The sequence below is a fragment of the Eriocheir sinensis genome, chromosome 62 (genome assembly GCF_024679095.1).
Source record: "Eriocheir sinensis breed Jianghai 21 chromosome 62, ASM2467909v1, whole genome shotgun sequence".
NCBI lineage: Eukaryota > Metazoa > Arthropoda > Malacostraca > Decapoda > Varunidae > Eriocheir > Eriocheir sinensis.
This window is the reverse complement of record NC_066570.1, coordinates 510141-580739: the sequence shown is the minus strand read 5'-3', so window position 1 is coordinate 580739 and position 70599 is coordinate 510141. Positions and strand designations below refer to the sequence as shown.

General features: G+C 45.3%; 5 protein-coding genes and 1 long non-coding RNA gene across 10 annotated transcripts in view; 2 read left to right on the top strand and 4 right to left on the bottom strand.

Moving 5' to 3' along the window:
* The window catches only part of LOC126986584 (laminin subunit gamma-1-like), a 73818-nt gene extending 68225 nt beyond the window's left edge, over positions 1-5593 (bottom strand). Inside the window, exon 1 of one of the 2 annotated variants that reach the window (XM_050842846.1) lies at positions 5173-5593. In XM_050842846.1, the coding sequence (XP_050698803.1) occupies positions 5173-5370 (198 nt within the window). In that variant the 5' untranslated portion in view covers positions 5371-5593. The remainder of the gene's footprint in view (positions 1-5172) is intronic. The other variant, XM_050842847.1, reaches the window with a different exon arrangement.
* A 7116-nt stretch (positions 5594-12709) lies between these two features.
* On the bottom strand, positions 12710-26066 carry LOC126986583 (methylcrotonoyl-CoA carboxylase subunit alpha, mitochondrial-like). Its single transcript, XM_050842845.1, has 13 exons — positions 25987-26066; positions 24968-25181; positions 23437-23654; positions 23043-23190; positions 21781-21918; positions 20813-20908; positions 20203-20412; positions 19372-19665; positions 18369-18518; positions 17126-17276; positions 16636-16823; positions 15893-16075; positions 12710-14544 (listed from the first exon to the last, which is right to left on the bottom strand). Exons 1-13 carry the CDS (start codon positions 26019-26021, stop codon positions 14434-14436), a joined length of 2136 nt encoding a protein of 711 aa, XP_050698802.1. The 5' UTR covers positions 26022-26066; the 3' UTR covers positions 12710-14433.
* A 1171-nt stretch (positions 26067-27237) lies between these two features.
* On the top strand, positions 27238-30369 carry LOC126986515 (uncharacterized). The gene is made up of 5 exons (XM_050842788.1): positions 27238-27426; positions 28390-28629; positions 28976-29071; positions 29318-29454; positions 29612-30369. Exons 1-5 carry the CDS (start codon positions 27316-27318, stop codon positions 30333-30335), a joined length of 1308 nt encoding a protein of 435 aa, XP_050698745.1. The 5' UTR covers positions 27238-27315; the 3' UTR covers positions 30336-30369.
* A 578-nt stretch (positions 30370-30947) lies between these two features.
* LOC126986582 (three-prime repair exonuclease 1-like) lies at positions 30948-40881 on the top strand. Of its 2 annotated transcripts, XM_050842843.1 has the most exons (3): positions 30948-31154; positions 33557-33743; positions 35432-40881. In XM_050842843.1, the coding sequence occupies exon 3, from the start codon at positions 35454-35456 to the stop codon at positions 36678-36680; it is 1227 nt and encodes a 408-aa protein (XP_050698800.1). In that variant the 5' UTR covers positions 30948-31154; positions 33557-33743; positions 35432-35453; the 3' UTR covers positions 36681-40881. The 2 variants fall into 2 exon arrangements, with proteins under 2 accessions (XP_050698800.1, XP_050698801.1); XM_050842844.1 differs by lacking the exon at positions 33557-33743.
* Positions 40882-42384: 1503 nt separating this feature from the next.
* On the bottom strand, positions 42385-51953 carry LOC126986581 (zinc finger protein 37-like). 3 transcript variants are annotated; one of them, XR_007739826.1, is made up of 6 exons: positions 51804-51953; positions 49346-50319; positions 47973-48112; positions 46782-46997; positions 43040-46370; positions 42385-43004 (listed from the first exon to the last, which is right to left on the bottom strand). XR_007739826.1 is itself a non-coding variant. In XM_050842841.1 (5 exons), exons 2-5 carry the CDS (start codon positions 50286-50288, stop codon positions 45111-45113), a joined length of 2559 nt encoding a protein of 852 aa, XP_050698798.1. In that variant the 5' UTR covers positions 50289-50319; positions 51804-51953; the 3' UTR covers positions 42385-45110. The 3 variants fall into 3 exon arrangements, 2 of the variants coding, with proteins under 2 accessions (XP_050698798.1, XP_050698799.1); XM_050842841.1 differs by having other exon boundaries at positions 42385-46370; XM_050842842.1 differs by lacking the exon at positions 51804-51953 and adding an exon at positions 51053-51308 and having other exon boundaries at positions 42385-46370.
* A 14706-nt stretch (positions 51954-66659) lies between these two features.
* LOC126986514 (uncharacterized) lies at positions 66660-68701 on the bottom strand. The gene is made up of 3 exons (XR_007739795.1): positions 67214-68701; positions 66966-67089; positions 66660-66934 (listed from the first exon to the last, which is right to left on the bottom strand). It is a non-coding gene; the product is annotated as an uncharacterized LOC126986514 (long non-coding RNA).
* Between the last annotated feature and the right edge of the window lie 1898 nt (positions 68702-70599).

The window sequence follows — 70599 nt, the reverse complement described above, 5'->3', positions numbered from 1 at the left end:
AGGAGGAGGAGCAAGAGGAGGAGGAGGAGAAGGAGGCGTGATCAGAAACTATCAAACCGCTATCAAACAGCTTCTCTCCCCTCCTCATCCTCATCCTCCTCCTCCTCCTCCTCCTCGTCCATCGCCCTCTTGCTTCCCATTTTCCTATTACCACCCTTTCTTTCCCTCTCTATCTACCCTTCAGAAACACATATGGACAAAGAAACATGAAAGCACAACTAGATATCGTTATTTTCTTCTATTCACACTAACTCATTATTCGACGGGTCCATCTACGATATTCTACATTCAATAACCCTTCTATTCTCTCCCTCGTCCCTCCCCTGTGTATCTTCTGTTCTGGTTTTCGGGTACCATTCGCTGCCTACTTCTTTTCTAGGTCAAGTCAACACAGAAAATTAAATAAAACATTGAGCAAGGACCGTCATATGCTTCTCTCTCTCTCTCTCTCTCTCTCTCTCTCTCTCTCTCTCTCTCTCTCTCTCTCTCTCTTACATCTGTTTCTGTTTTTTATAGGCCTACAAATATACACACGCACAGTAAAAGCAGATTGTGTAAATGGAGGATCATTTGCACCGCCTACAGTATATTTTCTTTCTTAGTTTGCACTTTATCACATTCTCTCTCTCTCTCTCTCTCTCTCTCTCTCTCTCTCTCTCTCTCTCTCTCTCTCTCTCTCTCTCTCTCTCTCTCTCTCTCTCTCTCTCTCTCTCTCTAAGTATTCTTCCATCTTTTCCCCTCTTACATGTAACTCCTTTTCTTCATTCTCTAGAAAAAAGATAGACAGCGGAAGGAAGGTTAGGTTAGGTTAGGTTAGGTTAGGAAAGCTGAGTTTTTTCATTCTTTTTCATTCTTTTCTCTCCTTTTTTCTGTTCCTTCCTTTTCTTTCTCGTTCTCGGCAATCCCTGAAAAGTCTCCCTTCACAGGCTCCCTCACACGCCTTACCGTTTCTTCTTTCACTAAGTTGCTTCCTCCCATAACATATTTCCCTTATTGCCAAACTAACGCCCGTATTACAAGCTCTCCCTTCATCCCCGTAACTATTTTCCTCTAACCTGCTCCCTTCCATAACTAACGCCTATATTTCAAACCCTCCTTTTCTTGGCTATTCCCTTGCCCGTATTTTCTTTCCCTAAGCTGTTTCCTCCCATAAAATGTTTCTTATTGCCTAACTAACGCCCATATACCAAATCTCCTTTCCTTGGCCATTCCTTGACCGTATCTTTTCCATAAGCTGTTTCCTCCTATAAAAATTCTTCCTTCTTGCCTAACTAACGCCCATATACCAAATCTACTTTCCTTGGCCATTCCCTTGACCGTATCTTTTCCATAAGCTGTTTCCTCCTATAAAAATTCTTCCTTCTTGCCTAACTAACGCCCATATACCAAATCTCCTTTCCTTGGCCATTCCTTGACCGTATCTTTTCCATAAGCTGTTTCCTCCTATAAAAATTCTTCCTTCTTGCCTAACTAACGCCCATATACCAAATCTACTTTCCTTGGCCATTCCTTGACCGTATCTTTTCCATAAGCTGTTTCCTCCTATAAAAATTCTTCCTTCTTGCCTAACTAACGCCCATATACCAAATCTCCTTTCCTTGGCCATTCCTTGACCGTATCTTTTCCATAAACTGTTTCCTCCGATAAAAATTCTTCCTTCTTGCCTAACTAACGCCCATATACCAAATCTACTTTCCTTGGCCATTCCCTTGACCGTATCTTTTCCATAAGCTGTTTCCTCCTATAAAAATTCTTCCTTCTTGCCTAACTAACGCCCATTCTACAAACTCTCCCTTCCTTGGCCATTCCCTTGACCGTATCTTTTCCATAAGCTGTTTCCTCCTATAAAAATTCTTCCTTCTTGCCTAACTAACGCCCATTCTACAAACTCCCTTCCTTGGCCATTCCCTGTTGACCTATGTTCCCTCCGAGCTTTCCATGAACCATTTTGGCGACTTAATGGCCTCGTCCAATACATCTAAGTTTTCTGTTAGTAATATTATGGTGCAAACAGGCCAAGAGAATAGTGATAGGAAGCGAAGGAGGAATACGTGATTTGGAGACAGAAATTAGTTAGTAGTGATGTCTGTAAGTTTGCGGATCATACGAAGATCGGCAGAGTCAGTGAGTTGGATTAGGACGCTCGTGTTCTCTGGAATGAGCTAGACAGATTGTATGATTGGGCGGGGAAGTGGCAGATGGAGTTTAAAGTCGAAGAGAGAGAGCAGTATTCTGAGTGCAGGCAGGAATAACCTTTCTTGTAACAGTTCAGAAATTGTCGTTGGTTTTGGGGATTGAAAATAACTGACATCGTTTAGTAAGGGAGAGATTTTTTTTTTTACAACAAAGGAAACAGCTCAAGGGCACAAAAAAAGGAAACAATAATAATAAAAAAAAAGCCCGCTACTCGCTGCTCCTACAAACAAGAATCAAAAGAGGTGGCCGAAAGAGAGGTCAATTTCGGGAATATGGCCGTTTGTAAATTCTTTCCTTAAACAGTTCTCCATTTTCTTCATGTATTTTTCATCATCTATACGAGACTTGCTTCGTTTCCTAGGCGACCTCTCTTCTTTCCTAATCAGTTTTCCCTCTTCACTACAATTTCCTTTCTTCTTCCTTTCGTTTCCCTCTTTTCTTCATTCTTTGCCTCTCCGTTCTCCTCGCAGCCCATCTCTCTCCCTCACTCCCAGCCCACCACCCATCCCCATCCCTTCCCTTCGTCCCATTCCCCCATCCCCCAGTGTTCCCCATTCTTCACTCTTCCTCCCGCCCTTTACCCTTCCCCCATAACCACCTATCTCCACCCACACCCACACCCACACACCCCGGCTCCACCACCCACCAACACCCTTCCACCGCACCCCGCTACCACCCACAAACACCCTTCCACCACGCCCCGCTACCACCCACACCCACTCCGCCCGTCATCCCCTCGACTCCACTACCCACCACCGCCCCAACTCCACATCCCGGCCCCGCCCCTCCACGCCCCGACGCTCCACCCCCCGTGTCCCTGGGGCGGAGGGGCGTACTCGAGAGGCAGTTGTGTCCCCAGATTAATGAAGACTACGCGGACACACGCACCGGAAGTCTGACACGGCGCCGCCATCACCACCGCCTCCACCGCCGCCTCCACCTCCTCCACTACTTCCACCTCCTCCTCCTCCTCCTTTTTGTCCTCTTCCACCTTCTCGTTCTTTTGTTCGTTCTTCTCTTTCTCAATCTTCTTCTTCTTCTTCTTCTTCTTCTCTTCCATCACCTCCCCTTCCTTCCTCTTCCTCTTTTCCCATTGCCCAGAAACTTTCAAAACTCTTCCTCCTCCTCCTCCTCCTCCTTCTCTTCTCTTCTACCATCACCATCAGTCCTCCTTTCCCCCTCTTCCTCTTCCACAGCTACCATCATCATCATCATCATCATCATCATCATCACCTATACTCCTCCTCCTCCTCCTCTTCCACCTCCTCCTCCTCCACTTATCACCCCCCCAATACCACCCAAATATCCCACCCTGCACGCTTCCCCATCATCACCACCACCACCACCATCACCATCACCATCACCAATACAAAACCCTTTCACTCTCACACCCCCGAGGCAGTACTCACATTGTTCACTAAATTACTCTCTCTCTCTCTCTCTCTCTCTCTCTCTCTCTCTCTCTCTCTCTCTCTCTCTGGGTGGATGGATGAAGAGGATCAGAAGTCATCTTTAAATCTTCTTGTTCAAGGTTTTGATTCTGTAGAAATGAGATGCAATTGTCCTTGTTACATTCTCTCTCTCTCTCTCTCTCTCTCTCTCTCTCTCTCTCTCTCTCTCTCTCTCTCTCTCTCTCTCTCACGGTCGGGTAATAGGGCAACCATTGTAAGGGATTGATTTGGTTGACTCCCAGACCTCTCTCTCTCTCTCTCTCTCTCTCTCTCTCTCTCTCTCTCTCTCTCTCTCTCTCTCTCTCTCTCTCTCTCTCTGTCAAAAGATATAGATGTAATTTATTTAAGTCACGCATAATGAGTTAGTAATTAAGGATATATCAATAAACAAACGTACACACTTACAAATAGATACATATATGCGTACTTGTAATTATACGCAACATCCTCTCTCTCTCTCTCTCTCTCTCTCTCTCTCTCTCTCTCTCTCTCTCTCTCTCTCTCTCTCTCTCTCTCTCTCTAACATTATTTCTCTTTTCTCCACATTAATCCTTCTTCCTATCCCTCCCTCTATCCTTCTATCCTTTCCATCTATCCACCCATCCTGCTGTTCCTCCATTTCTCTCTCCTCCTCCATCACTCCTTTCATTCCACCTCCATCCTTCCCTCCACCCACTCCACTCCCATTCCTCCACCCCTCCCATACATTCCCCACCCCTTCCACCCCCTCCAATACGCACTTTCATCCAGTGTGTGTATGTGTGTGTGTGTGTGTGTGTGTGTGTGTGTGTGTGTGTGTCATCCGTCATCCACGCCCCATAAGCCTAGTCATCCATATTTTGCGCCCATAGTCTCACCCTTATCCACAGCCACACCCACGCCCACGCCACACCCTCACACCCACACTCAAAACGCACTCACGGATGCCGCCCAGACGCTACAAGCACCTCCTCCACCTCCTCCTCCTCCTCCTCTTACGCCTCCACCTTGTTGCTCGGCTCCCACCCACCCACCCGTGACGCCTCTCTCCCACCCTCCCCGCCCTCGTCTTCGTCATACTCGAGCGAGACGTGAAAAGAAGCAAACTCCAGCCCAGGGATTTATTTGAGGGCTCCCCGCTTATCAAGACACACCCCCTTCCTTACCCCCCACCACCCCCTCCCTGGCGTGGGTAAGGGCAACCCCTCCTGGTATCTCCTTCCCTCCCCTCCCCTCCCCTCCCTCCTATGCGCCTCCCTCTCCCTCACTCTCACTCTCCTCGAGCCGCTAAGGCCACATCCTTCTTTTTCTTTTCCTTTGTAATACTTCACAAGAAACCGAAATATACTCCCAAGATCTTGTCCCACTTTGTTTCCTTCCCGTGACTGTTCCCTGAGTGGGTTATCGCTAAGGCAGGGTGTTGGAGGCGTTATGGTCCCCTCACGCCCCAAGCAGTGCCGTGCCTGGCTGGGCGCGCCCCGGCACTGCCCAGCTGGCACCCCTCAGCCTCGCCTGCCCCGGTGAAACATGAATCAGCCTCACCCACCTGTGCCTGCCCCAACTCGTTGTAGCACCGCGAACTCCTCGTCTCGGGCGCGAGCGGCTCCACGCCCACCTGCTCCAGCGTGATCTCATTGAGCGGGTAGCGGTAATACTGTCCGACGCAGGCACACACACAGCACAGTAGCACCACGAGTTGCAGCCCCGAGCCCGAGGTAGTCCTGAGGAAGTGTGAGCGAGCCATGACCCTCACCACGAGCCCGGCATGACAACACTGACTGACCGCAGCCGCGTGTGGTCTACTCTCAACTCTCACCCTCGCGGGCACCACCGCTGCCGGGCGTACGGCCACTACCGCCCCCAGGCAGCCGCTCGGTGCCCCTGAGCTGCCCTGGGAATCAGTTACGGTATCTCTGTACAGATCTGCCTGGCTCCAACCCCGAGACTCGCCGAGGCCTTTGCGGCACCCGACAACCCAGCCGTGGCACCAGGGAGGCACCGTGCCTTATCGTGAGCGCCGCCGTGCCCGGGAGCGTGTCGTGCGGTGCCCTCGGCGCTGCCCGCCGCCCGAGAGGCATTCCGCGGGGAAGAAGATTGCCACCAACAGGAATGTCGACGGACGAAGTTTATTTGAATGAAAATGCCACGACTTGACTTGCCTGACCCCCTACGCGGCCGGCTGTGGAGGGGCGGGACGAGGCCTCTCCCGCCCCCGATGCCACGGCGAAGGCAGCGACCCGCCGCCGCCGCCCCGGGGCAGGAGGACGCCCGTGACCCTCGCCGCGCCCAGCCTTTATCAACCTTAGGAGCTGCAACAGTCACGAGCACGCCTTGCCCTTGAAGGCTTCTATTGCCTCCCCGTAGACTTGCTCGACAGACCCATGCAGGTGGAGGGATGAAAATTAAACCTTTGCCGGGGCGGGATGAAGCACACTAACATCCATGAGGCTGTTAAGGGTGATAACGGTGCACTGCGAGAGAGACGGATGAGAGGAAATGTGAAGGTGAGGCGGAAACGAGAGAGTGGGAGGGTGAAGGGACGGGAAAGAGAGTTGAGGGGAGAGGAGGAAAGGAAGGAAGTGGAAATGAAAAGAGAGAGGGAGAACACACTGAATATGACGGTGGGCAGGACATACAAAGAAGGAAGCAGACGCGTGAAAAACGTTTGAATAACCCGTGGAATAACAATAATGACTGCTTATGATAATGATGGCGATGATGAAGCCTTGCCAAGCCTCCCGTGCCCCGTGCCAGTGACCGTCAACACAGGCGCAGGCTCCTCGGCACGGACTCTGGCAGCAAACGTTCGGGCTAGGGTTGGTATTGTCAGGTGCTCCCGCCCCTCACGCCAACTATTTCCAAAGTCCAAAAAGAAGGTTAATCGAGTTCTAATGAGTGATCTTTTAGGTTCACGGTACAGAAGAAGGCTCAGACTACCACCGGGGTCATAAAAGTACCCCTGGAAATGCCCTAAACTCCCACGAAAGACTAGTAAATTACGTGTTCTTGGGCGCAGAAATGCTTAAAAATATGGACCTAAATGTTTCCAGGCTGAGTTGCGTCACGGGTGAGCGGCGGCGTCCCCAACCCAGCCCGCGCCAGTCACGACCCATTGCACGCCACTCCACACACACACACACACACACACACACATCGCTGAAGGCACTGTCCCCTCAGACTTCGACACATGCATGCGTCACTGTACTGTATAGGCGCCATAACACAACCATGTTATGACTCCCCGAGAACAACCCCTCTCCCACTTACCTCCCCCCCCCCACACACACACACACACCTACCTCACTCCCCCCGACACACACACCTACCTCACTCCCCCACACACACACACCTACACACACCTTACTAACCTTCCCCCCCCCACACACACACACCTACCTAACCCCAACCCCCCTCCACACACACACCTAACCCCCCCACACACACACTCACACACCTAACTCCTCCCTTCCCCCCCACACACACACTTCACTGTTTTATGGTCAAGTTCATGTGTGATGTTGCAAATGATGTTTTAAACCTTCCCTTCGCCTCAATCTTACAGTGGCCTGCCCAACTAAATAATCATAAACACAAATCATATGTAATGTTTAAGCTTATACTATGTCACATTAAAAGGTGATGTGATGCTGGACTTCTTTTCCTTTGTGTGTTGTCCTGAACTAATGAATGCATACCTCGACAACTTTTCCTTCGTTTTATTTGACTAACCGAACCGAACCTAACCAAACTCCACTATCAGGTAACATATCAAGAAGTCCACGCCCCTTGAACTAATGAATGCATACCTCGACTACTTTTCCTTCTTTTTATTTCACTAACCTAACCTAACCTAACTTAATCTAACCGAACCGAACCTAACCTAACTCCACTATCAGGTAACATATCAAGAAGTCCACGCCCCTTGAACTAATGAATGCATACCTCGACTACTTTTCCTTCTTTTTATTTCACTAACCTAACCTAACCTAACCTAACTTAATCTAACCGAACCGAACCTAACCTAACTCCACTATCAGGTAACATATCAAGAAGTCCACGCCCCTTAAATTAATGAATGCATACCTCGACTACTTTTCCTTCTTTTTATTTCACTAACCTAACCTAACCTAACCTAATCTAACCTAACCTGTACCTACACTCACTCCACTATCAGGTAACATATCAAGAAGTCCACGCCCCTTAAATTAATGAATGCATACCTCGACTACTTTTCCTTCTTTTTATTTCACTAACCTAACCTAACCTAACCTAACCTAACCTGTACCTACACTCACTCCACTATCAGGTAACATATCGAGAAGTCCACGCCCCTTGAACTAATGAACGCATACTCGACCACTTTTTCTCCCGCCTCAACAAAGTGCCAATCAAGAGGCGGCCTGTCAACGCCCACTCAGCATCCCCCGCCCTGAGTCGCCTAGCCTGAGTCCGCCGCCCCGCCGCCCCCACGCCGCCGACACAGCAACGAGACGAACAACACAGCCAAGGCCGCGTGCTGGGGCTGATATAAGGGGAGAAAATGGGGGAATGTGCTGATATCTTCTCTAAGGGCGTACCATAGTCCAACTAAGTTTTTATTAGCGTATAAACCAAACTATATTCTCAGTAATGGTAATGGGTTTTTTTTTCTATTCAAACCTGATACTAAGATTTCCTATATGGTTTCCTCGACTTTCTTTCTCTATACGTATTGCGAATTTCCGTGTTTCGTGTTTGGCTTTCTCTCCTGGTGTGTACTTTAATCTGTCCACTTTCCCTTTCTAATATATATAACTGTATCTCTGCTTTTTGCTCACCTCCGTTTTGATAGGCATAATTGATTGACTTTTTAGGGAGGCGCCTTTTCACGGTCCCTTTTCCTGGTGTGTAGCCTATTGCTGTCTCCTCATTTTCCCTTTCAACAAAAATATATATAACTGCACCTAACTTGTCCACCTTCATTTTTACATACAGTACCGATTAACTTTTTTTAGGGACGCACCTTCTCACGGTCCCTTTTCCTGGTGTGTAGCCCATTGCTGTCTACTCATTTTCCCCTTCTACAAAAATATATATAACTGCACCTAACTTGTCCACCTTCATTTTTACATACAGTACCGATTAACTTTTTTTTAGGGACGCACCTTCTCACGATCCCTTTTCCTGGTGTGTTATCTCCCCATTTTCCCTTTCTTCAAAAATATATATAATTACACCTATCTTCCTCACCTTCACTTTTACATACAGTACCGATTAACTTATTTTAGGGACGCACCTTCTCACGATCCATTTTCCTGGTGTGTTGTTATCTCCCCATTTTCCCTTTCTATAAAAATATATATAATTACACCTATCTTCCTCACCTTTATTTTGATATATAGTACAATTTTCAGGGGATGCGCCTTTTTACGATATACTCTTTCCGGCGAGTATTTTTATCTGCTTATTTTCCCTCTCTGATAAATATAATTGCTTCTCTTCCTTCTACACGAGCGCCATCACCTGCCCGCTTCTGGACGCAAATCACTCGTTAGCTTAATGTATGGCCCCGCCCCCCACGACCCTGCCCGCCGCCTTCCTAATTTGGATCAACGTTTATGGTCAGGGGGGAAGAGATGGGCGTGGCAGGGAGGGGCGAGGAGGAACGTTTATGAGCAGAACAAGCGTATTAGTAAAGGAATAGGGATGAACGCGAGTATTTAAAGAATGAAGGAGTATAAAAAAGGATGGAAAAACTGAATAGGGGGAAGAGAAAGGGATGAACGCGAGTATTTAAAGAATGAAGGAGTATTAAAAAAGGATGGAAAAATTGAACAGGGGGAAGAGAAAGGGATGAACGCGAGTATTTAAAGAAGGAAGGAGTGTAAAAAAGGATGGAAAAACTGAATAGGGGAGAAGAAAAAGGGATGAACGCGAGTATTTAAAGAATGAAGGAGTATAAAAAAGGATGGAAAAACAGAATAGGGGGAAGAAAAAGGGATGAACGCGAGTATTTAAAGAATGAAGGAGTATAAAAAAGGATGGAAAAACTGAATAGGGGGAAGAGAAAGGGATGAACGTATGGGTCTATGAGAATGAAGGAGAAAGGATGGAACGAGCCAAACTGAAGGAGGGGAAGAAGGGATGAGTGTTCATGAACGACGAGGGAACGGACATGAGACAAACGGGAGCGTGTAAGATTAGTTTGGCTCATGTACAAATAAAAATAAAAATAAATGTAAATAATAAATTAAAAAAAAGATAAATAAAGCCGTGGCCCATCTCTCTCTCTCTCTCTCTCTCTCTCTCTCTCTCTCTCTCTCTCTCTCTCTCTCTCTCTCTCTCTCTCTCTCTCTCTCTCTCTCTCTCTCTCTCTCTCTCTCTCTCTCTCTCTCTCTCTCTCTCTCTCTCTCTCTCTCTCTCTCTCTCTCTCACACACACACACACACACACACACAGAGTTACATAATGATCTAGGCTTCATACTTACAAACATAAATTATTATCATGATATGTAAAACCAGTAATATGATAGTAGTAGTAGTAGTAGTAGTAGTAGTAGTAGTTGTTGTTGTTGTTGTTATTGATGATGATGATGATGATGATGGTGTTGTACCAGTCGGAAGAAGAGGATGAAGGACAAAAAAAAGACAAAGAACAAGAAAAAACAAAAAACAAAACACGAAAACCAGAACAAGAACAAAACCAGAACAAAACCAAAAGAGAATGAACCGAAGAAAAGAAAAACAACAAGAAGATTCCCCGACACCAAAAAGGCTCTCGCAGAAGTTGTCGGGGTGTCCAAGGGTGATATCCTGAGCCTGGCGGTAGATTTCCAAGACTTCCGCGGCGTGAAGGGAAAAAAAAAACACTCATGCCAGCCCAACGTAACTCCTCTCTGACCTTGAAAAACGTTCGTAACAAGAGCCCCGAACGTTTGTTGCTACGAGTGTATCTTTTTCATTCAAACACGAGTAGGTTATCAGCCTCATCTTAATTCTGTCCGTCCGTGCGCTGACTACAGAATGAGACCGCTGGCCGCGTATAGCACTCAGGTACGTCCCTCTAGTAGTGTTAACCAGACCGTTACCTCGCCACTCCTGTCTATATATGGGAGCTTCTTACCATACGCCGAGTCACCTCTCTCGCGCTCTTTCTCTGTGTCTGCCCTTGCTTGCATCAGCCCATATCGCCTTCATTTTCTTCCCCCTTTTCACTCCACCCACAATCACCGCCCTCTTCTTTTTAATCAAGGGTATAGTAAGAAGAGGAAGTGGGTTAGTGGAGAAGGTACAGGTTGGGGAGAGGGAGAGACAGTCTAGTATAGGAGTGTGCAGATGTATGGTGTAGATTCGTTAATGGTTGTGATGTAGTTGTTGTTTAAAGGGCATGTTATTGATCGAGTCTCCTTCCCTCCCTCTTCTGCCATCATTACCCGCCCAGTCTTGTCCAGCCCTTATCTTCGTTCCTCTTCTCCACCTCTCCCATCCTATCATCATCCTCTCCCTTTCTCTACTTTCCCTCCCTCCCATTCTCTTCTCCCTTGCCCACCCCTTATCTTTTTCGTTCCTCTTTTCCGTTCCGCCCATCCTACCATCATCCTCTCCCTCTCTCTACTTTCCCTTCCTCCCTCCCATTCTCTTCTCCCTTGCCCACCCCTTATCTTCGTCCCTATTCTCCGCCTCCCCCCCCCCCCCCATCATCTCTGCCCTTCCTTCTTCCATCCTCCTTCCCTCTCGCCTTCTTCTGCCCTTGCCTAGCCCCCTTATCCTCTTCCTTCCTCTCCATCCCGTCCCTACCATCATCATTGCTCTCTTCTTTTCCTCTTTCCCACCCTCTTCTGCTCCTATTTCCCGCCTTGCCTTTCCCATCATCTTTCCCTCTTCCCTTGTCACCTCCCTAAATGCACACCAGTTAACTAGAAAATGAAATAACTGTAAAATAAAATAACCTTATCCTCGTTGTCCCTCTCCGCCCCGCCATCCCTATCATCACAGTTCGAGGTTGAATAATAATAATAATAGGAGAGATACGTAGGTTGTTTGTAGGTCAGGTTACGTCAGCGTATAAAATGGATGCACACACACACACACACACACACACACACACGAGTATATATGTATATGTCTATTCCCTTCTTCCTTCCTTCCTTCCCATTTTCTTCTTTACTTGTTTTCTCCTTCCCATCAGTGTCTCCTTTTCCTCTATTTTCAGACTCTTTTTCCTTTTCCTCCATTTTCAGCTTTTATATCTTTCTCCATTATTGCAACTCTTTTCTGCCTATCGTTCCCTAATAATAAAGACTCAGGTGTGACTTCTATCCTCTATTTTAATTATTATATCACAACTCAATTGAGGCCCCTTTCACACTTGCCCGCGTATCCTTTCAGACGGCGCGGGTGAAAACTGGCCGCCGCCCGCACGAAGGTGGAAGGGGGCGGGAAAGACAGGAAATGTAATGAAAGCCAGGGAAAGAAGGTCATCTGGAGGAAGGGAGAGACAAAAATAGAGCTGGAGGAGGAAGGGAGATAAAGGAATAAAATTAATAAAATGAAAGACCTAAAATTAAGATAGATGGCAGAGTGAAAAGGGAGAGGGAAGAGGAGGAAGTAAACACGAGGGAGAAGAGCATCAAAATTCTTCCTATAAATAAAGTTAAAAATAAAAAGTGAAACAGGAAAATGAACGCACGAAAAATCACATTGAAATCAACCAGGATACTGAAGGAGTTTTCTTTCGCGGCGTGTGAAAACTCACATTGAACACTGTACCCTTTGCTGCTATGCGGGCCCACAGACGACCCAAGGGGGGCCCGCGTTGAATTTCGTCCGCGGCGTGTGAAAGGGACCTTTTTAACCCGGTAGCAGCGACGGGCCAAATTTGCGGCTTTACCGTGTACCAGCGACGGGCCAAATTTCTGCCATGATAAAACCTTCGAAAATAGATGATGCATAAACTGATCACACATGCGTTGATATATATTATGAAATGGTTTGCGTGAGTGATGATTCTTTCTCATTATTTTACTTAGAGGGCCCTTAACCTAACCTAATCTAACCTAACCTAGGGAACACCGCGTTATAACACCAGTGGGTACTCATGTGTTGGTATGTGGCATTTTTTTTTATTTTGTACTTGATATACACCTCAGAGCCACCTAAATATAAATATACTGTACATATCATGGAAATATCTATGTGTGAAAGATGAGAACAAGAGCTTAGAATCCTACACCCATAACAACATTGAAGCTGGCTGGGGTCAATCCTGGGCCCACGAATTCTAGGTTAGGCGCTAACCACTACAGCGCGGACATAGTGCGGGGCTGATGGCCGGATTGTTAAACACTTTCTCGCCCAAGCACACATATTTGGCAAGGCTTTCATAGGAGTTGTGGGCCTTTCCAGGGGTAGTTTAATAACCCTGGTGGTAGTTTGACCCTTCTTCTGTACCATGAACCTACAAAAACACTCATTGGAACCCGACTGATCTCCGTTTTGGCCTTTGGATTTTGTTGATGTGAGAGGCAGGGCCGTTTAAGAATACCAACCTGAGTGTACTGATTTCCCTATGGTCCCTCCCTTTGTATTGGTCCTAATTATATGTTTATCATGAATTCCTTCCTTTCCTCCTTCCACTCATGCCTCACACCCTTGCTGCTCTTACGCCACACTCAGGTCATGTCCCCTACACACTAAATAAGGGAATACAATCAAATATTTCAGGTTACTTTTTCTCCCATCCCATTAATTCATCATAGCTCATTACACCATAGATTTTTTTTATCTCTCAACCTTTCTTTTACATTATTAGAGTGAGAGAGATATCCCATGTTTCTCCTATTCAACCCTTCTTTTACATTGAACATATGAACGCAAGGGGTCCACAAAAAGCCCACTGACCTATACCTGGCAGCCCTTCTACCTACCGTGAGTGGCAGTTTAGCACCTAGAGTAAGAGAAATATCCTATGTTTCTCCTATTTAAGGTTTCAATTAATTACACCCCTAAATTAATACTACTTCACAAATCACAGTTAGTCTTTCCCTCAACCCCACCCAGTTATCAGCAACATCTACTGATTGTACCTAGCAACGCCTCACAACCCAACACATCCTTAGCTGCTTGATAAAATATGGTCATCCCTCAAATAGTACGGTTTCCAGTACCTCGGTTTTGGTTTTATGTGGATTTTTATAGATTTTTTTAGGGTTTTTAAATTTCCCGACAAGCAGGAAATTTGAATATCCTTAAATCTTCCTTGACAATCCGTATAAAACTGAAACCCAACTATAGGAAACCGTACTATTTGAGGGGCGACTAAACTTCAAAATTACATCATGCTTCCACCATATATTAACAACTTATAGGAACATCTAGCAACTGTTACTTATTGTTCCTTTTCTCCCTTAATGCAGCCATAAGACTCTTCCCTTAGCTGCTCAATCACATACTTCACAATTAGCTGTACTGTATATACTCATGCAGAAATCTACCTTTTTGAATAATATTTCTATGGTCACTTTTCTTGAGACTTCCATTCACTCTACCGGCAAATATATCAGAGCCTTGAGAAGAATTTTTAACATAATTTTTAACATAGCCTAGCCCTGCACCTTGCCACACACTCTCAACACCTCTTGCTTCCTCTGCAGCCGCCACTACCCCATAGGCCAGTGAAAAACAATAGCGTCGATCGCCGCCATTGGTAACGATCAAAACAAGCAGTGACTGTGAAAGCAGCCCCTAGTAACTGTTAGCTAGTGTTCCTTCCTTCCCTTCACGCAGGCAGGCAACACATCCTTCTGGCCTGCTCTGTGCCTCCTCCCTTACTCCTCCACCTCCTTCAGTTTGACCAGCGAGGCGTTCTTGGCCACACTCTGCCCCGGCGTGAAAAGGACCTTCTCCACCACACCAGCACTGCTTGCCTTGATCACATACTGCAAGGAGAGGAGAGAAGAGCTGATGGTTGGATGCTCATAAGAGAAGAGCTGATTGTTGGATGCTCATAAGAGAAGAGCTGATTGTTGGATGCTCATAAGAGAAGAGCTGATTGTTGGATGCTCAAAAGAGAAGAGCTGATTGTTGGATGCCCATAAGAGAAGAGCTGATTGTTGGATGCTCATAAGAGAAGAGCTGATTGTTGGATGCTCAAAAGAGAAGAGCTGATTGTTGGATGCTCAAAAGAGAAGAGCTGATGGTTGGATGCTCATAAGAGAAGAGTTGATTGTTGGATGCTCATAAGAGAAGAGCTGATTGTTGGATGCTCACAGACCTTCAGTGTATGAAAAGAGCAATCAATATCAATGAGAACTGGATTGAATTAACATTATTCTTGCACTAGAAAGAAAAGACCAAGCAGTGTTAAGGTATATATTTAAAAGAGTAAGTTATGTGAAGAGAAAAAATGCTCCACTGGTATTAGTAAGTGATATTGAAGAGATTGGGAAGGAGTGAGAAGTAAGGAAAGAAGGATTAGAGATATAAGACAATTAATAAATAAGTAGTCATAAGCTAAAGTTCAAAGCAAGAAGTTAACCCGGTAGCAGCGATGGGCCAAATTTGTGGCTTTACCGTGTAGCAGCAACGGGCCAAATTTGTGGCTTTACCGTGTAGCAGCGACGGGCCAAATTTGTGGCTTTACCGTGTAGCAGCAATGGGCCAAATTTGTGGCTTTACCGTGTAGCAGCAACGGCCCAAATTTGTGGCTTTACCGTAGTAGCAACGGGCCAAATTTGTGGCTTTACCGTGTAGCAGCAACGGGCCAAATTTGTGGCTTTACCGTGTAGCAGCGATGGGCCAAATTTGTGGCTTTACCGTGTAGCAGCGATGGGCCAAATTTGTGGCTTTACCGTGTAGCAGTGACGGGCCAAATTTGTGGCTTTACCGTGTAGCAGCGACGGGCCAAATTTGTGGCTTTACCGTGTAGCAGCAATGGGCCAAATTTGTGGCTTTACCGTGTAGCAGCGACGGGCCAAATTTGTGGCTTTACCGTGTAGCAGCGACGGGCCAAATTTGTGGCTTTACCGTGTAGCAGCAACGGGCCAAATTTGTGGCTTTACCGTGTAGCAGCGACGGGCCAAATTTGTGCCATGATATAAGCCCCCAAAAAAAGATGATACATAATCTGATCACAAATGCTTTGATATATATTATGAAATGGTTTGTGTGAGGGGTGATTTTTTCTCCTCTTTCTCGCTTAGAGGGACCATTAAGAAACATGATCCCCGCTGCTACCGGGTTAAGGTTACTATGACAGAGCAGCTATAGGGCAAGGCCAGCACTCACCTCCATCTTCATGGCGATCATCACCACCAGGGGGTCACCAGCAGCCACCGTCTGGCCGGGCGACACAAACACCTTCTCCACAACGCCAGGCATGGGGGCCACGGCACCGCCACTTGCGCCGATCACCTTGCCAAGCTCGGACTCAAACTTTGGGGCCGGCACACTGACCTTCCAGCCGCCACTCTGGAAGGGAGAAACAAAAAGAGATTTATAGCAAAGCATAATTTTTTTTTTATTTATTTATTTTTTTACAGCAAAGGAGGCAGCTCAAGGGCACACAAAAAAGAAAACAATAATAAAAAAAAAAGCCTGCTACTCGATTCATGAAGGTGGTGGTTAATATCAATATGCCAATAACAACAGAAAAAGTTACTCTGTCAAAATCTTTTATACTAATTTGATCAATGTTTCTTTGGTATCCTCCTCTGTATCTCTTACTGGGAGAAGCATGTCAAAGATATCTCAAACTTATATCTTTCATCTTGCTCTTGGTCTGTCTCCTTCACATTAATAAGAAGCAAGAACAAAGAGCTACTTCAGAACACAACCATGAGGAAAATGAGAGAAAGTAAAGAAAGGAGGAAATAAGAGAAAAAAGATCAAATGGGAAATAAAGAAAGATAAAAGAAAAAGAGAAAGGACACAAGAGAGAAACAGTGAGAAAGGAAAACAGGAGGAGTAGGAGAAAAGAATAAAAGTGAAATAAAGACACTGAACACACAACACTGCACATCCCCGCCCACCTGTGTGAAGAGATATGTGTCCCGGCCGTCCAGCACCACACACGACCTGGCGATGGAGCCGTCCACAGAGACAGAGAGGAGGCGTGTGTTGTTGTCCAGCACCAGGGAGCCGCTCACCTCAAAGCTCTCGCCGCCCACGGTCATGCAGTACTTGCCCTCGCCCAAGTACTCCACCCTGACCTCCTCCACTGCAAGACACAAGACAGTTGGAAAGTTTCGTTTAGTCGGCGCAACATCTGTGATCATATGCCGGAGAGGGACAGAAGGGGAAGGAATTATAGGAGAAGGGAACAGACCCCAGGAGACAGGACACAACCCCCCATTAATACCTGGTACCCATTCACTGCTGGGTGGACAGGGGTATAGGGTATCAGAAAAGCCGCCCAAATTTTTCCACTCCGCCCGGGAATCGAACCCGGGCTCTCTCGGTTGTGAGCTGAGTGTGCTAACCACTGCACCACGAAGCCCCTGTGTTGGTGTTGATGCTCACCTTTGCCCTCGCAGGTGAGTGGCAGAGTGCGGACGAGTGTGTGGTTGATCCTGGGTGTGGGGGAGGGGCGGAAGGGTGAGGTGGGGTCTTGTGAGGCAGCCACCTTGCGGATTCCCTCCAGCTCCTCCTCCAACACCTGGGCCAAGGCTGCCTGTGGGGGTAGCATGTGAAAGTTAGCACACACACACACACACACACACACACACACACACACACACACACACACACACACACACACACACACACACACACACTTCCCAAACAGAAGCATTGAACTGTGGAATAGACTGGAGAAGGTGGTGGTTTGTGCAAGAAACATTCATGATTTTAAGGAAAAGTTGGATAAGAGAGGATATGGAGACGGGACAGCGCGAGTGTAGCTCTTTTCCCGGATGTCATAAATAGGCAACTAGGTAAATAAATACACACACACACACACACACACACACACACACACACACACACACACACACACACACACACACATATGCAAACACCACACAATCAGGCCATAGTAAATTATATAAACACACATACATCAACACATACATCCATGCGTTTTTTCTTTCTGATAGTAGAAGAAACAGCTCAAGGGCAACGGCAAAAAGATAACATAAAAGCCTGCCCTGCACTGCTCCTATAAAACTTACAGCAGTCTTATACACACAGTTTTGTAATATAAACAAGTTACATCACAACAGTTCACATGATATATAAGCTGAAAACTCATCACTAAAATTCCACAGATCACTAAACTGTAAAAATCTGAGTCCATATCCTTCCCTTCCTCATTATCCTTTCTCCTTTCCTTCCTTCCCAACACCACCAACACAGAACAACAGGGACAGACAGCAGACAACACAGAAAGAACGCACACCCAGTATATAAGGTGGAAGCAGTGAGTTTGCAGTGTAATCATAATGTTCTTCCTTTTCTATTCTTCTTCAACCCCAAATTAAACCCACCCGCTGCATTGGCACAGATTTGGCTTTCACTGGTAGCCTGGTAACATATACATAGTCCCAGGTCTTTTTCTGCCTCTGTGGTGGATAGTGGAGTGTTTCCCATGTGGTATCGGTGTGCTGGATATCCCCTCCCATGGTGCAGGACTTTACATTTTTCTTCACTGAATTGTAGCAGCCACTTTTTGTTCCATTTGTGTAGCTTGATGTCTTATTGTAGGAAATCCACAGTCAAGGGGTTAAGAGGAACAGATCGCAAATAGCCCAACAGCAGCACCCACCTGACACAGCAGTTGCTTGGTGGGCGTCCTGGCTGGGAAGAGCGCCTGGTAGTGCTCGGGGATGAAGTCTGTGCTCACGTCGCCAGCCTGGAAGCTCGGGTGGGTGGCGAGGCTTATCAGGAAGTCCACATTGGTGCTGAGGCCAACGATCTGTGTGAAAAGGTTTGTTAATTGACATCACTTCCAATTTTAGGAGCAGTATGTAGCGGGCTTTTTTTTTTTTTTATTATTGTTTTTTTTACGCCAATGCACTGTCTCCTCTGCTGTAAAAAAAATAATAAATGCTACCTTGTTTGTTTGTTTTACGGATCAAGGTTCTGGAAATGAGTGTTATGGAAGGAAGGGTCTGATATCTGGCAACACTCCCCTCCAATGACTGTTTTCTCCTTTCTTTTTATGGATCAAGGTTCTGGAAATGAGTGTTATGGAAGGGTCTGATATCTGGCAACACTCCCCTCCAATGACTGTTTCTTCCTTTCTTTTTATGGATCAAGGTTCTGGAAATGAGTGTTATGGAAGGGTCTGATATCTGGCAACACTCCCCTCCAATGACTGTTTTCTCCTTCCTTTTTATGGATCAAGGTTCTGGAAATGAGTGTTGTGGAAGGAAGGGTCTGATATCTGGCAACACTCCCCTCCAATGACTGTTTTCTCCTTCCTTTTTATGGATCAAGGTTCTGGAAATGAGTGTTATGGAAGGAAGGGTCTGATATCTGGCAACACTCCCCTTCAATGACTGTTTTCTCCTTCCTTTTTACGGATCAAGGTTCTGGAAATGAGTGTAATGGAAGGAAGGGTCTGATGTCTGGCAACACTCCCCTCCAATGACTGTTTTCTCCTTCCTTTTTATGGATCAAGGTTCTGGAAATGAGTTTTATATCTATTACCCACCAACACTCCCCTACAATGACTGTCTTCCTCTCTTTTCTTGTCCTTACATCCTCTATTTAACATGAGAGAGGTATCACAGAAATTCAGAGCACCCACCCACTTAGGGACTCACATTGTACTGGGAGAGACAGGTGGTGAGCTTGTTGAGTGCAGTGTTGCGATCATGACCCCACACCACTAGCTTGGCAATCATGGGGTCATAGTGGACAGACACCTCATCGCCCTGCCGCACCCCTGTCTCTATCCTCACGTCCTGGCTCGGTGCTGGCGTGGAGAGGTGGGTGAGCGGGCCGGCACCAGGGAGGAAGCCAGCGTTGGGGTCCTCGGCGTATATCCGCGCCTCAAAACTGTGCCCGGAAAGCTTTATTTCGTCCTGTGTGAGTGGTAGGGGCTCCCCGGCTGCTACCTGTGAAAGAAAACGGAAATGCAGTAAGTCTATTTGATTATCCTGTATTCAATTAGTCTTATTTACCATATATGTTCAACAGCAACCCAATGCCACCAGACAACACCTGGAAAATGTCAGCCCCTCCACCCACATGCAATGCTACACATGCCCTCCACAACAAGCTCAGTACACATCGCTCCACCCCTTTCCATGCTTTCCTTTCCTTCCACTCCATTCTTTTCTAACACTCCCTTTTCCATTCTTTCCTAACACTCCCTTTCATCCTTTCCATTCTTTCCTAACACTCCCTTTCATCCTTTCCTTTCCCTCCACTCCATCCTTTCTTAACATCCCTTTTCCATCCTTTCCTTTCCTGCCAACTCTTTTCTATGCTTTCCTTTCATACCACTGTTATCAAGGGTATCAAAGGTAGACTAAAGTAAAACACACCAAACACCACTTGACAACACCCACCCACTTCTTAGCAAGGTATTTCAAAGGGTATCGAAGGTAGACTAAATTAAAGCATAACAAAGAACACTTGAAGGCACTCACCCTGAGCTGCCACTCCACCAGGTCCGTGTTGGTGATCATCTCGGAGACCGGATGCTCAACCTGCAGCCGCGTGTTCATCTCCATGAAGTAGAAGTTGTGTGACGGGTCGAGGATGAACTCCACCGTGCCTGCCCCAACGTAGCCCACCGCCCGGGCTGCCCGCACCGCTGCCTCACCCAGCGAACGCCGCACATCCCACGTCAGGCCGGGCTGGGAGATTGGTATGGGATAAGGCATGGATTGAGGTGATTAGACTACAGGCAGGTATATCTAAGCCCCACTGTCCTAACTGTCCTGGATGGATGGATGAATGAATGAATGAATGAATGAATGAATGAATGAATGAATGAATGAATGGATGGATGGATGGATGGATGGAAGGATGAATGGAAAGAAAGGGAAGAATGATTAACTGATTGACTAACTTTACTGAGCACAAATATATAGGTGATTCTTACTTCCTGTAATGTTCTTTGACAGAGGAGATTATATTTAGTCCGGAGAATTTGACATCAACCACAAGAAACAGAAAACAGAGAAAGATAAAAGATAATCATGAATAATAAGACTCCACACACAGCCCTCCACAGCCTGCCGGCCACACACTCACTGCGGGCGCCTCCTCGATGATCTTCTGGTGTCGGCGCTGCACGGAACAGTCACGCTCAAACAGATACACGTAGTTGTTGTGCTGGTCACCAAACACCTGCCAACACATGGGACATTATAAGGACTGGCACCACTATAAAAAAAATAAGGAACATGTAGCTGACGTGCTGGAGCCAGACTCACTATACCACTTACAAGACCTGTCATTGGTAAGTCTCTGGTAAATCTGTCCTCTATGAATGCTCCTTGTGTTTAGGGAGCTCCCATGACAGTGAATGAAGTACTGACCAGGCCATCACTTCATTCAGTGCCGTCAGAGTCACCTAAAGATTAAGTGTTCATAGTGGATGGAGTTATCAGAGGACTTTCGAACGACAGGTCTCATAAGGCATGATGATTCTGTCCTCTGGTCACCAAACACCTCTGGAAAGGCGGATTTTCTTATAGGCTTCTCAAACTAACGCTTTCTCTACATAGTTTGTCCTGCACCACACACGGAACAGTATAAGGAGATAGCGTTCCTAACTGTTGTTCTGTGTTAAGTGTCATATGTTAAGACTGCTCCTTTTTCTTCTCTTCTTCTTTTTGTTCAATGCCCTTATTTTCCCTTATGGGGTTGGATGGACTATGGGTCACTTTCACAGTCACTTCGTTTGTTTTGATCGTTACCAAGGGCGGCGATCGACGCTATGGTATTGCCGCATGAAACTGGCCTATGGGGTAGTGGCGGCTGCAGAGGAAGCGAGAGGTGTTGAGAGCGTGTGGCAAGGTGCGGGGCTAGGCTAACCCCGCAGCCGCCACTTCCCGATCGCCCAGTTGGTAACGATCAACACAAACAAAATGACTGTGAAAGCAACCCAGTGAGTCTCTTCTACTCTTAGTGACCTCTTTCATCTATGTTTTTCACCCATAAGTTGTCTCCTTTGATGAAAAATAATAATAATAAAGAAATGAATCACACAGCCTTACCTGCACCTCCACGTGGCGCGGACGCTCCACAAACTTCTCAATGAGCATCACCTCATCGCCAAAGGACTTCATGGCCTCACGCCGCGCCGACTCCAGCTGCTCCTTGAACTCCTCGGGCTTCATGGCGATCCTCATGCCCTGGGTGGGAAGCAGGTCAATTTATGATGCTGTGGTTTAAGAAATGTTACAGAAAATGAACTCTCTGATATGGAACTTATTGTAATTTTTTTTATACTCTTAACCCGGTAGCAGCAACGGGCCAAATTTGTGGCTTTACCGTGTAGCAGCGACAGGTCAAATTTGTGGCTTTACCGTGTAGCAGCGACGGGTCAAATTTGTGGCTTTACCGTGTAGCAGCGACGGGTCAAATTTGTGGCTTTACCGTGTAGCAGCGACGGGTCAAATTTGTGGCTTTACCGTGTAGCAGCGACGGGTCAAATTTGTGGCTTTACCGTGTAGCAGCGACGGGTCAAATTTGTGGCTTTACCGTGTAGCAGCGACGGGTCAAATTTGTGGCTTTACCGTGTAGCAGCGACGGGTCAAATTTGTGGCTTCACCGTGTAGCAGCGACGGGTCAAATTTGTGGCTTTACCGTGTAGCAGCGACGGGCCAAATTTGTGCCTTTACCGTGTAGCAGTGACGGGCCAAATTTGTGGCTTTACCGTGTAGCAGTGACGGGCCAAATTTGTGGCTTTACCGTGTAGCAGCGACGGGCCAAATTTGTGGCTTTACCGTGAATCTTTATCTCCTCTTAGTCTCAATATTTCTGCCATTTTCCAGCCTCACTCATTTCTTCACAACTTCTTTATCTGCAGTCCATGTCTCACCTTCCCTCAACCCCTTCAAACAGTAGTTGGAAAGTTTTGTTTAGTCGGCGCAACATCTGTGGTCATATGCCGGAGAGAGACAGAAGGGGAAGGAATTATAGAAGGGAACAGACCTCAGGAGACGGGACACAACCCCCGATTAATACCTGGTACCCATTCACTGCTGGGTGGACAGGGGCGTAGGGTATCGGAAAAGCCGCCCAAATTTTTCCAACTCACCCGGGAATCGAACCTGGGCTCTCTCGATTGTGAGCCGAGTGTGCTAACCACTGCACCATGAAGCCCCCCTTCAAACAGTCTTGGTCTCTTTCTCCCACCCGCACACCCTCTTTCCTTCCCTTCCTTCTTAGTCCTCTCTCCCCATCCCTCAATCAAACACCACCTTACCTTCTTCCTACCACCCCCTAGCCTCCCTCCCTCCCTCCCTTGGCTCACCTTTCCTCCGCCGCCTCTCACAGCCTTGATCATCACTGGGAAGCCTATCTGGTGGGCCTCCGCAGCCAGCCTCTCATCACTCTGCTCCTCGCCGTGGTAACCGCCCACCACCGGCACCGATGCCTCGGACATGATGGCCTTGGAGGTACTGAACAGCAAAGCGAAGAGATGAAAAAGTGAATTGACGGAAGTATCAGATCATATCAACACAACACTGAGGTCATTGGGTGCTCAAATCCAGTCAAAATATAACATACATGGGCATAGTACAACCCCTGACTGACACTGGTACCTGCTCACTACGAGGTGGGCAGGGGCACAGGTGTAAGGAGACCACCCATCCATCTCCACTCCACCCAGGTATGAATAAATAAATAAATACCCGCTTCCTCACCTCTTGATGCCCATGTCTCTGATGGCATTGGCTGGGGGCCCCACAAACACCACCCCTGCCCGGCCACACTCTTCAGCAAACTCAGCATTCTCAGAGAGGAAGCCATAGCCGGGGTGCACCGCCTGGGCCCCGCTGCGTGTTGCCACCTCCAGGATCTTGTCACCCCGCAGGTACGACTCCTGAGAGGCAGCAGGACCAATGTTGTATGCTTCGTCTGCCTGTGAAGGAGAGAAAGAGGGTTAAAGGGGTGTAAGGGGGTTGGTCCAAGTTTTGTGTGACATTTAACCCGGTAGCAGCGACGGGCCAAGTTTGTGGCTTTACCATGTAGCAGCGACGGGCCAAATTTGTGGCTTTACCGTATAGCAGCGACGGGCCAAGTTTGTGGCTTTACCGTGTAGCAGCGACGGGCCAAAGTTTTACCATGTAGCAGCGACGGCCTGTTTGTGGCTTTACCGTGTAGCAGCGACCAATTTTTGGCTTTACCGATGCAGTGACGGGCAGCAAATTTGTGGCTTTACCATGTAGCAGCGAATGGCCAATTTGGCTTTTACCGTGTAGCAGCGACGGGCCAAATTTAAATTGTGGCTTTACCTTGTAGCAGCGACGGGCCAATTTTGTGGCTTTACCGTGTAGCAGCGACGGGCCAAATTTGTGCTTTACCGTGCTAACAGCGAAAATTTGTGGCTTTAAACCTAGATGATACATAAACTGATCACAAATGCTTCGATATATATTATGAAATGGTTTGTGTGAGTGATGATTTTTCTCATTTTTCTCACTTAGAGGAACCATTAAGAAACATGATCCCTGCTGCTACCGGGTTAAAGGTGCAGTTGGGAGCATATTCTAAAGCTACTCATCTCTCCCACTGGCCCCTTGAGCTTGTAGAGGGACAGAAGCCATTACACAGGACACAAGGCAAGGGCAACATCCAGGCTACCACAGTCTCCCTTCCCCAGGTTAGCTCAAGTACCCAATAATCACCAAGCCTAAAAAGGAGAATGACCCGCTAGGTTGGCTGCATGCTAACTCCCCTGGCATGGATTCAAAGCCAGGCCCAATGATTTGTAGCTAGACAGGGGTAGCTAGGCGGAACAGGGATACAAAATGCCTTGCTCTGGCTTTTCACATACATGGGTTGATGCTCTCATACACTGGATCACTGTACTCTCTTCCACCCTACTTTAATAATTTGTAATAATAATACTCTACTATTATTTTCAATCAAACAGCGTTGATGAAGACCAGGACTAGAGATATTTCAAATCAGCACTCGTACACACTAATCAACACACACACACACACACATACACAGATTAAGTGAAGAAATAGTATCGGCGAAGAGTGTACAAAGATTCAAGGAAAAGTTGGATAATTATAGATACGGAGACGGGACCACACAGCATAAGCCCAGGCCCTGTAATATTAAAACTAGGTAAATACAACTAGGTAGGTAAATACATATAATACAGCAATCATTCCGTGTCCCTCACTGACTGCTCGGACAAGCTTCACCTCAGGGCAACCTCACCATCGCCACATGCATGGAGTTCTTGTCCGGGTCAGAGTAGACAGCCACCGTCCGCACCCCAAGCCGGCGGGCAGTGCGCATCACCCGGCAGGCTATCTCCCCGCGGTTGGCGATGACCAGCTTGTTGATGGGGCGGCGGGGGACGGATGACATGTGCTGCAGGCGACACCATGATCCGCCGCCTCCTCCACCACTCCTCACAACCCGCCATCCTCTGAGGGAGTAAAGACGAGCGTTAGTGGATGGTCTCGAGGATATTTTACTGGGCTTTTTATTTTCAGACTCTAAAGTAGGAAGTGGAGTGGTGATTTATGCTTCTAGGGGCTTGTCTTGTGTGTGTGTGTGTGTATGTAATAGTAATAATAATAATAATAATAATAATAATAATGCTGAAAATACACAAAATACAATATAGTGAGTTTCTTGTGATGAGTAATGAGTGAGGAAACATGACAAGAACATAAGAACATAAGAACATAGGGAGACTGCAAGAGGCCGAGTGGGAAACAAAAAAAATAATGAACGAGAAGATGATGAATGAGAAAAAGAGGATAAAGAGGAAGAGAATGGCAAAATGAGAAGGGTAGGAGAAGAGAAGAGGGAAAACATGATGAGATACAATGAAGGGAAACAAAACAAAATAATAAACAAGAAAATGAATGAGAAAAGAGGATAAAGAGGAGGAAAATGGCAGAATTAGAAGGTTAGGAGAAGAAGAGGGAAAACATGACTATATAAACAAGGGAAACAAAATAAAATAACACACAATAGGATAAATGAGAAAACAGGATAGAGAGGAAGAGAATGACATAATGGAGTAGCGTAAGACAAGAGAAGACGAATAATAAAACCTCAAGATATAATGTTTGTGGTCATGAGCCGGCGAACCCCTGACCTGACCCTGTAGGAACACCCCCCCGGCCCCCCACCACTACCAAAGAAGAGAGGCCTGGCTAACACACACACCCGCCCTCCCTGCCTCACCAACGCCCAACACAACCATTAAAATAAGTCCTCACAAGCCTAGAAGTCGTCTGCTCGCCCTCAGGATCATGGCGCTGCCTCTGCCCTGGGGGGGAGGGGCACTGTTTACCGCCCTTCTGTGGATACCCTGGTTTTATTCTCTCCTCTAGTGGATTAGTGAATATTTTTGAGTTGTTTTGGCTGATTATATAGTGTAAAATTAGCTAAACAAAGAAGAAAGAATTTTGTGAACCCGTGTAACAGGCGTGCGTTCATGGTCGTTTGTTGTCGTGACCAGCGTGCCAGATTATCGTACTCAGAGCATCGTATTTACCGGTTTCTGACGCCTAACTATTGCCAAGAAACATCAGGAATAAACTATTTTAACGATAATTATAAGTGAATCTCTTTATTAGGGTCCATGAGACATTTTTTGGGTCGGAAGTCGATAAATATGAGGCAGAGTACGACAATCTGGCAACGTTGCTCTCGACTCCCAGCCAAGACCAAGACCAAGAAACTCGAGGCACCTGTACAGCAAGAGCAAGAGCAAGAGCAGCGTTGGACGTCTGTAGGTATGGTTACTTTTATAAGCACAAATAACCTGCTGTTTCATAAGCATTAGCATGTGTGATTAACTAAACTATATACGTATTACTTACAGCGGCAAAAAGATGGTTATATATTCCATTCTTCGGTTCTAAGCACATATAGTCGTCATCACCACAACGTAAGTTAACTTTCTTTCTCTGCTTACTTCTTCAAATCACTTTTTCCTTCCCTCTTTTTCTTTTTGAGCCGTTTTCTTTGATGTAATAAAAAAATGGCCATAAGTTCTTTAATAACAATGCGGGTTCGTCCATACGTTTAATTGACAATGAGACTGGAAACTGAACCACTACTGTATAGCCTACTAGGACAGAGATACCCATTTACTTGACAATGAGACTGGAAACTGAACCACTACTGTATAGCCTACTACGACAGAGAGCAAAAAACACGTAATTATTAGTATGGGTTCGAAAGTAATATAAATCTAATACGTTAAAAAGGAAGTTAAATATAGGTGGATTTCCTCGTGGTCAGTATATCGACGTTCCATAATTATAGGCAGAAGACGCTCAACCTATACCAAAGATCTTTATACTTTCATTCTCACCTTCTCCTCAATACGTCTTTACTTGGGTTCGAAAGTAATATAAATCTAATACGTTAAAAAGGAAATTAAATATGTGTGGATTTCCTCGTGGTCAAGAGGTCCACCCTTATTTGACACACTTTAAGTCCACGGATAAATCACTTAGTTTTTACACCATACACCTCCAGGCTTGAGAACACACCATCATCATCATCAGCATCAGCAGCAGCAGGAGCAGGAAGGCATTATGGAGCAGCAACAGGAGCGGCGGCGCGGCGGGGACGGCGTGGCGGTGATCAAGGACGCCAAGTACTCCGACCTCACCATCACTCTGACGGGTTGCGACGCCTCCTTCAGGGTGAGGGGAGAGAGAGAGAGAGAGAGAGAGAGAGAGAGAGAGAGAGAGAGAGAGAGAGAGAGAGAGAGAGAGAGAGAGAGAATGGTAAATGATAATAATGTGTGAGAGAGAGAGATAGATAGAGAGAGAGAGAGAGAGAGAGAGAGAGAGAGAGAGAGAGAGAGAGAGAGAGAGAGAGAGAGAGAGAGAGAGAGAGAGAATGGTAAATGATAATAATAATGATATATTAGCAACACGTAATGGCAATAATAATAATAATGATAACAACACTACATACCCTCCACAATAATTTTTCTTCCTCTCTATCTTCATAATGGTTGCAAGATAGCTTCTGTGATATCTTACTCAAATTGACGCAAAAGAAAACCAAAACGTCACAAATATAGCCTAGGATCGACCAACAACACCTTTCAAAACAACCTTCAGTATCATGGAGGTAGAATTAGTGGAGTCAACACCGCCCGCTAATCCCATTCATTGAGGTGAAGCCGACGAACTGTCAAACTTACGGGCAAAATATAGGGGTGGGCAAGCCTGGCCGAGCCCATTAAGAGGGAGCCTGACCTGACAACACCTGACACCTGGCCGTAAAAATGACACGTCGGGCGGATTCACTTAATTGGGTTGATGTCGACTCCACCAATTCTACCTCCATGTTCAGTATACAATAGGTCTACAGCGACTCTGTATAATTATAAGAAAAATAGATAAATGAAACCACCATCTACAACACTCACCACCACCCACTCCTCCACCTGGTACCTCCACAGCCTTCCCTTTCTCTCCACCCCTCCACAACGATCTTTCCCTTTCCCTCCACCCTCCATATGAAGGTACTCCAAATCCCTCACTTTTCCTCCACCTCTCCATAGGCACCCTCACCTTCCCTCCACCCCTCCATAGCCCTCACCTTTCCCCCCACCTGTCCACGGGCACCCTCACCTCTCCTCCACTCTCACACAGGTGCACAAGATCTACCTGGCCATGGCGTCACCTGTGCTGGAGGAGATGATTGACTCCCTTCCCCCGCTGCGGCAGAACCATCTCCTGCTGCATGAAGACGCGCCCTCCGAGGCATTCCACTGGCTAATGCGCTTCGTCCACCGCACCGACCCGCCCATGGAGAGCAGCAGGCTGGCTCTGAAGGTGGCCTGCCTCGTGGGGAAGTACAGGGTGAAGGAACTCTACCCTGCGTGTCTTAAGGTGTGTTGGGGAGGATGGTGGAGGGGGACGGGGAGGTGTGTGTTGGCGGAGAAGGAGGGAGGTTAGGTGGGCGGGGGCGGGGCGGGAACTGTGTGTGCTTGGGAAGAGTAGGTAAAGTTAGGTGGGCGTAGGGTATGTGGGCGGGTAAGGGGAGTACTGTGTGTGTGTGTGTGTGTGTGTGTGTGTGTGTTTGCATTTATCTAGTTGTAGCCTAAATTTACACAAACATGTGAAGCTCATAATATTCCGTGTTCAATATTTTTTTATTTTCTTATAAAGCTTTTAACTCGATCAAACTCTTGGCACACGCGATTTCCTTTATGTTGTTTATTGTCTTCCCTGGCAGTGGCTGGAGGACATCCTGAAGAAGGGGACGCTGCTGGAGGTGTACAACGCCGCCTACCTCCTCAGGAACTCGCTGCTCGTCACCAAGTGCCTGCAGGTCAGCACTATTGTGGTGGGAGGCGAGGCTGAGGTGTTTAACTGGAGATAATTAGGCTACCCTTTCTTGACCCACGGCATACAGTATCAGTGGTGTTTTTACTCTCTTCTTTCATTTAATGTTTTGTTAGCCATTTCGATGTGTGTGTGTGTGTGTGTGTGTGTGTGTGTGTGTGTGTGTGTGTGTGTGTGTGTGTGTGTGTTCGCAACAAGTATACGTGTTTCCAGAGTGGAGCTTTCTTTGCAGATGCTCCTCACCTGTGCCGAGGAGGTGTTGTCCTCGCAACAGGTGTGCTGCCTCACGGAGGACGCACTCCGGCACCTGTTGAAGCAGCACCTGTACGTCCAGTCTGAGGCCGTCATCCTGAATGCCGTGCTGGCCTGGTAGGTGTCGCGGCTCCGACACCGTCATCATATGTGAGGTCGTATTTACCTTGTCGTGAACAATCCCAACAGTTGCAGGTACTTGTGCACTTGTGACAAATAACCCCAACCCCCGCCTCCCCCGAGTAGTGGTAATGGGTGTCTGCTACACACACAGGGGCCGGGCGCAGCTGCGGCAGCAACAGGGGGCCTGCGGCGAAGAACTGCACCAAAAGATCAAGCACGTACTGCCTCACGTGCGATTGCTGACCCTCAGCACCGAGGAGATCGTGCGGTGGCTGGTCCCCAGTGGCGTGTACAGCGCTGAGGAGTCTCAGGCCATCCTCATGCACAGGACGCAGACCGACGGGGCCCCACCGCTGCCCGAGACCTGCTCGTCGCTGCTTACCAAAAGGAGATGCCTCGACTCTTACCCGATGAGCCGCGTCCGCCTGCCGGAGGCCACCGTCTCCCGAGGCCTGCTGAGGCCTGTCTTGCCACTGCTGCTGCCCGGCGAGGCGCCGCCCGCCCAGGAGCGGGTGTTGGTGTCGGGTCTGAGGGTGGACGCCGCGGTGGTGCTGCAGCGCGTGGAGTGCCGTGGCGTGGCGCTGAGGGAGGTGCGGGCGGCGGTGAGGGACGCGACGGGGCGCACGCTGTACACGTCGGCCATGGCGGAGGCGGGGGAAGAGGGCTTTGATGTGCCCGTGGCCCTGGACCCCAGCAAGGCGTGCATCGTGACGGCCACGCTGGTGCACGGCGAGGACTGCTGCTTCGAGGCCGTGCACTCTTTCTCCGTCAAGGCTGCAGGAGTGCTCTTCACGGGGGAGCAGCACTGCCTCCTGCCCGACGGCTGCGACCTCTACTTCTGGCGGCTTGACCACTGCCTCGGCGTGGACCTGTGAATGTTCTGTGTGTGTGTGTGTGTGTGTGTGTGTGTGTGTGAAAAAGGAGATATTGATTTTTGGGGTGGGTTTCTTAGGAGTCTTCAAAGTGGAAGATATAGAAACATTATGAGTTGTCTTATCACTCCACTCTTGACATAAGTGTGGCCGAGGCCGCAGCTCAGCATACGTAGAGAATCTGTTACGCAGGAAGTATACTAAATTTCTTCTGTTATGTTTATGCGTTCTGTGAAGAATTATGCAAACAAGGGGTACTCGATGAAGGCATGTACGGTTAATATATGGAATTTTTATGGGTATTTCTTTCAGTGACTGGAAAGGATGTTACTTTTGTACCAGTCTGTTGATGCAACAATAAAGCAAAACATGCGTTCTTTTATTTTTTTTTTCCTTCAACTCCCTCCTGAACTGTAAGAAAATATAGTTCCACTTCATTACATGTGTGTGTGTGTGTGTGTGTGTGTGTCAAAATATGGCGTATGCTTTAAATTATTCACATACTCCGAGGTAAGTAATTACTAAACACTGATAGTACATTCAGATCGCATATCATACAACAAGTTCCGGGATCAAGCCTCTCAAGTCTCAGATAAGCGATAAGGTTGAATGGAGTTTTAACAAGTACAAAGCAACGACAAGCACGCACCAGCCCGTCTCCAAGGTGTACTGTGTTACGATGATCGTAACACAGCTGCGACAATACTATTATCGCAGCTAGCTCAGTACTGAGCGCATAGAGGCTTCGTTGGGAGCGCTTTGCCCTGTCATTCCGTGCTCCCAGGAGGGCTGAAGGACCCGCTTTCAGTCACCCACACAGTCGTGAGTATCATGCTGCTGCTGTTGTTTTCGTGCCGTTGTGAATAACTCCGTTCTCTTGCCTGTTTCTCCCTGACCCAAACCAACGTGATGAAGGAAAGTAATGTGCGAGGCCACTCTGCTGGTGTCCACCAAGTCAAAATTAAAATAATCTGATCTGATTGTACTATTAGGGTAAGGTGGGGTAAGTTGCCCCCTTTAAGGGAGATTGGCTGTTGTAGCCACATTTTTTGCAATAGAATTTTGAAGAAAAAAAGTTATGTTGAAAGCTTAGGCTAAGGCCTATCTATGGAATATATTATATCCACTCATTATGATTTTTACTTTATTATATGACAATTTAAAAAAAAATAATAAAGGGGGCTTCTTACCCCGCATGTGGGGTAAGAAGCCCCCTGGGTAGGCCTTTTACCCCACTCTGGCCTACAATAATAAAACTCACAGAAACATCAGGAAAATTTTTTTTTTCACATTATAAAAATATAAAATGTATTCCCTTTTTGAAAACTATACCCTATAAATCTCTCTTGATGTGAAATATAGGAATACAGTCAAATTTGTGTCTCCTAATGAACAGAATGTGAAACTAAACAATTAATTAATTTTCTAAAAGGTATCCCCTTCTTTTAAACTAGTAATGTTAAACTAGCTTCCCTTTCTTCTGAATTTTTGTAACAAAAGGAACATCTATACTTTCATGAAAAATATATGGAACTAAATATTCAATTAATTTGATAAGATATGGCCTTTCTGTTGAATATTGATATCTGAAACAGTTAAAAACACCAACTTCCTTATAGTCTCAAACTCAAAAGTGTTCACGTATGGATGATGTCTTTCAAAAATTTAAACATGCAGAATTCACAACTGGAGTAGGCCTATAGATCTGTATGTCAAACTGCGAGTCTGATTAGGCATTACAGTATAGCTATTTTTTATTTATAGCAATACTGTAATGCCTAAACAGACTCGCAGTTTTGACTTAGAATCAACACTTATCTCAGAGAAAACATGAATAATCGAAAGAATGCGCCGTATTGTGATACATTAGAGTGAATTTGAGCTAGGTGCGATAGATAGCGATGTCTGCACGCTTAACGACGACGTGTAGCCTACATGTGTAACCAGTGTTTTCAGTGCAGAGTTACCCCCCAACACACACATCAGGTTCCTGTCTGGTTCCCGTCGCGTACGTCATGGCCCAGGTATTTCCCGTGGGTGCTGGAGGTGTCGCTTGGCCGCCGCGGTAAGGCTGGCGGCGGCTGGAGGGTGCATGCCTGACAGAAAACGCTGGATAAAGATTGATTGATTGATTGATAGTTTATTGTTGCAGGTAAACAACAAGGGAGAAGGGAGGCAAGGAGATATACGTATAGTCTCCTTGATAAAAATAGACCATAACATAGTGATCAGATTCAGTGGTCATTCCCAGGGGAGTGAATTACCTCCATGTGAATTCCCCGGAGGTCTGAGGCGGCATGGATCACTCGCCAACAAATGAACAGAAGAAATTTGCGTACAGAGAATCACCTACGTAATATAACTCTGTGCAGTGTATGTAGTATGACAAAGAATCCATCAGCCATCATTATGTCACTTTTTATCAGTTCTGTTATTCAATGCCATATAATCACTCCCTGAGCAGGCTATCAGATGATATACGTGTATGTTAACCCAGCATCCATTTCTCCAGTACACTACATGTGGACCTTTGAGGAAGAGGAGTGACTGCACGGTTCCCAGATTATCGTACTCAGAGCCGCGTATTCATCTGTTTGCCCATAACTGTTGCCAAGAAACATCAATAATTAACCATTTAAGTTAAGCGATAATCATATATAAAGGCAGTTATTTGGGTGATGAAAGCAGTTTTGGGGTCGGAAATCGGCAAACATAGGAGGAAGAGTACGACAATCTGGCAACGTTGGGGGTGAGTGGTGAACGAAGCGAGCCAAACCAGCTGAGGGGTTCGGGGTTTTTAAAAATTGACATTCCTGCGAAATATTGACTCTTACCAAAGTGATTTACAAAGTCTGAGAGGGAGTGTAGCAAAGCCTCCACCCAGCGACAACGTTGCTAGATTGTCGTACTCCGCTGACTGTGTTTCCCGATTTCCGACCCCAAAACTGCCCCCTCGACTCCAGTAACTGACTCCATATATAGTCATCGTTAAAATGGTTAATTATTGGTGTTTTTGGCAATAGCTATGGCTCAGAAACGGGTAAATACGAGGCTCTGAGTACGATAATCTGGCAACGATGCCCAGCGACAGCGGTGCCAGATTGCCCTACTCAGCCTCTTATGTTTGCCGATTTCAGAGCCAAAACCTGCCTCCTCCACCCCAATAACTGACTTCATATACAGTTATCGTTAAAATGGTTAATTATTGGTATTTTGGGCAATAGCAATGGGTTAGAAGCCGGTAAATAGAGACATCTGGCAACGGTGCGCAGCGACAACAACATCGCACAGGAACAAACAAACCGAGACGAGTTGGCGACCCGTAGCGTCCCTGTGTGCGGCGTCACCTCGGGCGGGGCACACACACACAGGCAGCCCACCACCTCCCACAGCTCCCCACCTCCAGGCACGGTGAGTGGGATGCGCTGGGAGGGATCTGTAGGGGCTGTCATGCTGTAAGAAGGGAGATAAGCGTGTTGTGTAGAGGACCAAGGCCACGGTGGGGGTTGCCTGCTTGTGTGACGGCGTGGGTATTTAATTAAAGGTCTTGCTGGAGGGGATTTAAAGGGTTCGAGGGCATTTAAGGGTCCATTTCTCGAGGTATTCAAGGATCCTGTAGTGGAATAAAAAAGATTTGTCAGTTAATAGTGACAACTTAGTCATTATAATACTGAGAGAGAGAGATTCATTCAGTTGTAATTAACAATACAAACTCAATGTATTCATCAAAGTTCTCAAAATCCTAGCACATTACAATTCGGCAGCATGGGGCAAGATTAGGTTAGTTTAGGTTCGTTCGTATTAGGCTAGACATTATAGGTTAGGTAGAGAGAGAGAGAGAGATTCATTCAGCTTCAATTAACAATACAAACTCAATGTATTTATCAAAGTTCTCAAAATCTAGGTTAGTTTAGGTTCGTTCGTATTAGGCTAGACATTATAGGTTAGGTAGAGAGAGAGAGAGAGATTCATTCAGCTGCAATTAACAACACAAACTCAATGTATTTATCAAAGTTCTCAAAATCCTAGCACATTACAATTCGGCAGCATGGGGCAAGATTAGGTTAGTTTAGGTTCGTTCGTATTAGGTTAGACATTATAGGTAAGGTTGTGTATTAGGTTAGGTAGAGAGAGAGAGAGAGATTCATTCAGTTGTAATTAACAATACAAACTCAGTGTATTCATCAAAGCTCTCAAAATCCTAGCACATTACAATTCGGCAGCATGGGGCAAGATTAGGTTAGTTTAGGTTCGTTCGTATTAGGTTAGACATTATAGGTAAGGTCATGTATTAGGTGAGGTAGAGAGAGAGAGAGAGAGAGAGAGAGATTCATTCAGCTTCAATTAACAACACAAACTCAATGTATTTATCAAAGTTCTCAAAATGCTAGCACATTACAATTCGGCAGCATGGGGCAAGATTAGGTTAGTTTAGGTTCGTTCGTATTAGGTTAGACATTATAGTTGAAGGTTTGTAGCAAAGATATATGAAGAGATAGTGATGTTTCATAAAGTAGATGATGAGATTCTGGCACGGTACTACAACTAATCTTTGCCGGTCTGCTTAACATTCCCGCCAAAAATCACGTTCCCTTTGTCTCCCTCCTCAAAACTAGTGATGGCCAAAAATAATAAATAGATAAATAAGTGAATAATAAAAATTCAAGTAAATCTACAAGAAGTACATCAGAACTTGATTTTAATTAAAGTTTTCTCATCACATACCATAATGAGGGAAACATAAGCATTTCAGCCTGTTTGAAGTATCACCCTCTGGACGTCACTTCTGGCTTTGGTAGTACTGAGAGCTGTGGGCCTTTAGCAGGTTGGGCAGATATTCATTATGTGACTGTGACTAGATTTTTACACGTTTGTTTGATTTCATTCAGCACAGTAGAGGTAGAAGGAAATAGTGCCCGGAGACCGTCATAAAATACATGAGGTATTTCATGAGGTGTCTATTGCCTGCTTTCATGGTCAGCATCTTTTATGGTCAATTCATGGCAACAAATATCTTTTCATCTGAGCAACTGAAATAAAATAAACATGACAGCAAACTATTGGAAATTTTAATGTTGATTAGAGCATGTTATTCTCAGGTGAAGGGAGACCAGGTGAACCATGGAGGAGCCAGACCCACCCAAGGAAGTGAACCGGATCCAGACCTTTGTGTTCTTGGACATGGAGAGCACTGGGCTGCCGAGGGACAACCCGCGCATCACAGAGCTGTCCCTGGTGGCTGTGTCCAGGGCCCACCTCCTGGAGATGAAGGAGTCCATGACTGGCTCACCATCCAGCAGTCAGCCCTCCAGCCACCAGGCCGCTGCCACACTCACGGTACCAAGCTCCTCACCAGGTGCAGGTAGGTCAAAAAGAAAACTCATTCCCAAGGTGCCTCGAGTGTTGCACAAATACACAAGACTCTATTACCCTTGGAAAGTTATAACTGCTATTGTGGAAGGAGTGACTGGCCTCAGTAATGAAATCCTGGAGCACCTGCCAAGCTTTACCGAGGCCAGTGCAGAAGCCTTGAAGCTTTTCCTGGACCTGCCCAGGCCTGTGGCACTGGTGTCCCACAATGGTAACCGGTTTGATTTCCCCCTTCTGATGGCTGAGCTGAATAAAGTAAACTGTGTCGACAAGTTTGTGGACCTGCAGTGTGTTGACACCCTTATTGCAATCAGGGACATTGACGGCCTGATAGAGAGGGAAGACATATCGGAGATCACCAAGTTGGCAGAGTCTTTCAGCTTTGACAACTTTGAGGATGAGCTCCCAGCGGAGGCGTTCAGCCCCATCAAACGCTCACGGATAGAAGAGTCTGATGAGGGGGAAAGCAGCTCTATATCCAACACTCCCCCCAGCCCCCTGGAGTCATCCCCCCACAGCCAAGGCAACGACCACCATGCCATGGAGGTGTCTGCTGAGCCTCTTGTGACCCCCATAAAGAATCGCCTGCCCAGACAGACATCCATGCCCACCACCCCTGCCAAGCCAGCCCAGCCCCCACCCCAGCCCTGCACCCCTGGCACATCCCAGCCAGGCATCTCAGGCTTCCAGCCCAAGGTTGCCAAGGGATCTAGTAAGGTGCGCAGGACCCTGACCTATGGGAACAGTGGAAGAAAGGGCAGGAAGATGCCTTACAGGCAGCCTGTTATCTACAGCCGACTCTTTGACTCAGAATATGAGGCTCACCGGGCGGAGGAAGACTGCATTGCCCTCCTGACCATCTGTGGCCACTATGGGAGCAAACTGGTGGAGTGGGCGGACACCTTTGCCACCAGCTTTGCAAGTGTGAAGCCCATGTGGGAGAAGAGAAAGTCTTTCCACGCAAGCCAAGAGGGGTAGTGTAATGTCATGAAATATAGATTTTACTTTATCATCATAGTTATGCATGACTAGACACCAGGCATGTTATTTGAATTTTTAGGTTAAACAAAGACATTATTTAGCGTGTATGTTGATTGCATTTTAGTTATAATTTAAATTATGTAAAGCCACATTTTTATTATAATTTAAATCTATGGAAAGCTGTATTTTAATTATAATTTAAATCTTTGTAAAGCCACATTTTAATTATGATTTAAATCTATCTAAAGCCACATTTTAATTATAATTTAAATCTTTGTAAAGCCACATTTTAATTATGATTTAAATCTATGTAAAGCCACATTTTAATTATGATTTAAATCTATCTAAAGCCACATTTTAATTATAATTTAAATCTTTGTAAAGCCACATTTTAATTATGATTTAAATCTATGTAAAGCTACATTTTAATTATGATTTAAATCTATGCAAAGCCACATTTTAATTATAATTTAAATCTATGTAAAGCCACATTTTAATTATGATTTAAATCTATGTAAAGCCACATTTTAATTATGATTTAAATCTATGTAAAGCCACATTTTTATTATAATTTAAATCTATGTAAAGCCACATTTTTATTATAATTTAAATCTATGTAAAGCCACATTTTTATTATAATTTAAATCTATGTAAAGCCACATTTTAATTATGATTTAAATCTATGTAAAGCCACATTTTTATTATAATTTAAATCTATGTAAAGCCACATTTTAATAATTTTTATGATTTAAATCTATGTAAAGCCACATTTTTATTATAATTTAAATCTATGTAAAGCCACATTTTTATTATAATTTAAATCTATGTAAAGCCACATTTTTATTATAATTTAAATCTATGTAAAGCCACATTTTAATAATTTTTATGATTTAAATCTATGCAAAGCCACTTTTTTATTATAATTTAAATCTATGTAAAGCCACATTTTAATTATAATTTAAATCTATGTAAAGCCACATTTTAATAATTTTTATGATTTAAATCTATGCAAAGCCACTTTTTTATTATAATTTAAATCTATGTAAAGCCACATTTTAATAATTTTTATGATTTAAATCTATGCAAAGCCACTTTTTTATTATAATTTAAATCTATGTAAAGCCACATTTTAATTATAATTTGAATCTATGTGAAGCCAGAAAGATAAATTATATTTTTTACCAGCTGCTGACCTCAATATTTATCTCAAATGTTTATATTAAAGTTCATAATATGAAAAACACAAAAGATGAATTTATTTAATAATTGACTCAAAATAGGGTAAGGAGATTTTTCTGTTTTGTGAAATTAATGCAGTTTCAATCATGATATAGTTAAGGTGCTAAGTATATTTTTATAGAGGTGTTGACAGCTGTGTGTGCTCCTGTAGGGAGTCTGACCATCATGCAGCTTGTTTCCCACTGAGGGCCACGGCCTTCAACTGGACGCTGTGTCTGTCCAAGGCCAGGAGTGTCTAGGCAGGAATGTGTGACTAGTGTGGCTGTGGTGTGTGTGTGTGTGTGTGTGTGTGTGTGTGTGTGTGTGTGTGTGTGTGTGTATGAACTATATATTTTTTATTACCTAATTGAATTACAGAATGCAGCACATTTTGACTCAACTTTTGCTAAAATCTCTACCTTAGGAGAGTTCTGTGTTCACCACCAGCTTTGGCTTTCATCCTTTTATACTAACCAGCCTGGTGAACAAGCCTACAACCTTGCTTTCCTTAACCCCTTAATGAGGACGATGCCTCTGGGGTCATATAATTTTTACTGGCGTAAGCAATGAGCGCAATGCCAGCGCCGGAGAGCGAGAAACTCTATGGAAATTGAACGCTGCGTGTAACTGTGCATCTGTTGATTCTGAGTGACTAATCGGCACTTCTTTTGTCCCTCAGACGACTCCGTGCTAAAAATAGTCTACAGTTCCTGCCTACGCATCGTGGTGTCTGCAGAGCGATTATGTTCCCTCAGCCGATCTGTTTCGGCGGTCTTCCTTTAGTTTCTGCGTCATTTGTGTGCTGAGCGTAGTCTTGACACCTCCACTGATATACATGATGTTCTAGATGAACCAATATCTTGTTCACATGAGTGTTCAGAGGAAGTTGGAATTTTTTGGGAATCGTGGAATTCCAGCCAAACGGTCAGTCCAAATAATAATCTGATTTCACAGTTGAGTTATACAGATGATGTTCCACAACTCTTATTCAGTGAGATTCATTCCAGAATGAAAAAACTACAAAAATGATTTTTCTGGTTTCACTGCAACTTTGGCTCTCTGTAAGCAGTAAATTTCCTGGTCAGAGATTATAAACTATATTTTTCAGACTCCATCGTGATAAAATGAGCAACTTTTCTTCAATAAATTTTCCTGTACATCGCACCAGTATAAAGTTTGAATTTTTTGGGAATCATGGAATTCCAGCCAAATGCGACAACTTAGAAAAAACAGATTTCACAGCTGTGTGCGCCAAATTTTTTTCTGTAAAACATCTTTTATGACTTTTTCTCAGTTTCAAAGTGAATTTTTTGATGAATTTTGCGTTTTGGGGGATCTCCCAAGACAACTTTTGTGGTTTATAGGAGTTGATGACCCAGAGCAGTTAGTTCTGACCCCTGAACTTATCCATGACCACCCTGGAGACACACCCATCACTAGGCATTCAGTTTATTCTGTTATGTATCTCTTTCATTCATAAGCTCTAGAACATCATTCCCTCTTCTGTACATCCTCTTCCCTCCAACATGAACATTTTAAAGGAGTATTGTGACACCTCTCTAACTGAATCTGACCCTCTCCTTTGATTGCTTCACTGTCCTCTGTGTGTGGCAACAGCATTATACTAGGCTTTTTTACCTTTATTATCACCCTTGAGCAAAACTGGGCACAATAACAGAAAACCTTATTCCCGATACCCGATAATTGAAAACCGGAACACTGGCACTCACTCCGTCACTCGAGACACAGCTGAGATGCCACACGCCGCGCCGCTGCATGATAACACAAGCCGCTGGTCTTTGTTTGCGCTCTGTACAATGGAGTCACAAATTTCAGGCAGTGAATAATCATTTTTGGGGCAAAGTTAAATGATTTTTCTCTTTGATATAGTGTTTTTTGAGTAACAAAAAAATAACCCAGTGTTTTAATATTGATGATCTAAGTATGAAATCTCTTCACCGAAGATATTTCATACCCCAAAGTTTTTTCACACAACACCGGGCGCCTGGGCCACGCATGCGCAGTAGGGAGGAGACAACATTTTTTTTTCTTTTGAGAGGCGGAAAATAGTAGCGATTATCGGTAGTTTGGTTACAAAAGTAAGGAAGATACCAATATATATATATATATATATATATATATATATATATATATATATATATATATATATATATATATGTATAAAGTATCACGATAACTTATCACGATAACGCCCAGCTGTGCCCTTGAGCCGCCTCCTTTGTTTAAAGATAGTAATAATAATGTGTCCATGTGTCGGTGTGCCTTCAATCGTTGTGTTTGGTTACATAAAAGAATTTTTGGGCATTTGCTTAAATGATCTCTGAATGAGTAGAGCATAGCAAGGTTATACTCGTGGTGGTTGTGCCTTTGTATATAGTATCTGTATTTTGCATTATTGTAGTATGTAATTCTGTAAGTTTTACACAAGGGATTTTATATATTTATATACACAAAATTTTATTGTCCAGATGATTTTATGCAGTGTGTAAATCAGTTTTATGGAGTTTTGTTACTCAGAGACTGACTGCACCAGTGGTGCAAAGATATCTAGTAAGATTGTCATTAGGTTGTGAAAAAGGATTATAAATAAAAGTTGGGGACGTACACCAAGCTGTGTGTGACCTCAGTGTTCATCTGTCTCATAGGCCCTTGAGCCTATACCCCCAGCCTGTTACCCCAGGGTGCCGGGCAGGTTAGATATAGCATAAGAAAATATTAATTCTCAGGCAGAGGTAGATATGTGAATCAATTTACCTGAAAATGTTATAACTTTAAAAGTGTGACTGGTTGGAAAGAAGGCTGAATAGGTGTTTGGAATATTAGGGACAAATTAATTCACACAGTTGCAATAATGTCGACCTCAGGCCAGCGTCAGTGAGTTGTTCTGTCCACTACTTACCCTCATCGTCCCGACACAAAATGTTACGGTTTTTAGTCACAATAAAAATTGGAATGGTTAGGTAAGTTGATTTTTTCCACATCACCTAATTATATTGAGCTCTTTGTGGCACCAGAAGAGCTGTCTAATTTTAATTCCAAATCTTATAACACTTCCAGCTATTGAGACAGGTCCTAAGGTGTTGTGAGCCATCAATATTGTGAGTCTTTCATAACACCCAGGGGCTTGCAGGAGAGGTCACGCTCAATGATATTGCTATAATATATTTCCTCATCAGCATCAATGTCTTGACCTCTGATGAACCTGAAGTGAAGGCTTGTTTCAGCCCTTGTAGCATGCCCTCCCTCTCACTGACATCCATAGTAAGTCAGGTGAGGCTGGACATGGCAACACAACACATTCCTGCCATAAACACAACACTGACACCCATAGTAAGTCAGGTGAGGCTGGACATGGCAACACAACACATTCCTGCCATAAACACAACACTGACATCCATAGTAAGTCAGGTGAGGCTGGACATGGCAACACAACACATTCCTGCCATAAACACAACACCGAGACGTCTCAAGCTACCACCCAAACGCTAGACTTTGTTGACACTTTTCTTCTGTGGTCTTGGAAGAAATATATGCACTTTTTTATTAATTTTTTATTTTTTTATATTTCTTTACAGCAGAGAAGTGTAAGGGCATAAAAAAAAGGAAAACAATATGATAAAAAAAAGCCTGCTATTTACTGCCCCTGTATACGCTACTTTATAACTGTTCCCTGACCTTTGGCTATAGTTGAAGGCACAGCATCAAGGCACTGCTAACTGAAAAGCTGTCCTGCCCACTTCATGTCAGAAAAATCATCTGAGTCACGATAGTTCAGTGTTGGCGATGGTTCTCGGTGGATTCCAAAACGGTGCCTTGTAACCTTTAATAAAATGCTGCCTGTGTGATACTCTCTATACAGGTGCTCAAAGGCTGATGACTGGGAGCTCAATTCTGGGTGTGTCAGTCCTTTACAACATGCCCTGGTCTTCCCTGTCCCGTGTTTTGCAGGGGGCTTCGTGGTGCAGTGGTTAGCACACTCGGCTCACAATTGAGAGAGCCCGGGTTCGATTCCCAGGTGCAGTGGAAATATTTGAGCGGGTTTTCCGATACCCTATGCCCCTGTCCACCCAGCAGTGAATGGGTACCAGGTATTAATCGGGGGTTGTGTCCCGTCTCCTGGGGTCTGTTCCCTTCTCCTATAATTCCCTCACCTTCTGTCTCTCTCCGGCATATGACCACAGATGTTGCACCGACTAAACGAAACTTTCCAAACTTCCCTCGTTTTGCTCCACTGCTATTCTTCTCTCCTTTCCTCTCTTCCTTTTCCATCTTCCCTAATAATTGAGAGAGGTACTTAGAGGATGGGATTTGAGTACAGTTTTTTCTGCTTATTATTATTACAACAAAGTGAATTTCTGTCCTTGGTGTTTGCTGTACATCATTCTGTTTCCTCCATCCATGACTTCTTTGCGCTCATCAGATTAATAATTATTCAAGATTAGTAGGCAAATGAAATACAGTCTAAATATGTAAGATATAACCTTGATTTATTGCATAGTCTGTGCATACATAAGTGGTGGTGCTGTAGGGGGGGCAGGGCAGCCATACTCCCCCCAAAGATGGGTGGACGGGCAGACTAGAGGACGGACATTCAATCTGAGATAAATAAGCCACTTGTATCAACACTCGTCTCACTAAACACACCAGGAGCCTCACACTGCTTGGCTCTTGGTGGTGGCAGCCTCAATGTGTAAGTATATGTGAGTGTAGCCTATAAGGTGTGTGGGTGGATACATTATGTGTGTGGGTGTGTGTGCAGGGTGAAGGGTATCTGCGAAAGTGGGTCTATATCACTAAGGAACTAGAAGTGTACTGGGCGTGTGCAGCAGCAAACATGAGTCAGACTTGATGGAGCAAACGTGAGTACATATTCATGCATCTGAAGTCATGTCCCAACTTGCTGAGTACAGGAAATTTAGTAGTTGAAAGAAGAAAAAGCCTGCTTACACTGCCTTTATGAATCACCTGTGGTCTCTCCTCTTCGTAACAGTTCAGGGTACATTCACCAATTTGTACTCAAGATGGCGCCACTATAAACACTCGCCTGCGCCAGAACGGGCTGGGCCGACCATCAGGCCCCACCTGGAAGAAGCCTTGGGCCGACCATCAGGCCCCACCAGGAAGATGTTTACCGGCGCAACAGGCAACGACGTAAAAAAAAAAAAAAAAAAATCATCCTTCCAGTTAGTACTCATATTAGGAAAACCCTTAACCCGGTAGCAGCGACGGGCCAAATTTGTGGCTTTACCGTGTAGCAGCGATGGGCCAAATTTGTGGCTTTACCATGTAGCAGCGACGGGCCAAATTTGTGGCTTTACCGTGTAGCAGCGACGGGCCAAATTTGTGGCTTTACCGTGTAGCAGCGATGGGCCAAATTTGTGGCTTTACCATGTAGCAGTGACAGGCCAAATTTGTGGCTTTACCGTGTAGCAGTGACGGGCCAAATTTGTGGCTTTACCGTGTAGCAGCGATGGGCCAAATTTGTGGCTTTACCATGTAGCAGCGACGGGCCAAATTTGTGGCTTTACCATGTAGCAGCGACGGGCCAAATTTGTGCCATGATTTAAACCCCCCACAAAATTGATGATACATAAACTGATCACAAATGCTTTGATATATATTATGAAATGGTTTGTGTGAGTGATGATTTTTTCTCATTTTTCTCGCTAAGAGGGACCATTAAGAAACATGATCCCTGCTGCTACCAGGTTAAGATCAGGTGGAGGTGTGAAAGCACTCTTGTGAAAATGAAGATATAATTCATTTTGACATTATTTTTTTCTTATCCCTCAGAGTATGTAGCTTTATGGAGAAGCTTGTTTTTCCCTTGATATGAGTATTATTAAGATGAGGCCTACAAATATCTGGACATGCCCTATAAGTTTTTTGTGATCATAAGTTCAAGCTCTTCCTGCCTAATGATAACTGAAGCAAATCTACCAAGTCACAACAAGGATCACATTGGTAGCATTAGGAAAGTCGTGTCTGTAGTGATGATTTTTAGAGGAATTGATAATGATCCTTCTTGGCATGATGATGATAACACTTGAACATGACTTACTTGAGGAAGAGAACCTCTGTGGTGTGTAAGAGCAAGGAACGTTTTGGGGCAGCTTATGCTCTCCCTCCCTCTGTGGCTTATGCTCCTTTATGCCAACAACCAACAAACATTCCAATAATTAATGTGAAGGGAAAAAATGTATCTTTATATCTAGCACTACAGGGTTACACTTCCTCCAAACCCAATGACTTCTTACCTTGGGCGAGGTACGTAAAGGTTATATGGAGTCTAAATGTCTCTAACTTGTTTGCTATGTCTATGACGCTATCAAGTTCCAAAGGCATTTTGTCATGTCTGGACTGAACTATGGCTGCTCTAATACATGAGCTTCTTGGGTGAGTTTGCAGAGAGGGTGTGTGGAAGTTAAGATATAATTGTGTGAAGTTGGTAGAACAGCAGTTAACTAAAATGACTGGAGACTTGAGGGGTGCATGAGAAGTAAGCTGAAGGGGTAGTGTTGCAAAGAGGGAGGCTGTGAAGAGGGAAAGCTAAATACTCTTCAGCTGTCCCCCTTAGAGTTTATGTAAGGAGTTTATGTCAGAGCAAAACAAAGAGACAAAGAAAGAGAAAAGGCAGCAAGTATTACTTCAAATAAAACATCAATAGTTTCTGAATGAGATTTGAATTCAAGGAAGGTAGTGAAAGAAATCCCGGGGCAAGACTTGTGGCGCACCTGGCTGTACACAGTGCCACTCAGCGAGACACCCGTCAGCAGGAAGGGCAACACAAGGGTTCAGGAGACTAACATGTCTCGGGAAACAGACTTTCATTTTAAGAGAAAAATAATACCTGGATTTTTTGTACTCAGCCTGTTAACCCTGTTTCAGTTTTCTTTCAAAATATTTACTAAAGATCTGAATCCTCACCATAGTATGACTCAGTCCCTACCTTGTTTGCCTGTCAAGTCTTCAGTGTAGCGTCCTGAAGCACGTGGCTGTTTTGACTGTCTGTTTACTGGGGCTGTATGTACTTCATTCAGGAAATATCAACATGTCTTAATATAATAAAAATTTCATATTAATATAAAAATAAAAGGTTTCACTCAAAACAACAAATACCACTTTCATAGCCAAAGGCAAGGATGCTTCCACTGTCAAGGAACACCAGCCAGCGGGGCAGCGAGGGCCTCACAGGGCTGAGGAGGGCCAGGGGGCCACCAGCGAGACCTGTGTGGTGGCGGGGTGCAGGCCGGGCAGCTGCAGCAGATCTGTGCAGGAGGTGGAGCCCAAGCCTGCCAATGGGTCTTGGTCATCCTGGGATTCCTGCAGGTTCTTGGTGTTGACTATAGGGTCAGGGGGGCTGGGAGGGGCTGGGGGCTGCTGGAAATTGTCTGCCGGGTGTGCCGAGAGGCTGGCCGCCACTGGTGTGACCTGCGTGAAGGTGGTGGTGCCCGGGACAGTGATGGAGCCAGCAGTGAGGGAGGTGAGCAACACAGGGGTGGACAGCGCCAGGCGGCCCTGGCCCAGGGCTCCCAAGGAGGAGTGCAGCAGGGGCAGGCCACTGGGGCCCTCTGCCAGGAGTGTGGCCTCAGCATGGTCCTGTGGAGGCCCCTCACTAGACACCATTATCTCCTGGAGGTGTGGTGTGCTGCCCTGCACTGTGTACACTGCTGGGGGGTTGCACTCCTTCAGGGTGATCACAACCATGTGCTCCTCACGTCCCAGCTCACTCTCATCACCCACATGCAAAGGGTTCATCTCCACTGCTGTTGCCTCCTGCTGCGGGCCCTCTCCCTCGTGGACGGAGCGCTGGTGCCGCCGCAGGATGCTGCTCTTGTGGAACGCCTTGCCACACTCACACACGTACGGCTTCTCCCCGGTGTGGGTCCTCAGGTGGCTCTTGAGGCTCTCCTTGGCGGCATAGCTGCGTGTACATTGTGGGCACCTGAAAGGCTTCTCCTTGGAGTGCTGGGCCAGCTGGTGTCTTCTCAGGTCTTTCCGTGTCATCATAGACTTCCCGCATATTTCGCAGACCAGCTTGACGTCACTGGAGCTGTGGAAGCGCTTCCTGTGGGCACAGAGGTTACACATGCGCAGGAAAGCTGACCCACAGTCCTTGCACACGTACTTTTTCTCTCGGGTGTGTGTGTTGACGTGCACCTTGAGGGCATAGGGAGTGAGGAATCGTGCGCCGCAGAACTCGCATGTGTAGTTTCTAGCCTCCGAGTGAGTGACTTTATGGTTTTCAAAGGAAGATTTGTCAACGAAGCCTTTGTTGCACTTGTCACAGGAGTATTTGACTGGAAGCCCCAAGTGACACCTCTTGATGTGAACAAAGTGGAGGTAGCGGTGGGTCCTGAAGGCCTTGTGGCAGATGTCACACTCAAAGAAGCGAGACTCTGGGTGTTGGCTGATGATGTGATGGTCCAGCGCATTCTGACTGAGTGCCTGAAAGTTTATCATCCATATCAATTCATTAACTAAAATAGATTGGTTCAAGGAAGCAGACTCATGCTGGGAAAGTCATGTTATGGTTTTCTTGACCACTAATAAATAACACCTTTGAGATGAAATTCAGGCAATGGCTGTAGGGTCAGTGTGTGGGCATGGTGCTTCCAGAGACCCGGGTTTGGGTCCTACCACAACCAGATGGCAATTTTCAACAATTACCGAATGGTTAATGATTACAGAAGTTATCCAGATGTTCATCAACTGAATACAAAGAAATTACCTATATTTAGAATTTGAAGGGAAGCTGAAAATCGTACTGTCAATAAAACAGAACCGTATATTATATTATGCAAAAACTTAAGAGCTTGCACATGGCAGTCAAGGCTTGGAGGGTAGTTTGGGGCTTACCTGGTGCTTACAGCCGGGACACTGGTGGGCCGTGATGCTGTGGCTGCGACGCAAGTGTTGGGTGAGTTTGGACTTCTCCCGGTAGTAGGTGTTGGGGCACCACTGGCAGGTGTGGCGGTAGACAGCCGAGTGTGCCTTCCCTCTGTGACCGCCCAGCTCCTTGGCGTCGCTGAACTGGAGGCCACACAGCTCACAGGTCTCCAGAGATTCACTGAGCTACGGGCGAGGCTGAGGGTTAACACACACACAATTTATTATTTCTTTTAATTGACTGTATTTGCCCTTCCTTGTATCTCATTGCTGTGTCCTGTACCCTCTTTACAATGCAGTAGTCTTCCTTTCCTTCTCTGTACCCACTTTGCTGTCTCTTAACCTCTGCAATATGTGTCTTTCTCCACCCCTCCTTGTTATTTCAATGTACTTATTTTTCCTATCACCTTTCTTATACATTTCAGGGTAGTCCTTATTTCCTTCTCCGTAATCTACTGAGGTGTTTCCCCTTTTGGCTCTGTGTTTCAATGTTCTCGATTTTCCCTATTTTGTGTTGCAGTTTTCTTCTGTCAATGGCTCTGTGTTTCAATGTTAAATATCGTCTTAGCTCAATGGCTCTGTGTTTCAATGTTCTCGATTTTCCCTATTTTGTGTTGCAGTTTTCCTTTTTCTTCTGTCTCTCAAAATATCATCTTAGCTCAATGGCTCTGTGTTTCAATGTTCTCGATTTTCCCTATTTTGTGTTGCAGTTTTCCTTTTTCTTCTGTCTCTCAAAATATCATCTTAGCTCAATGTCTCTGTGTTGTCTTTTTTCCGCTCTATCTGTCTGTGCTTCTGTCTCTTCCTAGCTATGTGTTACAGTCTTCTCTCTCCATTTCCATATCATTTTCCCTCTATGTTCCTGTTTTCTTTTTTTTCTTCCTCTCTCTCCCCTCATATCTTATTGTGCTGCTGTCTCTTATTCTACCTATGCATTGCAGTTTTCAGTTTTCTTCCTGTTCCCATATCTTCTCTCAGTGCCATATGACCATGCAGTTGCGGCACCAAGAATAGAACGCCCCAATAAGCATCATCATCCCATATCTTCTGTGTTAAAAGTTTCAGTGTTAATTTTTCTCCCCTGTATCCCACGTCATATCTGTTTCATGTTCCGCTGCAGTGTTGTCACCTCTCCTGCACCCCTCTAGGCCCGCTCCTCACCTGTGCCGTTCTTTCCTTCACCTCTGCTCCTGCCTCCCTTGGCGTGCACTCGTCCTTCACCTCCACCTTCACCTCCACCGTGTCCTGGGAAGTGTTTGGCCTCCTCCTGCTCCTCTTGGGTGTGGGAACTTGGGGCTGTCCTGAGTCAGGGGTTGGAAGACAACTTGTGTTATTAGGATTTTTCTCTCTTTTCAAATGACATTCAAATTAGAAAAGCATAATATATGAATAAGGAGTAAAAATATGGATAATGCTAATAGGAACTCTGATTTTTTAAGCACCATTAAAACAGGAAAAATGGAATATTGTTAGTGAAAGATGAGAAAGCAGAAAATCAGTGACAATATGGGGTCAAAAGGTAAAAGTCTTAAGAATACTGCATATATAAAAAATACTGGACCACCCTGGTAATAAATGGAAACTGAAAAGGAAGAACCAAGTAGACATGAAACCAAACTAAAAAGAGCCACACATTAACTGTTTTCACCTTAAAATATCATGCATGGACTTTATTCTTAAGCCCTGCCCACACAAGGCATCAAGTTGTTACACAATTCGATGCAGAAAACTAGTGTTGCCGACAGCAGGGTAGCTACTGACCTACCATCCAGCTGAGGAATAAGATATACCCAACACATAGAGTAGTTACCCTACCATCCAGCTGAGGAATAAGATATACCCAACACATAGAGTAGTTACCCTACCATCCAGCTGAGGAATAAGATATACCCAACACATAGAGTAGTTACCCTACCATCCAGCTGAGGAATAAGATATACCCAACACATAGAGTAGTTACCCTACCATCCAGCTGAGGAATAAGATATACCCAACACATAGAGTAGTTACCCTACCATCCAGCTGAGGAATAAGATATACCCAACACATAGAGTAGTTACCCTACCATCCAGCTGAGGAATAAGATATACCCAACACATAGAGTAGTTACCCTACCATCCAGCTGAGGAATAAGATATACCCAACACATAGTTACCCTACCATCCAGCTGAGGAATAAGATATACCCAACACATAGAGTAGTTACCCTACCATCCAGCTGAGGAATAAGATATACCCAACACATAGAGTAGTTACCCTACCATCCAGCTGAGGAATAAGATATACCCAACACATAGAGTAGTTACCCTACCATCCAGCTGAGGAATAAGATATACCCAACACATAGAGTAGTTACCCTACCATCCAGCTGAGGAATAAGATATACTCAACACATAGTTACCCTACTGTTGGCAACACTGGTTCCTGCAAAGAGTTGTGCAACACACTGTGCAGTTTGATGCCCAGTGTGGACAAGGTTTTAAAGGAGCTGCCTCTTTCTACTTTCAGCTTGCTACATGTCATGGTCTTCCTTGCCTCTGGGTCTCCTGGCTCGTCTCTGGGCTGGCTGTGCAGTGGTCTCCTTGCTGCCATCATCTCCACCTGAGTCAAGGGGGCGCTGGCTGTCTTGCCTGTCCTGAGTTGCAACAGTGCTGAGGGTTTGCTCAGCACCACCACCATTTCCTGCACTCTGTAAGGGATTCGATGTGTTGGCCGTGCTGGGAGGACTGCCTTCGCTCTCTTGCATAGGGGTATCACAGTTAGACCTCTTCCCTTCATCTTTCAGGGTCTCCTCTTCACCTTGGGAGCTGCAAGAAACTGCATTGTCCCCTAGAAGGCACTGTGGGGGGAGCAGGTCACTCAGGACTGCAGTGCTGGCATCCAGGGTCAGGTGGGTGCCCAGCTCCTGAGGGCACTGATGGTGGGTGGCAGCACTGCTATCAAGGCTGGAGGTTTCATGCTTAACTGCAGACACAGAATCCTCTGGTTTATCTTGTGATTCAATGCTCTTAACACCTTCTCTATTAGGCTCTGAATCCGATGGAATGTTGCTGAAGAACCCATCAACTTTTTCAGGTCTGACACACTGGTCAAGGTGTGTGCTGTCCCACATTTCAGCCTGAGGTGTGTGTCCCTCGCCACTCTTCCTCTCAGAACTCTCTGCAGCGGGACGAGATGGCCCAACAACCTGAGATTCTTTTCGTGACTCAGTTCCCTGCAGGAATGTGTCCCGAAATTCATTCTTGAGGACCATCAGCTTACATTCAAGGTTGACAATGTTAAGCAGGAGTCTGAGGCAGATGGAGCAAATTAACTCTGTGGTCCTGCATGCCTCCTCCAGCTGCTCCACCCCCACCACCTGCCCCATCTGGCTGTGGATGCTGCCATTCTGTGATATGAGGCTGGAATGTACGCCGATCAAAGGGCTGCTCACCGCCTTGGCACACACCACACACGCCCCACTGCCTGGCTCTTCCATGCCAGCTGCCCTTCAAGCACACTTCCAGGTTCTGTAATATATAAATACATTAATCAGTAATCATCATTATATCACTGACAGGTAAGTCTACTCATCGCACCAATATGTCGAATGTGAAGGATGCATGTATATATTTCTTTAATCTTGTCATATGCAATCCCTTCTTCATCCATGAGGCTGGACAACGAGAACATGTCTATCCCTGACAATCCTACAAACCAAAACGACACACATCTATTCATGACAGCTTGATGACCTTTCCATGAAAACACCACAGCATGATGACTGATATACAGATTTTCACTGTCTCCTTTCCATGCTGTGCACTGTGTCTGTCTGTCATTCTTACTGCATGTAATTAAGTATATGGCATAGCTTACTTTGTATACCCACCAAATAGATGTCTGTGACTCTGTGTCTCAGATAAAACTGCTTCCTCCTATGGAATAACTACCCAAAGCCACCCAGCGGGGGCAGCATGAGCCAAGAGTAAATGGCGCCACTATAAAAAAAATTGCCAGCGACATTAAACGGGCTTGAGCTGACCACCAGGCCCCTGAAGAAAGCCTACCGGCACTATAGGCGAAGACGTAAAAAAAACAAGAAAAAACAACAACAACTCATGGGTGGAAGCTAGCACGGGGTGGGCCTTCAGTGGTGGCCGCCGCAACAACCCAGCCGCCATAACCACCTTGCACACAGCGAAACTAATGTCATGCACTTACTGAAATTAATTAAACCTGACAACTGTAACCTGACCTCACCTGTATGGGTCCTCGCTCCTTTCTGATCTCAAGAAAATCACTTGCAGCGGGTGGTTAAGGTGAGGGAAAACACTTTTAAGGCAGAAACGAGAAATTTCTGTTTAAAATGGTTACAAAGGTGAATAGTACAGCAGGAGGTCAGGAAACAACCGTGTCAGCCGCTGGAGTAAGGCGCTGAGAGGGACAAACACACAGCTGACTCCCTGGCAATGACACCTACCCCCCTCACACACACCGCGGCCTCTCCCCAAACACACACACACACCAGGGCCTCTCCTCGCACACACACACACACACACCAGGGCCTCTCCTCGCACACACACACACACACACCAGGACCTCCTCCCAAAACACACACCAGGGCCTCTCCACACACACATACACACACACACACCAGGGCCTCCCCCCAAACACACACACACCAGGGCCTCCCCCAAACACACACACCAGGACCTCCTCCCAAAACACACACCAGGGCCTCTCCACACACATATACACACACACACACCAGGACCTCCCCCAAACACACACACCAGGACCTCCTCCCAAACACACAAACACACACACACCAGGGCCTCTCCCCAAACACACACACACACACCAGGGCCTCCCCCCAAACACACACACACACACCAGGGCCTCCCCCCAAACACCACACACCAGGCTCACACCAGACACACAGACACCCCAGGGCCTATTCCCAAACACCCCAGAGCAGGCCCAGGGTGAGTGTGGCCCCTGGGACACTCACCATAAGGGGAACTTGGGGGGGCGGGGTGAGGCCATAGTTGTCTCCCTCTCTCCCTGACCTTCACTCCACCCAACGGAACTGTCAAGGGAAGTAAAAGTGATGTTAACAGTAAAAACACGCCTGTAGTTCGGTATTATATGTTCTGGTGAGTATTAGTGCGTGTCTTTGAGGTGTAGTAAGGCCTGGGTTGCCTCAGATATAGCTAGAGAGCCAGCACTCACCGAGAGGGAGTATATAGCATGGAAAGGTGTTTGTTGGTGGTGACTTTCTGCATATTAGTGACTAGATGGAAGGAATGAAAGACATGATAATAAGGAGAGTAAAAAAATGTATCAGATAAGGTGGACTCTGGGCTGGCAGAAATTTTCATAGTGCTACCAACACATGTATTACTGGCTGTATAATCACATTCTGCCCTGCCTGGGGCTTGGGATGGCATGTTCCTCCCTTCTCCTTTGTTTATCTGCAACAATAAGCTGTCAATCAATCAATCAGAAATGCAAGGAAGGAAGGCGCCGTTGTGAAGGCTGACGCGGCCCCGTGTGGCGCCCAGCTGAGTGGCGGTGGCTGGCGTGGTGCTGAACAGACACTAAAAACGCCAGTGAACACGGCGGTGACAGGTGCTGTGTGTGGGGCCAAGGGAACCCTCAGCACCCCGGGGCCGTGCCGTGTGCCTCGGTGGGGCGTGCAGGGCAGCAGGCCGGGGCAAGGGGGGGGGGTATTTTTTTTTTATTGCCGCTTTATATTTTCGGTGTGACTTTCTTCCATTTGATATTTTTTACAGTTCATATGAGTGTTTTTAGGTTTCCTCTGTTGTGTAAAGAAAAAGTAACCATAAGCCCAATGTCCGATACAACGAGATGTGTAAAGGCAGGGGGTCGAGGCAGGAGGGGCCCCCAGTTAGGAGGCTCGTGTTTATTGAGCAGCCTTTCACTGACTAATAAGGGGGTCGTAGGTAAGGGCGTGAACATTATTAGTGGATGTACACCGACCTGTAGTGCGCCGCGGGTCTTGCCTATCGCGGGCTACTCCGCCGCCTGCCGCCGCGCGGGGCAGCACTTGGAGGTGTAGCGCGCTCACTGCAAGGCTGTTTTTCACACTTGTTTTGGCCTTTGCATTCTTTCTTAAGGTTATCCGGGAGGTTTGATATTTATATGGCAGCAGAAGAGCAGTTGGTTAAGTAAGACATGAGATATCGGCGCGTTAACATTACCAATCTTTACCCAGTTGTCGTGGTCGCTTTATGGTTATCATTCACTTGCACAACAACTGAGGCGTCCAAACAATCAAGTGAACTAAAAATATCAAATGGAAGCAAAAACACTAAAAATATAAATGGTTAATAAAGGAAATATTTACCCGTGATCAGCTCAGGCACTGCTCAGCACTGAGTAATCCTTGGCTCAGCAGGGCCTCCCTCCCACCCTCCCCCCTGCTGCAGGAGTGGGAAGTCTCGCTGGAAAACTGCAGCGCCGCTGAAGAGGTGAGACGAAAAGCAGGTTCTTGTCTTCAGTGGCCTTAACCAAGCCACTCATCTTTACTCTTTTTATAGTGATTAGCGGACTTTTTTTTTTTTTTTTTTTCCCTTGAGCTGCTTCATTTACTGTAAAAAAAAATCAGGTGTGTTTTGGAACCTCAAATGTAACCTGTCATCATGACATGACGGAGATAATGACGTTTAGCAGTGATGTGGTACATACAACCGGTAATGGATATCGTTGCCCAACATAGTATTTTTCCGATGCATGATTTATTTCGGATGATAATCAGAGTACAAACCGTCGAAAATACTTCATTTTGCCTGTGGATCGAGGGGGTCGGTGCCTCGAGCAGGCCTCTATTTGAGGGGGCCAGTTGCGCATGCCATCCTTGCAGAAAAAAAAAAACTGGTCGCCCCTCGTAGCCCTTCTTTAGGTGAATGGCATCTGAATAGGATACACAGCACGTGTGCGCCATCCCTCAATCCTGCGGTGGCCCATCAATCCTTCTTGAGTTGTTTGAATTTCTTTGATAGATTGATCACAGGTTACTATTATATATTTACCTGATTCAAGGGACCCCAAAGGGTGTCGTAGGGGGCCAAACCCTCATTTAGGGGTGAGCGTGCCTTAGGGTCACAAAAAAAAGTCATTACAGGCGAAGGGGGAGGGGTCACCCCTTTCGTGACCCTTGGGCAGACCGAAGTGTTCCCAATGAATGGTTTTCATGGTAATTATCTTCCTAGAGACCTAGACACATAAAACAGAGGTTTGATCATGAAATCTATTATTGGTTGAAAACACCAATTTCCCTGTTATTTTACGTGGCAGTGACAAGCAATATGTTACTTTTTTTCACGCAGTATTTCGTGTTGACATTATTGGGTGACTGTACAAACGTGATTACATCCAAAGTAATACTTCAACATAACCAAGTGAGAGATAAAGTTGCCTACCTGCCTGCGCTACTGACTCATGGATTTGTCTGCGTATTTCTGTACACTATCGTCCACTAGTCACCTGCGGCGTATTACAAACGTGAAGCATCTGCCTATTATAGTGTTGCTGGGTCTCCTTGGTCATCGCGGGTGACCAGCCGGTACCTAACAACCGCAGGGGGCAGTTAGGTGTCCGTCACAGTCACACACACTGAGATCACCTGACAGATAGCAGGTGGTCGTATGCAGTGAGCTGTCGTTTAGTAAGTCCCCCCCCAACACACACATGTCTTCCTTAATGCATCGCGTAGTCCAGTGCTGGGTTACGCAACGGAAGCTTAGGAAATACCTGGCGTATGTCTCAGAAAGTCTATCTATTTCTTGCCTTCAGACACAATGGTACTGGGAATGGACGGGTCATGTGAAGTTTAGCTCGGACTACTAAGGGAAAGTCTAAGCTACTTTTATTCATTATTATCATTATTGTTATTATTACTATGATTGATATATACTTTCATTTAGCTATTTTTATTTATTTTTTCATGTGCAGGCCCATAGCATCAGTAGGGTTTCTTAAAGGGGTTAGTGGTGGATGGCATAAGTCCATTAGCGGAGAGCAGCGGGGATCAAGCGAGAAAAATGAGAAAAAATCACCCCTCACACAAACCATTACATAATATATATCAAAGCATTTGTGATCAGATTATGTATCATCTATTTTTTGGGGTATAAATCATGGCACAAATTTGGCCCGTCGCTGCTACACGGCAAAGCCACAAATTTGGCCCGTCGCTGCTACACGGCAAAGCCACAAATTTGGCCCGTCGCTGCTACCGGGTTAAATATTTTTATTGTTATTGACGACTGCCTTTATAGCGGCCTCGTATTACATATGTGCCATCGTTCTCTGTTTCACCCTTCTTCATTTTATATCCTGGGGCGGGAGTATGTGCCAGCACCCAAAACCTTGTAAACTTAGGTCATCTGATGCAAACATGTACCCCACTAGAATCGGAGCAGTTCATCGGACCAGTGGCGCGCGTGAAGACACCGAGGGGAGAGTGACAGGACCGGCAGTGATTGCTGGTCGGGGCGGGGGAGGCACTGCACCGAGCTAAGTGGCGGCAAGTGGTCGGATGTGCCGCTGAGAGACAAGGGAGAGCAGCACAGCCCTCGAGGTGGCGGAACGGAGCACTGGAGGGGGGGCAGCGCGGCTCTCCAGGTGGACTGTATAGTTGTTACCTGCGGGCGGGGGCGGGGGTGGGGTGGGGGGTGGAAAGGGGGGAGAGGCGGCGTCGTTCACCTGCGTCACCCATATGTCGTTCATTTGTCACCATCGCCGCCCGTCACGTGCGTCATTGTGGGCGGCGTGATGCAGGCCGCGGCGGCACACACCGACGGGAGGATGCTCTTCATAGCTGCATCCGCCGCCGCCGCCGCTGACCAGCTCCTGACCCACCGTGCCCTGGCCCTCCCTGTCGTTGTGGGGGAGGGGAGGGAAGAAGGCACTGCATCCTCCACCCCACCTCTCCCTGTGCCTATCTATCTATCTATATCTATCTCTATCTATCTATATTCATCTATATTTATCCGTCTATTTATCTCTGTCTGTCTATCTACTAAATGCCGAGGATAATAATAGAAATTAAATATCAGAATTCAAATAACTCGAGGTGTGTTCGCACCCATCCCTTGTAAGTGTTAAGTCGCAGGAATGCGGGAAGAAAAACGTTAGGCTGAAGGTTCTAGACACTGGAATCCCTCCATAGGAACACGGATAACGTAGATAGAAAAGTAAGCACGTAGTTTTGGCATCAAGGCCACAACAGAGGGTGTAGAATGCTGTTAACAAGTTCGGAAGAACAGTTAACATGGGAATGACCATGAAATGCAGCAAGACAAGCAACAGTGCTGCAGACTATGAGAAGTTGGATGGCCTGTTGGAGGAGGGGAGTCGTTGGGGCAGAAAGCCTCTCCTGCAGTTGTAACTGTTATAGGAGGCAAGTTGTGGGAATAACCTCTGACTGCTCTTAAGAGGGAAGCCCCCAGCGCAGGCTGGTTGGCAGGAAGCCCATTGCTTAAGAACGCGGCGAGGGAACCCACTCGGCCCGTGATCCTTGCCAGTGTTGAAGTAACTTGAGCGTTAGAGGGACGTCGGATACAGGCAAATTTTTTCGATGTTTGAAGGATTCCGCGGCACAAACATTTACTCATTCATTACGTAAAATAAAACTAACAAATCCAGTAACAAACGTCGTGCTATCAGCTTACATCTTTTCTACATACTCACAAAAAGCTCCGTCACGCCGCACTGCAGGGCTGCAGGGCTCTGTCTCCGCGCCACACCCAGCCGCTTGCTGCCACCATCGCAGATGACACTCTAGAAACAGCAAATGACTGAAATGAGTATATATGCTTTTGACAATTGATACGAACACATCCCTCACACTAACCAAATATAAAATGATTATACGTAACATAGGTCTTTTGGAAGCAGTACTCTATTGAGGGGTTATGAACCACTGTCTAAACTCTAAAGCGTCGGGTCTGCAGTCTGCATTCATGCCGTCATGCCATAGTGATGAGACACATGGCCGTTGACCGTCCCTGGACAGGGTGTTGAGAAGGGCCCAGTGAGGGATCGATGCTGGGTGTCACTATAACGAACAGGAAAAAACGCAGATGGATAAAGATAAAATGGATGGCGTGCTTTTCTACAGGCATTTGAAATTAAGGAAAGGCAATGGTCAAGTGGACAATGGAAGGACCAAAAATGACACAGATATAACTGACAAGAAACACCCCGGCGGAAGCCGATCAGCAGCTGGCGCGGTGAAAGTAAGAAGCTTGTGGAGCGTGATATATAGTCAGTGTTGGAAAATATAGGCATAGGACAGGAGGGAACGGAAATAATTAGGAGAGGCATAATATATATATATATTGCTAGAGATAGATTTAGTGTGTGCGCGTGTATGCGCCCTTGTTTGTAAACGCTGGTGTTTGTTAGCGTGATCGTGTGCCGGTATGTATTTGTCGTGTGTTGATTAGTGTTTTAATTTTTGGTTTGTGTGTGTGTGTGTGTGTGTGTGTGTTCAGGCCAGTGTAATGATCCGTGCACACAGTCGGTGCCACTAACAAGGTGCATCACCGTGCGTGGCCCGTGGCGGGGCGGGGTGGGGCAGGGGCGGCGGGGGAGGGGTGGAGGGAGGGGGCAGGAGTCACGGGGGGAGGTGGGGGGAATCCGACCTCGCTCCGGCAGTCACGGTGCTCCTCCACGTTCCAGGCTGCGTGGGCGGCGTGGCACCACTGGCGGTCTGGCACTGCTGGACCAGAGTGTCAGGCGACCCAGCGGCCGCCAGTTACCGCTGAGCCGTGGCAGGAGAACGTTGCGTCGCGCGGAGCTGAGCCTGGCAAGCTGTCCTCACTGTGCCCACCGCCCGCCTCCTGCGCTGCGTGACCTGAGCCCAGCACCGCCCCCACACCTGCCCCTCGTCTCCTTGGCCTCTCCATGTGCAGGTGAGTCCTTAGTGAGGGCGGCCGAGGCTTTAACTGCACGTACGGCTTCCAAGACGTGTGGTTCCAGGAGGTGCTGCGGCTGGATGGTGCTCGGGCGGGGGCTGGCGGGGCTGTGCGGGGCGGGGGCCGTGCGGGGCGGCGCGGGGGCTGCCTAAGCGGGGGAACAGCCTGTAGGGGACTAACTGCCAAGCCCCCGCGGCGGTGCCCTAGTGAAGAACAAGCCGCTTCGCCACTCCGGCACGCCACAACACGCGCCCTGACACACACACACACACACACACACACACACACACACGGGTTTATATTTAACCATTTATTTCTATCGCACAACCCTAGACATTCAGGCGACTTCCAACGCCGACTCCAAACACGTTGCAGACACACACACACACACACACACACACACACACACACACACTCACACACACACACACACACACACACACACACACCAGGAGACGAACACTAACACATCGTAACACACACACACACACACACACACACACACACGCACACATTCAGCTGGGTTGTGGTGGTGGTGGTGGTGAGCGCTTTAGCCAGTACGGGAGGAGGAGGAGGAGATGAAAGGGGGAGGATGTGATGGAGTAGAGGGGCGCGAGAGGAAGGGGGGGAAGCTTCTGCAGGGGATGAGGAAGACTAGCTGTTGGGCGTACACAAACACACCGCCGAAACGAGGGTGGTGGGGTGGGTTAGCATGTAAAGGTTAAGTCAAGTGTGTGTGTGTGTGTGTGTGTGTGTGTGTGTGTGTGTGTGTTTATCTGTAATGGTTAGTGAAATGCCTCGTAGATGATTGATGAAGGAAAGTAAACAACTCACTGTGTATAGGAAAAGCATCGTTAGTCCTGCTGCTAACCACATCACCCGAGAGAGAGAGAGAGAGAGAGAGAGAGAGAGAGAGAGAGAGAGAGAGAGAGAGAGAGAGAGAGAGAGAGAGAGAGAGAGAGAGAGAGAGAGAGAGAGTGTTGCAGAAAAAAGTAATGATGTCGGATGCTGTCTTCTTATTTCGACGAGAGAGAGAGAGAGAGAGAGAGAGAGAGTTGCAGAAAAAAAAGTAATGATGTTTGATGCTGTCTTCTTATTTCGACGAGAGAGAGAGAGAGAGAGAGAGAGAGAGAGAGAGAGAGAGAGAGAGAGTTGCAGAAAAAAAAGTAATGATGTTGGATGCTGTCTTCTTCTTATTTCGACTTGAGAGAGAAGGAGAAACAAGAATGAAAAGGGAAAAGAATGATGGTCGTGATATTGTAATTTAAATCTAACTTAAAACTTAACCTAACATAACCAGAAAACTGAAGTAACCTAACCTTACCTTACCTTACCTCACCTTACCTTACCTAACCTAACCTAACCTAACTTTACCTTACCTTACCTTACTTTACCTAACCTAACCTAACCTTACTTTACCTTACCTTACCTTACCTAACCTAACCTTACCTTACCTTACCTTACCTTACCTTACCTAACCTTACCCTACCTTAGCTTACCATACCAAACCTTACCTAACCTTACTTAACCTGACCTGACTTTACCTTACCAAACCTTACTTAACCTGACCTTACGTGACCTTACCTTACCTAACCTAACCTAACCTAACCTTACCTTACCTAACCTTACCTAACGTATCCTAACCTTACCTTACCTAACCAAAGCTAACATAATTTAGCCTGACAACCTAACCTAACTTAACCTAGCCTGAGCCAACCCAACCTTATCTTACCTAACCTAACCTAACCCAACCTAACCAAACCTTCCCTAATATTACCTTACCTTACCTATCCTAACCTGATCATACCTAACTTAACCTAACTTTACCTAACCTGACCTAACCTAACTTGACTTAACACGGCCTGACCTGATCCTTAAAGTTCATTGCATTTATTCAGACAAAAAAAAAAGCAAAAATAAAAGGAAAAAAAAGATTGACGGGCGTGGTAATGTTTGATCGCTGTGGAGGAAAGAGAAAAAGGAGATAAAAAAAGAATAAATAAAAGTTGAAGGGCGTGATACTAACGTTTATTGGGAAAAGGAAAAAAAAAGAAATTGGAAAGGTGTCGCGACTCAGGAATGTGTGTGTGTGTGTGTGTGTGTGTGTTTAGGAATGTGTGTGTTTGTGTGTGTATGTGTGTGTGTGTGTGTGTGTGTGTTTAGGAATGTGTGTGTGTGTGTTCAGGAATGTGTGTGTGTGTGTGTGTGTGTGACTGTGTGTGTGTGTGTGTGTGTGTGTGTGTGTTTGTGTGTGTGTGTGTGTGTGTGTGTGTGTGTGTGTGTGTGTGTGTGTTTAGGAATGTGTGTGTTTGTGTGTGTGTGTGTGTGTGTGTGTGTGTGTGTGTGTTTAGGAATGTGTGTGTGTGTGTGTGTGTGTGTGTGTGTGTGTGTGTGTGTGTGTGTGTGTGTGTGTGTGTGTGTGTGTTTAGGAATGTGTGTGTTTGTGTGTGTGTGTGTGTGTGTGTGTGTGTGTGTGTGTGTGTGTGTGTGATCGATACTGTTTGTTCTTGACTCTCGCTGATGACGAAAACTTGAAGACTGTCACTTTAAACTTTCGAGTATTTGTTTCTGTTTGTATCTATCTTTCTTATCGACGTTTTTTTTGGTAGTTTGTTGTTTTTATGTGTTTTAAATTTGACGTTGCTTCCTTTTTTGGCATGTCTACTTTGGATGTTAATGAAAAAAAATGAAAAATATCGACCAAAACACAAACAAACAAACATACAAACACGTCTTTCTTTTTGTTCTTGTTATTCCTTTTTTTCTTTTATTCTCTCTCTCTCTCTCTCTCTTTCTCTCTCTCTCTCTCTCTCTCTCTCTCTCTCTCTCTCTCTCTCTCTCTCTCTCTCTCTCTCTCTCTCTCTCTCTCACACACACACACACACACACACACACACACACACACACACACACACACGGGCGACCTTCCCGATGAGGCTAATTCAACCGTGAATGCGCCTTTCAAAAAAATATTGGAAAAAAAGGAAAAAAAAAAGGTGCAAACGGCCATGATTAGCCCGGCTCCTACTTTCCGTCCCGTGTTTTTTTTTTTTTTTTTTTTTTGCGTTGTGTCTTTTTCATTTTTTTTCGATTTACGCAACGCCGTGGAGGTCATTTTCAACGTGCTCTTGTTGCCTGATTTTTATTATTATTATTATTATTATTATTATTATTATTATTATTATTATTATTATTATTATTATTATTATTATTATTATTATTATTATTATTATTATTATTATTATTATTATTATTATTATTATTATTATTATTATTATTAATATAATTATTATCTGAATTTTGTTATTATTATTATTATTATTATTATTATTATTATTATTATTATTATTATTATTATTATTATTATTATTATTATTATTTTTATTATTACTATCATTTTTACTCGTTGCTTTCATCATCATTTCGCCGGCTATATAATTTTCGTGCTCCTGAATTTCGTTATTATTATTATTATTATTATTATTATTATTATTATTATTATTATTATTATTATTATATGTATTTCCTTTGCGTCATCATGCGCAGAAATCTGTAGGAATGAACATAAGAACATAAGAACGTAAGGAGTCTGCGAGATGCCGGTTGGCCTATACAAGGCAGCTCCTGTACACTCAACCCCACCTTACCTCACCATCCATGGCTTTATCTAACCTCTTCTTGAATGTATCTATGAACACACACACACACACACACACACACACAGAAATTGATAGATACATAAATAGATAGATAGATACTTTATTGACCACAGTATGCAGGTCTAACCACACACACACACACACACACACACACACACACACACACACACACGCGCAGGCAAAGGCAGGCTTCCTTACGAGAGTGCAAGGCGGCGTGAAATGGGCCGCGGCGGTCTAGGGTAAGGAACGGCCTGCGGGGAGGGAAACAAGGCCCGGGCGACGCAAATGTCTTCTTTACGGAAATTACGGAAACCCGCGCCGACTGCATGGGTCTGGGGAGGGGGGGTGAGGAGGGGATGCAGCGGTCTGTGTTTGTGTGTGAGGGGGTGAGGAGGAATGGAGTGTGGGGGGGGGGGAAGGAGGGGGATGTAGTCGCTGTATGTGTGGGAGGGAAGGAGGGACTGTAGTGGCTGTGTGTGTGTGTGTGTGTGTGTGTGTGTTTCCTGGGGGTGGGGGGGATGAGGGAGTTAGGTTAGGCAGGGTAAAAATGAGTAATGAGAGAGAGAGAGAGAGAGAGAGAGAGAGAGAGAGAGAGAGAGAGAGAGAGAGAGAGAGAGAGAGAGAGAGAGAGAGCGTTTTAAACCTCATGTTCTGCTTTAGTCTCCCTTTATTATTTAGACGGAAAGAAAACGGCGAATACATTTTTTTTATCACTTATTTGGGCACATTTTCCGTGGATCTTCAGTCAAACCACGATTTCCGCTAGCGTGGTTCTCATTTGTTTCTTGTTATTGCTGATGATGATGATGGTGAGTAATACCGTCGTCCTTCAGTGAAATCTACCGTAGCTTTGGAAGATCGTGGACACGTCAGAAAACCACGGAAATATGAGAACCACGCCAGCGGAAATCGTGGTTTGACTGAAGATCTACGGAAAATTTGCCCAGTGTAATAGCCCCTTAAAAGCGTTCGTTGCTGCGTTTATATAAAAAAATAATGGAATTCGGTAAAGGTTGCGGGTAACGCGAGAATGTTTTAATCTTTTTTCATAACCTGGACAAAACGAAATGGTAAATTGCTGTCTGGTTCCGTTCTTTTCCGAGTATAAAAGTCATGTAGTGCCGTGATGGGTTAGGTGTCCAATTATATTAGTGTCTGGTAGTTAGGTAGTTATATTCTGGTATTACAAGACACTTTGCCAAATCACATCAGCTATTTCTAAAGGTCAAAGAGGGGATCAATCGGGTTCTAATGTGTTTTTCTTTAGGTTCATGGTACAGAAGAAGAGTCAGACTACCACCAGGGTCATAAAACTACCCCTGGAAATGCCCACAACTCCTACGAAAGCCTTGTCAAATATGTGTTCTTGGGCGGCGAAATGTCTCTTAATATGACCCTTATAGTCTTCCAAATATGTCGAGGGCGGTCTGGCGTAGCCTCCCGCTGGTCCTTTCCTCCCCTCTGCTCTGCCACAGTCCTAACACCTATCCCTTCCTCTCATATGTAAACTATAGGTAATATATGAGAGGAGAAATAGGTGTTGGGGCTGTGTGGCAGAGCAGAGGGGAGAAATGGACCGGCGGGAGCCAACGCCAAAAGGGACTCGACAATTTGGTTCTCTCTATAGTAAGTGTGTATCCATATCAGTGTTTATTAACGTGACGGACCTGGAACATTTTTATAGCCTTCGTTGGTGTCTGAATGGGTTAAGGAAAGTGATGGTGGTTATTATATATGTTGCTTGTGTCGTCAATGTGTTCTTAGTATGTAGCTTTATTATTATTATTATTATTATTATTATTATTATTATTATTATTATTATTATTATTATTATTATTATTATTATTATTATATATTTTTTTAGGAAGGGAGACAGCTCAAGGGCAATTAAACAAGAGAAGCAACAAAAAGTCCGCTAGGTCTGCTCCTATAAAAGTGTAGTATGTAGTTTTTTATTATTATTATTATTATCATCATTTTTTGAGGACGGGAGACAGCTCAAGGGCAATTAAACAAAAACAACAACAAAAAAATCCACTAGGCGCTGCTCCAAAAGTAACCAGAATAAGAGGCCCCTGTTGTCTGTGAAGGAGGTCAGTTACAGATTAGACCTCACACTTGTTTATATATGGAAGAACAAATAGATAAGAAAATCATCATATTGAACATCATCATCATCATCATCTTCATCGATAATTAATCCACAGCAGAACAAAGACCTTTCCCAAACTTCCCCACTTCTCCGTCTGGTGTTAGTGTACTCCATCCCGCTCCGGCGAATCCTCTAATGTCATCTCCCCGCCTGGTCCTCTCTCTCTGCCTCTCCTCTTCATTCTGGGGGTCATATTCTCAAGCACACACATTTAACAAGGCTTTCGTAGGATATCTGGGGATTTCCATGCGAATCTAAGCTTGTAAACTCGAAAGTAACTGACGAAGCAATGGGTGACACAAGTGACCGATATCTGGACTGTTTACCCAGACTCTGTAACCTCAGTTGGGCTTCTTAGGGGACTCGAGGAATTTTACACCGTTTCGGGCGGGTTTTATTGTGTCCGGACCAGACGACAAGACGCATTGGTATCAGTATCTTTATGGGCATTAGGGCGACGGTAGGCAATCACCCACTTGTGAAAATAGGCTGAAATATGACTGTCTTAAGTTCTGTCTGATTTCGTTAACACTGTATGTCTGAAAAACTCATGAAAAATAGCTATGTAAAGCGAGAGAGATGAAACCCAGTTAATATATTTGTTTTGTCATTGGTGTTGTGGTTGTTTTGTTATATACAGCAAAAGAGGGAAACACAGGACATAAAACAATTACTACAGGCTGTTGTTGTTGATACTGTTAGCGTTCCCGTTGTTGTTGTTATTGTTATTACCATTTTTAATTGTTGTTGTTGTTGGTGGTGGCGGGGTGATGTTTTGATGCTATAGTTGTTGTCCTTGTTAGTGGACCGATAGCATTCATTGTCGTCCACACACACACACACACACACACACACACAAAAAAAAAAAAAAAAAAAAAAAAAAAAAGGTTAATGAGAAAAGGAAAGGAAGTATTTGAATAGTAAATAAATGTTTTAGAGCGCATTGAACTACTTTTAACAGACACTCATATAATTTTACAAGCGAGCAGCTATATTATAAGTCATTTAACAGACACTTTCCCATAATTTTACAGGTAACCAGCTATATTATAAGTCATTTAACAGACACCTTCCCATAATTTTACAGGTAACCAGCTATATTATAAGTAATTTAACAGACACCTTCCCATAATTTTACAGGTAACCAGCTTTATTATAAGTCATTTAACAGACACCTTTCCATAATTTTACAGGTAACCAGCTATATTATAAGTAATTTAACAGACACCTTCCCATAATTTTACAGGTAACCATCTATATTATAAGTAATTTAACAGACACCTTCCCATAATTTTACAGGTAACCAGCTATATTATAAGTCATTTAACAGACACTTTTCCATAATTATACAAGCGAGCAGCTATATTATAAGTCATTTAACAGACACTTTTCCATAATTATACAAGCGAGCAGCTATATTATAAGTCATTTAACAGACACGTTCCCATAATTTTACAGGTAACCAGCTATATTATAAGTAATTTAACAGACACTTTCCCATAATTTTACAGGTAACCAGCTATATTATAAGTAATTTAAGACACTTTTCCATAATTTTACAAGCGAGCAGCTATATTATAAGTCACGAATAACGTACTGTACATTCCAGAAAAAGATCAACGAATAAAATAAGTGAATTAATACAACAAAAGCGTCTAAATAAAATAAAGAGAGAAAAAAGATGAATTCACAGAGCATTTCGCATTTTTACTTATTCACCTTTTTCCTTTTTTTTTTTCGGTCAATTTGATTTGCGAGGCTCTAAAAGCTTTTGTACATTGCAGTTTAATCCAATTCATGCTTGTTTTTACTCTTGCCAACCTTTTTTTTTTTTTTATTCTTTTATCCTTTTCCAGCGTTTTATTTTTTCACGCCGAGCGAACACCGTGAACCCCACCAATCGACGTGTGTGTGTGTGTGTGTGTGTGTGTGTTGTAGGATGTGGCTCGTATCTTCACATCCTTATCTCTCTCTCTCTCTCTCTCTCTCTCTCTCTCTCTCTCTCTCTCTCTCTCTCTCTCTCTCTCTCTCTCTCTCTCTCTCTCTCTCTCTCTCTCTCTCTCTCTCTCTCTCTCTGTGTGTGTGTGTGTGTGTGTTTTTTGTAGGTTGTGGTTCGTATCTTCACATCCTTATATCTCTCTCTCTCTCTCTCTCTCTCTCTGTGTGTGTGTGTGTGTGTGTGTGTTTTTGTGTGTCTCTTTTTTTGTTTTTGTGTCTCTCTCTCTCTCTCTCTCTCTCTCTCTCTCTCTCTCTCTCTCTCTCTCTCTGTGTGTGTGTGTGTGTGTGTGTGTGTGTGTGTGTGTGTGTGTGTCCCTTCCTTTTTTATTTATTTTCCACTACGTTATTTTTAGGCTTCCCTCTGACCGTATGGATGTAAAAAATAATGCAGTCTCCCCCCATATATCAATAACACACACACACACACACACACACACACACACACACACACACACACACACACTCTGGTTTATCCCGTACTGTGGGTGTTGGTGTATGCTGGTGGTGGTAGTGTTGTTGTTGTTGTTGATGGTGGTGGTGGTGGTGGTGATCTCTGGAGTGGGTCATCTCTACACCACCACCACCACCACCATCATCATCATCATCATCATCATCATTACTATACCACTACTATACCACCAAACCATCTCTACACCATATAATCTAACCACCACACCACCATCCTCACCATCACACCAGCATCACAGCATCATCATCACATCATCACCACATCATCATCATCATACCAGCATCACTACACCACACCATAACACTCCCCCTCCCGCATCAAGAACATCACACCACCAGCACCAACACCACAGCGGAAGCCCACCCTTCACACCCCTTCCCGCGATGTTGTGTTTACACCAGCCTGGCTCACCACCACCACTGTTGCCAGACACGCCTGCCTGCATATCGCACCACGCTTACTGGCCGTTTGCACCCCACTCTGTTCCGCGGGATTTAACTTGCTTTAACCTTTTCTGAACTTGCTGTGACGGGATTTACCACCACCACCTTTCATCATCATCTTGCTGTCATCATTTAACCTTTTCTGAACTTGCTATGGAATTTAACCATCTCTGAACTTGCTGTGATGGGATTTAACCTTTTCTGAACTTGCTGGGATGGGATTTAACCTTTTCTGAACTTGCTGGGATGGGATTTAACCTTTTCTGAACTTGCTGGGATGGGATTTAACCTTTTCAGAACTTGCTGGGATGGGATTTAACCTTTTCCGAACTTGCTGTGACGGGATTTAACCTTTTCTGAACTTGCTGTGACGGGATTTAACCTTTTCTGAACTTGCTGTGACGGGATTTAACCTTTTCTGAACTTGCTGTGACGGGATTTAACCTTTTCTGAACTTGCTGTGATGGGATTTAACCTTTTCTGAACTTGCTGGGATGGAATTTAACCTTTTCTGAACTTGCTGTGACGGGATTTAACCTTTTCTGAACTTGCTGGGATGGAATTTAACCTTTTCTGAACTTCCTGTGATGGGATTTAACCTTTTCTGAACTTGCTGGGATGGAATTTAACCTTTTCTGAACTTCCTGTGATGGGATTTAACCTTTTCTGAACTTGCTGGGATGGGACTCAACCTTTTCTGAACTTGCTGTGATGGGATTTAACCTTTTCTGAACTTGATGTGATGGAATTTAACCTTTTCTGAACTTGTTGTGACGGGATTTAACCTTTTCCGAACTTGCTGTGACGGGATTTAACCCTTTCTGAACTTGCTGTGACGGAATTTAATTTTTTCCTAACTTCCTGTGTGATGGGATGAAAAGTGGGTACAAGTGTTAAGTGTCTCGTCTCTTAGGGATGTATTTTAAGACATTTCGTGACCCAAGAACGCATATTTGACAAGGCTTTCGTAGGATTACATTAGAAGCTTTCGTAGGGGTTGTGGGCATTTCCAGGAGTAGTTTTATAACCCTGGTGGTAGTTTGACCCTTCTGCTGTAACCTGAACCTGAAGAAACACTCATTAGAACCCGACTGACCCCCTCTTTGACCTTTAGAAACAGCTGATATGAGAAGCGAAAGTGTCTTATAAACCAAACTTAAACTCAGTAGAAAAACGTGTGTAGCGTTTGTATTTGCTAAGGAAACGTAGGAAGAATGAATGATTGAGTGTTTCTATCAGTTGTCACGTTATTGGTTGTAAGGATGAGTTTGTTGTGGTGAGGTGTTGAATGCTACTTGTGTTATTGGTGTTAGTGGTGGTGATGGTGGTCATTTGAGTGGTTATCTCTACCACCACCACCACTACCGATGTCACACCAGTACTACACCATCATACCACCTCTGAACTCATTAGAAAATACGCGTGTAATGACTTTCTTGATGAGGAGAGGAAAAAAAAGTGAATGCTTGCGCGCTTTTTATCATTTGGTAGTACGTTATTAATTTTACGAACAATTTTTTTTTACAACTAAGGAGACAGCTCAAGGGCACAAAACAAGGAAATAATAATAAAAAAAGCCCGCTACTCGCTGCTCCTAAAAAGAATCCAAAGAGGTGGCCGAAAGAGGGGTCAATTTCGGGAGGTGTTAATATTTCGAATGCCGTTTATTTTAACCATACATCTTAAGTCGCCATACCCGCTTAAAAAAAGGTATTAAATAATGTTCCTAATTAAAAAAGTATTAAAACAAGAAAATGTCTGTGGTAGTGTGTTTGTGTGTGCTGCGAAGGAACTGTTTATGCAGGAATGACTCACCGTTACGCTGACCTATTCTTCACGGCTGACGTTTTAATTATCTCCCTTGCTCACAACTTGCTGCCCGGAGCTAACTTATAAGGCGGTGTAGGTGTTACAAGTCGGTGTCTGCGTGTGCTTAAGTAAACTGTTTGGGCTGCAACGTAACTGCTTATGCATTTACTAAACCTGCGTGACTCTGTTTACATCGTCTATTGTAGTCCAGAACCTGCATTGCTTTACACCGTCTATACTATGTGCGTTCTGAACCTCTATACCATGCGAATACCAAACCAGCATGACTTTACATCCTCTATATTATTTGCTTTCTGAACCAGCATAACTTTACTTCGTCTATACTATGTGAACATCAAATCAACATAACTTTACACCATCTATACTCTGCTAATACCAATCCTGCATGACTTTACTTCGTCTATACTATGTGAACACCAAATCAACCTGCTAATACCAATCCCTGCTAATACCAATCCTGCATGACCTTACTTCGTCTATACTATGTGAACACCAAATCAGCTTGACTTTACATCATCTATACTCTGCTAATACCAATCCTGCATGACTTTACTTCGTCTATACTATGTGAACACCAAATCAACATAACTTTACATCATCTATACTCTGCTAATACCAATCCTGCATTAGTTTTCGCCGTTTATACTTGTCCGGAAAAGCCAAATCTATCAATACTGTCATTAAAAAGCGATGTTTACGTGAAGATTTATGATTTGTTGTATTAAAATTACAATCATGTGTAGATGTGTGCGTTTCATGACCTATAGACGCAACAAATATTAACCATCATAGTCTCAGGAGAGGGAGAATTTATTAAGCATGTCAAGTTTGTATAAGTCAGTATTTGCGTGCTAATCTCCAGCGTGCCATGGCTGAGAGTTGATATGGGTGCTTGTGTGGCCGTGTGACATTCGCGGCACTTGTCTGCTTGTGTGTGGCGTGACCTAAATGATAAGGAAATGTAATACCTTCACTGACAAACAGATGCTCGACTCCTTAATCACACCCACACTCTCCTACCCCCTACCTCCCACCCTAAGCATGTCCCACTCCCTATCCCCCCCCCCTCCCCACGACACTACCACCTCCCTTTCATCCCAGCCATCACCCACACTCTCCTACCCTACCCACTACCTCCCACCCCAAGCCCGTCCCCCAATCCATCCACCTCGCCTTCATCCCAGCCATCACCCACGCTTCTACCCCCTACCTCCCACCCCAAGCCTGTCCCACTGTCCACTACCACCACCCCCACTCCACTACCACTACGCTTTCATCCCAGCCACTGACCCCCTCTTTGACCTTTAGAAATAGCTTATGTGAGAAGCGAGTGTGTCTTATAATTCATTGTCTTATAAGCCATTTTACCCGCCTATCTTCCTCCCTGACTATCTCTTATCCTACTTTTGTTTCTCATTATCAAGGGGAAATTATGGAGGTGAAATGCGTCAGTCGGGCAGGTGTTAGTGTACAATGTAACCGCGCGCTCTGATGTACTCCTTCACTCTCTACGTCTCTTGTTTTCCTCCTATTTTCTTTGTAAGGTGTAGGTCTCTTTCGTCCTCTCTCCCTCCACCTAACCTTGTGTACTCTGTTCCTAGGGTGATCGCTGTCCATGGCCTTACCCTATTCTTTACACCTGTCTGTTTGTGTGTTTCTCGGCTGCCTTGCCATTCCTGTCATCTCACCCACCTCACCTGTTTGCATGGTCCATTTCTTCTTCCTTCCCATTGTACTGTTCCTGTTATAATTTCGGCACATTCTTTACCATGGCTTACATTTTCAACTCCCATCTTTACCATCATCAGCACTCCCTCTCCTTGTTTTTCCCTTCTGTCTTTCCTCCACACACTGTACTTTCCTTCGCCAATTTGTAGGGACGCGATTGCTTCATCCTACACACCCTACAGCCCATCACCCATCCCCTAGCCAAGATCACCTCTCACCTCTCTCTCGCGTAGCCCGGACGGAGATAAGCCATTTCCTGTCCTACTGTTTACGCACATTCGTCTAGTCGTAACAGTAAGCTTAACTTTTTTTCCTTAATTGTATCTGATTTCATATATTTCTTCACCGTCTTGTATTTCTGTGTCTAGTGTACCGTCTCGGACCAGGTGTGGGAAGAGTGCACTCAATGAAGTTTAGTACCGTACCTGTATTTCTGGCGCGCAGGTATACAAGATGGAGTTCAGGTAGCCAGGTATACAGGTAACGAGGTATACAGGTAACCAGGCAGACAGTTAACCACGTAAAGCGCAGGTAGCCAGGTATACAGGTAACCAGGTAGACAGGTAACTAGGTACAGCACAG

Bases quoted from the DNA above. Each gene is read 5' to 3' on its own strand.
- LOC126986583 (XM_050842845.1), bottom strand. From the start codon at position 26,021: ATGATCCTGAGGGCGAGCAGACGACTTCTAGGCTT. The intron at 23,655-24,967 runs GTGAGGTTGCCC...TCTCCTTCACAG, and splicing joins ACTCCATGCATGTGGCGATG to GCAGACGAAGCATACAACAT. The intron at 14,545-15,892 runs GTGAGTGCTGGC...CTCTCCTTGCAG, and splicing joins TGATCGCCATGAAGATGGAG to TATGTGATCAAGGCAAGCAG.
- LOC126986515 (XM_050842788.1), top strand. From the start codon at position 27,316: ATGGAGCAGCAACAGGAGCGGCGGCGCGGCGGGGACGGCGTGGCGGTG. The intron at 28,630-28,975 runs GTGTGTTGGGGA...CTTCCCTGGCAG, and splicing joins TCTACCCTGCGTGTCTTAAG to TGGCTGGAGGACATCCTGAA. The intron at 29,455-29,611 runs GTAGGTGTCGCG...CTACACACACAG, and splicing joins CTGAATGCCGTGCTGGCCTG to GGGCCGGGCGCAGCTGCGGC.
- LOC126986582 (XM_050842844.1), top strand. From the start codon at position 35,454: ATGGAGGAGCCAGACCCACCCAAGGAAGTGAACCGGATCCAGACCTTT.
- LOC126986581 (XM_050842841.1), bottom strand. From the start codon at position 50,288: ATGGAAGAGCCAGGCAGTGGGGCGTGTGTGGTGTGTGCCAAGGCGGTG. The intron at 46,998-47,972 runs GTGAGGAGCGGG...CCTCGCCCGTAG, and splicing joins TGAAGGAAAGAACGGCACAG to CTCAGTGAATCTCTGGAGAC. The intron at 46,371-46,781 runs GTAAGCCCCAAA...ATAAACTTTCAG, and splicing joins GTCCCGGCTGTAAGCACCAG to GCACTCAGTCAGAATGCGCT.